The 72,089-nt window shown below is 37.4% G+C and overlaps 1 protein-coding gene across 1 annotated transcript; it reads left to right on the forward strand.

The window, feature by feature from the left end:
- Positions 1-4,726: 4,726 nt before the first annotated feature.
- CABCOCO1 (ciliary associated calcium binding coiled-coil 1) lies at positions 4,727-53,205 on the forward strand (the record flags this gene model as incomplete). The annotated part of the gene is made up of 7 exons (XM_079535673.1): positions 4,727-4,744; positions 10,832-10,944; positions 13,738-13,907; positions 16,998-17,142; positions 22,589-22,661; positions 52,577-52,696; positions 53,083-53,205. The coding sequence occupies 7 exons, from the start codon at positions 4,727-4,729 to the stop codon at positions 53,203-53,205; spliced, it is 762 nt and encodes a 253-aa protein (XP_079391799.1).
- Between the last annotated feature and the right edge of the window lie 18,884 nt (positions 53,206-72,089).

The following is a 72,089-nucleotide window of genomic DNA, read 5'->3' on the forward strand; positions in this document are numbered from 1 at the left end:
AGTTTGAGCCCTTTACTTTACAGGGTAGTGCATTTCTATCTTCTTTAGTTTACCAACAGGCTGAAACAGTAATTCAAACTGAAAAGTCAAGTTTTGACTGTCTAAATGAAAAGTGAAGACAGATGTCTGGTCTTTTGCATGGAATTTAATATTCCAGTTCTTGCAAACTTGTCAAAATAAGTGGTAATTTATATCTTTAGAAAAAAATGTACAAGAGATGGGAATCTGTGATAAAAATGGGTCTGAAAAAAGAATATATATATAATATGTACGTGTATAATATCAAACAATACTTCAATCTAGATTATACGTATTTAATATTATATTTATATTAATATTCTATTTACTTGATATCTCTGATTATCATTAAGCACATACATTGCTTAATTTGGTAGATTTCTTCGAGTCATTTTCCTTACTCCATTAATTGGCATGTTCTGTTCTAAAAAGCTTTAGCCCCTGAAGAGCATAGCTCTTACAGTCAGTGAAACTATGCTTTCCTATGTATTCTTTATAAACTTGAAAGTCTAAAGCTGGAATTAAATTGTTTGTTCCTTGTCACTGGTGTACAAATGGCTGTGTAAGATGCAGAAAGCTGATTTCTGTCCCAAGGGGCTTAAAGTCACACAGTAGTCAGCACTGTTCCTTTTGCCTTAGTCTTGAATTTTGGAGTTCTTAGTGGATTAGTTTTGTCTGAATGCTGACTGTAAGAAGTCAGTTAGATGGACTGAAATAGCTACCCACTAAATTATCCATATTGCTTTATCTTACGCATCAGCCCTCACTGTTTAGATTCTAAACAGTGAACTAAATGGAACTTGGAGAAAATCCTAAGTGTCCTTAGTTCATACTGATAGTATGCTGAAATGTTATATGCCCATTCACATTACTTCTGCAATTTAATACGTAGTAAGGGACTGTCTTGACCTACTGGCTTAAATAAATTCATATTTCTTCTTGAAGTTCTTGTTGGCAGGAGAAAGTATATGTCCCCTGGAGATGGACTACATGTCCTTTTAAGTCTTTTCTACCTAATTTCTAGGATTTCTATGAACCTAAATCCAATTTCTTGGCACTAGATGTAGCAGTCTTTTGGATAAGATTAAGAATAGAATCACTCTAACACTTGCTTTTATCCATTCATCCACCTTTCCTTACAGTGAAAGGATAATGGAATCATTGATAGAGTATGTGTTTTACTTCTCCCATTGCTCTGCATATTGTTTTGAATAATTGAAAAATTATTATTTGCCAAGTTTAACTTTCACTTGCTTGTTGCTGTGCCAAGTACTAAATTTACAAGTCTCTTAAAATAACTTTCAAATCATATGAAAATTTTCCCTACATATTAATTACACAGAGAGGGAGGAATTCTGAGATACACTGTCATGAAGACAGTGAAGCCCAAGCAGTTTATCTCCTTAAATAATTCAGAATTCTGCCCATCCTTCTGCTGATACACAGAAGCAGTTATCCTCTTGTAGTTGTTACCAGGGTACCTTTAATTAGAGTACCTTTAATTCTCATTGCCTGAGAAAGGGCAGAATTACCTTTTGTTTTAGAAACAAGTTTTCTCAGACAACCTAGGATTTATGCGCTTCTTTTTCTAGTACATAATCATGCCCTGAATTTTTTTTCTGAAAATATACAGTATGTAAAACAAAAGAACATCACCTAGAGGGAATACTGTTCTCTGGGTAAAATATCTGTGATGGATGTTATAAATGAGTCAGGAGAAGGTGATTAATTGCCACATTAATGCACCTATATACAATAATGCACAATTCATTATTAAGAGCCATGTAACACTAATGTACTGTTGCTTTCACAAATTATCCATTTGTTACCCAGGGAGTCAAACTTGAATACTGTGTGCAAGATCTCCATGCATGCCTTTGCTTTTTTGATCCCCATCTCACAGGGCAAGAATGCAAGCAATTTGTTGTCATGAGAGGTGGCAGCAAGGGGAGCTGTATGTCCGTCTAATGCAACAAGAAAGCCTCCAATAGGAATTTCCATCTGCTTTTCATCGTGAATTTGCCTACATGTAATTACTATGCTTAGTGATGCTTAACTAAAGGTGAATGAAAACGTGTTTGCAATTGAATGTTTTCTAAGACCTCCATTGCTATAAGGATGTGTGAATAAATTGAATAAGTTTGCAAAAACTTTCATGTTTTAAAGTAAGTCTTCTGAAGATCCACTCATTTTCCTGAATTCTGCATAAACTTTGTCTTCTGCTGAAATCCAAGGACCTCTGCAAGCTAGTAAAAAAAAACAAAATCAGACAATCAATCTGGTTAGGACTTTGAGGGACTTAGTGGAATATTTTGGAGTCCTGTTGCAACTGCTGGCTTGTTTTTTTTTCGCCCCAGTTGAAGATGGCCTACCACCGACAAAGCCCTGCAACATTTAGTGTGAAGCTTTGACTTATCTGCTCCTTCTGACATGGAACTCTGTGATCCAGGTGAGTCTGCTCCCTAATAAGCTGAGGAAGAAGAAAGTCTTTCTAGGAAGATAGCATGCTTCATAGCATCATTAGCAAAATGACCTGACAAAAGTTAAGGAGAGCAACCAGCTCTTTGCCGACCTTCTGTCAGGACTGAATATAAGTAGGCCATGTGGTTATCCTTAATAGGGCCAGGCACTGTGAGCTGAAGAGGCTTAATCAAGGACGAAAGGAAGAGGAGGAAAGTGTACCCCTGAGATACTCCTGTGCTGGGTGATACTAGCTTGGCAAAACAATCTCAGAAACTTGAACTCTGGTTGCTCCTCAGATAAGTAGAAGAGCTCTTACTATGTAATGCTTTGTAAGGGCAGGCTTTCAAATATGAACTGCTTAAATTATACATGCTGGAACACACACTTTCAGGGAACTTTTTCATATAACACAGCTACACAGAGGAGCTTTTCTTCTCCCCTGATCTGAAGTGTCTGTGACCATCTGCAATCAGAAAATCAACCATGACTATCCATGGTAGGAAAGGACTAGATCAGATTTTTAAGACCACTACTTCTGTTGTACTTACAAGTCTTGGATTTGAAGGAAATGAAAAGGAGCTGCCTTAAACACTCACACTTGCATATAAATATGGGTTTTATAAACATAAAAGAATCATCTTAAATTAGAAGCAACAGCCTAACGCTACTGTTGAATCTTTTTTGTTGGTGTATCTTTTTTTTCCTATATCTTTATAAGTCTATCTAAATATTTAAATTGAAAATAGGAAGTTTAGGAGCTTACTGTTGGAAATGTGTGCTGCGTTTCCATCAGTGCTCAACATCAATGAAATCAATGAATTTGCACAGTGTGAGTTTTATGTAAGAAAGAATACGGTCCAGGGCTAAGTCCTTTAAAGCTGAATAAGAGAAACTGAGGTAATTCCTTTTAAGGGTTTTAAGCCACTATGTTTTTGACATTAAAAATGTTTGTGGAAGTCAGTGCATATTTTCAATGCCAGAGGAATGTGGGGTTAAATCCAAAATCTACCTGTTACTGACTAGATTATCGGTATGAACATATACAATCTTATATTACATTCAAACATCAGATTTAATTCCCCAGTTTTTACACCTTACTGTGTGTGGTGCTTGCAGCTCTGAATAATGTTCTTGTTTGGTTAGATTTATACACATACTAAAAGGAGAAGTAACTGCAGCTGTACAGTTGTCAGCTACAGAGCATGGCACAAATTGCAGGAATTCACAGTGTGGGCTCTGCACAGAGCTATGCAATTCTTTAAAATACTATGAATAATTCTACAAAACACTGCAGGATCCAGCTCTCTCAACTGCATTACAAGAGATTCCTGAGTCCTCTTGGAATGCATGATTGGTGTGTATGTGTCATTACGGGTCAGACTGTTGTGGAGGAAGAGGAGTTGCATATATGTTGGATCTCAGACATCAGTCATGGTGGGTTTGAGTCTCTTGTGACGCGGGTACAGTGCTCAGTGTTTTGTGTGGTGCGATACACCAACGATGACAACCTTCAGAAAGTGGAAAAGTGCTCAGAAACAGCAGCAGACCTCAAAGCAACTGCAGAAATCCCAAGAGGTTCCCTTCTTTATGTGGGGATGCTGCAAAAATGTTTTGTCATTGCAGTTCCCTCAGCACCTTCATAAACTTTGCAAAGTTAGATGGTTTTTTCTTTGTTCTCATCACCATTCACCCTCCAAATGCGTTATTCAATCCTTCAGGTTAAGTGCCATTACTCTGACTCGTTGCTGCTACAAGTCTGCAAACCACACAGAACTGACAGAACTGCTTCTGGGTCCAGTTTCATTTATTAGTATTCCACATACTAAACCTTTTACCTGCAAATCCTAATGAATACTTCAGTTGCTAAGTCATCTTCCCCTTATTGTATTATTCCTAAATTAGCCATAAAAGTCGACTGTATAAGAGCATATATCTGCCAGCAGTAGCCTGCCGCTTTACACTGGCTGACCTGCAACAACGCGTGCAGCGTTCTCGGGCTGGACTGAGGTTCCAACACGGTGTCTCAAGAGCTGACGTTGCCATGCCGTTAGGGTAACGGCGAGGTGCCATCCATTAAAGCCCATCCCCCTGCCCGCTCCGAGCCCTCGCAGAGCCGCGGCCGGCAGCCCCGCGGCGGGACGCTGAGATGGCTCCCGGCGGGCTGAAAGCAGAGGCCGGGGCCGCGTGGGCGGAGCTTCGGGGCCCGCCCCGTTCCCTGGGCAACGGCGACGCCGAGCCCAGCAGCATGGCGGCGGCGGGGCAGGTATCCTCGCTCACTGCGTTTCATGCCGCCAGCCCACAGCCCGCGGGACCGCGGCGGGCAAGAGGCGGGCAGCGACCGTGCTGTTCGTCTAGCTGTCCCCGCGCGTTGGCACCCTCTCGCTTTGTCTTGCTTCTCCTTGATCTTTTAATTTAAGAATTTAAGTGTCTTCACCAAGCTCCTGAAAGCTTAAAAAGAAAGGGTGAACGTTAAAATGCTTTTGGAGGATAAATGAAGGCAGCGTGAGTGTGTATTTCTGCGTGACCTTGTCACAAAAGAGCACGTAGCAGAGAAGGCCACCTGCCCGAAAGCAGCCGGGGCCCTTCCTGGGCGCAGCCACCGCCAGGGTGTGTGCGTCGGTTGGCACCAGGCTGCCATAGCAACCGCTGGCACGAGAGCTTAATATTTAGGTTTCCTGAAATGAATAAATCCTCTGCTGTGTAGAATGCATTATGCAAATGCTTTATGAGAAACACAAGTGGTTCTCACTGCATTCTATCTATTAGTGTTATCTGTAAATACTATGGCTGTTGGGAGCGGTGAGCAAAAGGCCGCAGGGTGTGCAGTGTGGGAAAGGACAGGCTGTCCAAAGGCTCAGGGACACGAGTTAGCAGAGGGCTGTTAGTGTAGTATGGATAGGTTGTGGTTAGACTTGATGATCTTTGAGGTCTTTTTCAACCTGAACAGTTCTGTGATTCTTTGATTCTATTATTTGAAAAGTAGAACTGAAATTTTCCTCTATTACTTCACAGCTTTATAGAAGGATTCTTTATAGGATTTTTTTTTCATGTATTTTCTGTACTGAAGTTTGTGTGATATGTGATAGCATGCCTTTCTGATAATTCCAGCTATCCACTGTCACTTATTTTTATTGCAAACTCTGCGGATGTGTGTGTTTTTATTGTTATATTATTATTATTATTTTTTTATTATTATGATATAGCTTTCAATTTTGGCTGATGCTAGCATGTTCTGTGCATAAGCCATAGCAAACATGTTATTTTGCCACTGTATTTGCCTCTTGAGAAAATCTTGAGAAAATTCTTTTTGAATTAAAATATTTTTATAACTGCTCAGACTTCAGCAGAAATCGTATTACAAAACCTGAATGCCGATCTCAGCAATTCCTGCTGCTGTTTTCTTTTAAAAAACGCTTTCTGTTCCATGTAGCAGTCTGCAGCAGTGAAAAACATTAGTAAATTTGGTAACTCATATGCCTGAGCATTTGGATTGCACATGTTTTCTGAAATGCATTCTGTTATTAAGAGGACACCATCAGCCTCTGTAATGGTCCTCCCATACAGGCATTATTTTTTGCATTTGGTATATCTGCCCTTTTCTCATTTGAATACTGTTGAAATTAGTGATGCTGTTGTGTATTTCCTCGTTTGACAACAAAATAAATACTATGACTAAAATAGCAACTATTGATTTTAACTTCTTGTTATGGGAGCAGACAAATGGTTTGGGTTTTTTGTTGTCTGTTTGTTTTGTTGGTGATGGTTTTTGTGTGTGTGTGTTTTTGTTGTTGTTTTTTAACATATAGGAACAGTGAATGCATTTCTGTTTCTGCCTTAACCATTAGGTAGACAGCTTCAAGATTTTCTGCTTCTGCTGAAGTATTTGACAGCTTGATAACAAAATGCATATAATAATACAAATAACAGCCTGTGTTGCTATTTTTTTTTTATTCCCATTTTGATTAAAGTTGTAACTGATATGCAACACTGTTTCAGGATACATCTGTACTGCTGTCAGCAGTATTGCTCAGGCTGAGGTAGCTGAGCCAGCTTTAAATAAACCAGCTCAGTACTGGAAACTATCTGTCTGTGGCAGCAGAGAGTTCAGTCCAGTTTCATTTCCCCAGGGGTGAGGGCAGGAGGATCTCGTTCCTTACGCTTCAGGTAGCTGATATAATTTGAGAGAGCTGGCAAGGCATTCCTCTGTGAATATATTTTTGAAAGTCAAGATTTTGCAAAGCGTATTGTTGTATTTTCAAACAGATGCAAATAACTAACATCTTCAACCAGAGCAGAGGTCTCATCCCAAAGGACAAGCCTGCTTCCTTTCGGGAACTCTATTGCTAATTTCCATTTTTGTGTTTTAATGTCTTACCGCTCTGGAGAGGCCCTCACCAAAACTGCAGATGCTGGAGTGGTTATTTTTAGAATTCTTCCCCACCCAAATACAAAGCTTTTTGCAGCTTGCTGTTTATTACTCTGCTGTTATTATTTTCTGTTTCACAGTGATTTGTAAACACTGGCTGAGGAATTCAAGGAGGATCTTGTTCTTTTGTTTCAAAAGATCTGATTTGGTATTTTGATTTGATGATGTTGACAAGAGGTGCCCAAAGCACTTGGAGTGACATATTGAACAGCTTGAAATATATTATACATTCAAAACAGCTAGAAATTATTTGAAGGAAAATAAAGGATAAAGGGAACAAATAATTCTCTTGTAGTAGTTTATATTTACATTGGTTAAGTCTATTGCTGACTATATATATTGGCAGAGGCTTTTTTGGTTCTTTTTTTTTTTTCCTCCCCCAACACATGAGGATAGTATTATCAGAATGAAATCACCTTGGATTGTTTCAGTCAGTCACAGCTGCTAACAGTAAAAGGAAAGGTAAATTTATCACCATATCAGTGAACATGCAAAAAAACAATTTCCCTTTGATTTTTCAGTGGTGGTTAAAGACAGCCATCAAAAGACAAAGCACAATGGTGATAAACTTTTAGTGGGGGTGAGGTTCTGCCCCAAAATAATTTTTCCATAAATACAGGATCATTCAAGTTACTTTAGGTCTTTCTCTGTTTTTGTTTTTTTTTTAAACTACAGAGGCACTTCTAATTTTAAAAATTTATCTTCTAAATAATGTAATTTCTCTCCCACAGCTGCTCACCAATCCTTTAGAACTGTATTTTCTATTACATGATACCTGCACTTACTATGGACAGTGTTGGCACAGATGCACCCTAAAAATTAAGAACTTGAGGGTAGGAAGGGGTGTTGTTGCTATGGAATAGTTACAGAGAGTAGGTGATGAAATGTACAGTGAGCTTTCACCTTGCCATGTAAAGTGATGGATTTTGATGTGCATATTATGGAGCTTCATCTGCAATACTGAGTTACAATAACTCAAGTCTCTCTTAAGTTTAAAACACAAGCTGTAGTTAGATAAATAATGTGTTTCCAAGGCTAAACTCTTTCAGTGTTTTGAAAGGAACTATAGGAGACTGTACAAAGTATGTGGGTTTTTTTTAAATATTTATTTGTAATCTTACATACTCTGTATATTGCTACAATACAAATGTATATGCTAAGACTTCTGCAAATTTTCCTAAAGGCCCTTTTTGTTATTTGTAATTCAAAGAATGAGATGGGCCTTAATGATAGCATGTTTGGTGTGCACAGCCTATTGCTATAGTGTAGGTGGGAAAGCTTCATGCTATAGTAAACCAGCTACAGGCAGGAGGAAAATACTTTTTGGTCAGGCCTTTTCTGACATGATGAACATGGTCTGATGCCTTTTAAGAAAAAGCGAGGGGTCTTTTGTATAGATTCTGGAAATTCAGATATTTTCCAGAGTATTCAACTTTTTGCCTGCTAACCTGTCGCTTAGAGCGTGAACATAAGAACTGGGAGGCAAAAAAAAAAAAGAAAAGACTACTGGTGAGCCTGTACTACTGGGCTACGAATGTGGCTTTGAATGTTGGAGATGTGGAGTGCAGGGGTTGGAAACTTCTTTTCTCTGCTTGGTCCTCCAATCCCTTTGTCCCTTCTGCCCATACCTGGCTTATAGCCATGGATGAGAAGCTGGAAGATTATCAGAACACAAATCGTGTGCCTTGAACTTTCTTAAACTTTTTTTTTTCTTTAATAGTGTCAAATGCATTATCTTATACTGTTCATCTGGGGTGATTCTTGTGAAATGGTAACATTTTAATAAGTAAGATTTTAACTGATGAACCAGTGAACTGTATGCTGCATATATAATGGTGCAAAAAGATATAGTGTTGTATCCTATGCATTGGACATCCTGAGGGAAAGAGATGAACTTCCTAGGAATCAGTATCAATTATTCTTTTAGTTCTGCCCTCATTGCTTCTAAAAAAATCAATTTTTCAATGGATTTGTAACACCAGCAGTCACTTCAGTGCAGCATTCCTATTTTTCCTAATTATTCAAAATTATCTTTCAATAATAGTATAATGTTACTATGTTGAGCTACTTATTCATGTTTTCCTAGCTTGGGCTGGAAGCCTCAGTTATATCAATAGTGCTGACTGCAAAAGTGTTGCTTCTTATACTGCATCAATTACTGCTTATAAAAACAAACCAGTGCCATGTTCCTCACTGTCTGCAGGAAGCCTTCGTTTACTTGGTTCTTGTTGTTCTAATGAGGCATTCTATCTGAGACTAACTTCCTTGCAGTTAGAAATGATAACTTTTAATGCTAAAGTGCATGGGACAGTACTCGTGCTTAATTAGAAAGAAAAACTAGTTTGTCCACTACATTTCATATTGGTTGCTCTCAGCCTTGTTTCATCAGCCGTGCGTGTAATTCAGCTTGTCCCAGAGATTTAGGTATATTTTGCAGTTCAGCAGCAGCAGGGGGAGTAGTGTAGCTTTCTTTGGGGGCTCTCCTTGACCAGTGCTAGATTTAGGTGGCAATTAGCCCAGAACAATGCTTTTCAATCTAAAATCAGCTCACGTTAGGAAATCTTCCACTTCTTTCGCAAACTGAGATAGAAATGTTGTTCAGGCTTCACTTTGCTGTGCCTCTGTAAAGCCCCACAGGTTACAGATACACTTCCTGTGAGTTAATAATTTTTGGGTTTTATCCAGGATGTAACCAACATCCAGGCAGGGTACAAACTGTTAACCTCTATTCCTTGTGCTTTATGTTGCAGCTACATTTTTCACTCATCTTGTTGTCCACCTATGTAGACTGCTGATAAAGCCAGCTTGGATACAAGCATTTGGTGAAAAGTCATTTCGCAGAGCAGTCCCTTCTTAAAACTTGAAAACACTTTTGGGTTGTTTTCCTTTTATATAATATTCAGAGCTCAGCAGGACTTAGTTAAAGTTGATAAAGTGATGCTATACATAGTTTTGAGCTTTGCTAGGATTGTGTCAGAGTATAATTGGTTCTTCTTTAAATAACTACTGATAATCATTATCAGCAACATATCATTTTAACAGCCTAGAGATTGTCCAGGCAGATAGATGTCAAATGTAGTTTTGACTCTCTTTATAGATGATGATTTTATAATGTGCTTTCACACTTCATTCTATTACCTAGATGTTATATTGTAAAAGTTATTTTTTCCAGTGTTTTATGTATTTCATAGATTTCTTACCAAAGTCCACAATGAAGTGATTTTGGCCAGTGACACACACTAAATAAAGTGTTGTCAAATATTTTTTAGAAGACCACTGCATAGTTTTTTCAAGATCAGTTTGCTATCCCATGTGACATGTGCACCATCGTATTTCTGGCAAGGAGCTGTTTTCTGTTCTGTGGATACACAGACCTACTCTGAAACATTTTACTCTCAGATTCTTCTATGTGCATCGCTGTATTGCAACAAACATGTTGGAGTTTCTTGGCCTAAGGAAGGAGCAAATGTGGACAGTAAATTCCCAAAGTGCAATCAAGAAGTATGGGGGGAAGGTCAAATAGTATGGTAATGTGCATGTATGCCCATAATGCCTTAAGCATAGATTGAGTATAAAATTTAGTGACTGTACTATCCGCCAAATCTAGATTCTGGGACAGTTTTGTACATTTACATTTCTGTTGTTTTTACTTATAAGTTAGTGACATATTGTGAGCAGCACAAGATTGAATTACATTCCCACATGAATTTAAGATAGAAATACTATTTTCCATATATCTGCCTAGTGAAAATGTTTTAGGGCATTTTGTTGCCACTGTATGATTATAGGTATGTTACATTTCTGGCATTTGTTGAATTAACCCCTTGCCTACTGCCTCAAAATCAAAATGTTATTTAGATAAGCTACTGACATAATTAAATACAACTTTCAAAATTATACTCATATATATGTATGTGTGTGTAGGAAGAAGACCAAGATCAGGATGCTGTAGGTGGACAGAAGACTATTAATCATACATTTCTTTCTTTTTCGCAAATTACTGCTTTGTCAGAACAAAATGTGGAAGGACTTCAAAAGTAAGTGGCAATGTAACAAAACTAGAATTCATGTTATCATGAAATAAAATTTGTGTACAAATTGTTAGATTTATTTTGTGATAGCTACCACATTAATTGTTCAGTTTAAATATGTGATTTTAAATGTTTCATGAAAGGTGGGAAGAAATGTCATTCATCTCATATCTACTTTGTTTTAGTGTTTCCCATATCTTTTGATTTTTCTATTTTTTTATTATTATTTGATAGGTACTTCACACTGTTTGGTTTGTGGGTTTATATTCTTTTTAAATATCCTGTATATGAAATACTAAGATGTAAATAAGCACAGGCCAATACTGAGCATTTCCATAAGTCTCACTTAGTTAAGTCTTTTGCTAAAGCATTTAGGATCCTTTAATACAAGCTACTGAAAAAAAAATCAGAAAGGTTTTAAAAGTTTAGAAAGGGATGGAAATGTGAAGAGGTAGGTAGCTGTTATGGTGCACTGGGGAAATAGGAGGCAGCCAAAGACATCTGAAGTAAGCCCATGTTGTCTTCATTGTAGCAAAACTCTCTCTTCTTATTAATGCTTAGTAGGAGCTAAGTTTAGGAGACCCAAGTTCAGCTTGAAACCTTAGACTTATATTTTTAGGATGGGATTTCCAGAAGTGCCCAAATAATTCGTGAGTGCTTGTCTCCACTGGCAAGTTCTTAATGAATTAAAAGCAAAGGGCTGGTGTTCTTAACGGGTTTTAGGGGAGAGAACAAAGCAAAACAGCATACTGTCTGAATACACTGAGTGTTTGAGAGATTAAAATATGATTCTCAAAATATAATCTTTCTCTGTTTTAATGACAAAAAAATTCTTTATCTGATGAGATTTATTTTCTTTAAAGGAAAACTGGAAAAATTATTTTTCCCTATAAACAATAAGATTTCTATTTGTTTATTATTTTCTCTTGACTGATGATCCGTTTCTTCAGAGGAGGTTGAAGATACAACCATACAACTCACCAGAGACTAAAATATACTTAGTGACACAATTTATTGTGAAAAATTTTCATGAAGATTAAAAAAGAAAGCATTAAAAGATCATATGTTCCTTTTTTTTCTGTTTCAGCTGATCAGAGGAAGATGTGTATTAATTTATATACACACTTTACAAGTGAATCATGAAGTATGTGCTACATCAAACAGAAAGGGATAGTTCTGGGGAATTTTAACACCAGAACAGAAATTTTGTTAGTTTATCACAGTGCATCATTTCTGTACAAAAATGGAGGCCACAGCAAAGGCTGGAAAATCAGAAGAGATTATTTAATTCAGTATGAGATTTTTGAAGTCTTATGTTCTCATATATTGGAGTTCTATACTCTGTAGGATTTGAAAGCCTCCGTGGAGGAGGAAAAAGCAATCAATGTAACTAAGAAATCTAAGTCACCCATAATTTCCTGATCATTTATAGATACCGTTGTCTGTGACATGCTTTGCAGAATGTTGAAAAGATGAGTTCTGGCATTGTTAGCAGCATCACAGAAGATCTAAATCCCTGAGAAGCTCTGATTATGAAAACACAGAGTTGGCAGAGGCTTCAGAAAGAGAGGATATGGACTCTTTCAAACCTTGGAAAGTTCAGCTGGCCACATTCCACTTCTATTTCAGTACATAGTTAAGTGTTTTTAACCAGCTTGAATGTGTACAGCAGTACAAATTTGTTATGCAGAACAAAAGAATACATGGTTTTAAACAAAACTGATTGGATTATATGCTTTACTTTCTTAGCTGTTCAGGCTTTAATTAAAAAACAACAACAGCAGTCATTTTATTTGACAGTGTATCTCTACTAGCCTGGTGAAAACCCTGAAAAAGTAAGTTCTTTATGAGTAGATCTGAGGTTAATGCTGTTATTAGGAAGGAGTGAGAAGCAGGAATGAAAACACTCTTATATGGAAGGAGAAACTGATCATAGCTGGGACCTGTTTTGTCAGGTATTGCTAAGAAACCAAAGGCTGCTCTAATGTAAAACTTCACTATCTAACAATATAGCTAAAGTTACATTGGAAGAATTGCAAACTGAAGTCCTAGCCCTGATCCTCTAAAATCTCTTCATGTGGAAAAAGGCATATAATTATTATAAAATACGTGGTTAATTCCACAATTGGACAGAGCAACATAAATTTGTCAATAACAGCATGGTCTCCTAGAAAGGAATGTATTTTTCTCTAATCATTGCTTTTTTTAAGTAGGCGAAAAAATTTCCAGTTTACCAGAAAAATAGGATGAAACTTTTCCCAAATGCCTTGACAATTATGAAAGTGGAATACAAATTTCTAAGTATGTTAGGTGCTTTAAGTAATTTTATATTATTTACCTTATTTCTAAATTATAATTTTACTTCACAATCTGCATGAAAAATAATGACCAAAGGGAAACAAGATCTTTTTAATATTATAAACTTATCTCAAAACAAGAATGTGTGACTAATTATGTCATTTCACTCACCAAACCCCTTCTTCAACACTTACTTTTCTTTTTGTGTGCATTTTGCATGCATCTCTTTGGGTTTTTTTCATCTTTTTATTTCATTAGTGATATCTTTACATTTAATTACTGTCTGTTGAAATTTATAGTCGCTTATTTACTTATTTCGGTTGTTGTTTTTTTTTTTCTTCTGGTCAACAGTGTTTATATCTAGAAATAGATGAAGCAGAGTTCCTGTAAAATATGTACATGTATACATGTAATATGGTCATAATAGATATATAATCATACATTAAATTTTGAAAGTTTACAAGTAGAAACTCTGTTCTTTTACTCTGATATCTCTTTCAGAAAGCTGGCAGAGTTTCTGAATTTTAAACAATTAAAGACATCTTTGAAGGAAGCTATTCTGCTAGATTATTATACTGCAGGATTTTGTTGGGCAAAAGAAATGAATTTCAGTCTCATGCAGATGTCACAGTACATGGATCTCTTAAACTTCCTGTTAGAGAACCTCAGTGGTAAGTATAGTTATAAAGTTATAAAATAAATACACCTGACGTGGAAGGCAAGAATGCTTTCCAATCATTTTAATAAAGTGGTTTTTAACTGCAAGTATTGGTAAAATGATTTGTTTTCCTCTTGAATACTGTTCCTTGTACTTGGTAATAATTTTCCTCAAAAGACAATTTTGAGAGGACTGTAGTCTGTTGAGTAGAATGTCTCTCAATCTTTGTACAGTATGTGCTAGAAAAGGAAAAGGCCCTGAAAAGATCTTATCATTAGCTTGTTAAAATAAATAATAATTGCAGTAGAGTGAGAGCAAAGACCATCTAAATTCCAGTGCCAGCTCTCTCAGTGACTGTCTCACCATAGCCTTGGGCACATTTCTCTGCTGTTTGAGATATTCAGTACATGCTATAGAATTACAGCAGGTGAATAATATGTATTTTGTCCTTGGAGGTGAACTCTCAGGCAGCTTTCTATACGGCAAATTCTGTACTTTGGGCACAAAATGTATGGGTTAACTAAAGAATAACGAGGGAAGTATACTGTCATCACTGCTGAAGTTGAAAAATTACAATGGAAGAAGTTTTAGCTCTTGTGGCTATGAGGAAATTTGCAAAAAAGCCTGTATCTTGAGTCTGGTGGGAACAAAATATCCAGAAAAAAATTGCAGCAGCTTCCTCTCAAAACCCCTTTTTCTGAGATCACAGCGCTTACTTTATATTCACTTTGAAGGTAATTATGTTGAAAAGAGTCCATCCCAAAGGAAAAGTGAAAGGACTCAGTGGATCCATTCAAAGTAAAGATGAATATTTAAAATCAAGCCCTTAATAATTGTTATACTCTTTCATGGTAGTTTAATTCAAGTACCTTTTCGTTCTTGGAATTTTGACAGAATATGTATATGCTTTATGATCATTGGAATTCCAGTTGTCCTTCCTGTCTCCAGTGAGAAAATATCTTAACATGTGCTAACTATATTAATATAACAATGGAGAATAATGGAAACACGTCACAATTTAGTTTTATGAGACTGTGATGCACGCGTACTAGACTGGCTGGTAACACAATGGATTATTAAAGATGACTTACATTTTTCAGGATCTTTACTCTGGCAAATCTTTAGGTCTTTGATCTGAAATTTTCCGTGGCAATGGCTGCCTCAGAGCAGTTCAGCGGGCTTCGAAACAAGGCAGAGGTGTCCCAAAAAAGTAATGCCTTATTTTGAGGTTGGTTATTTATGTATGTATGTATTTATTTTCCCAAACAGCTCCACTACCCCTACACTTCAAAGTGTAAAGCAAGTGTTATGAATTTGGTTTTTGCTGGCCTCTGAAAATCCATTCATATTTAGCTAAGATTCTAAGGAAAGAAAATGCAGTTTGTAAAAGCTTACAAGAGGCTTCTAATAGTTTTTTCTCATAAAATTTCATTTAAAATTCAAAATTTCTATCTTACAAAGTATACTGTAGCCCACCCAGGACGGAGGTAATTTTCCTTGTGTTTATTGTTCTCAGCTGGTGCAACTAATAGTGAAATGCTAATGCCTTCTAAATTAATGGCCATTTTCTTTCCCTTTGCTACAGTGTACTCAAACAGCCTGGAAATGTAAGCTCATTTGAACGTAATAGCATGGAATGGAAAGAATAAATTTAGACAAGGAAGGTAGTGGAAACTCATTTGAGTCTGGTAACAGAGAAAGTTTCTAAACAGATGTTTAGAAACTTAAGACTGTGGTTGATTGGGTGAAGAGAAACAGTTCGAGAGCCAAGGCATCTTTGCTGCCTGCAAAAGGGTTTCTTATGGAGAAAGAGGGACAGAATAGGAACTGCAAACTGGACCCAGATGAACTACTTATGTGATTTGGGCTACCTTCTATACACTGAGGATAAAGTGATCCTTACTTCACAGATGTGTTGTGAAAGCCTTCCTAAGAGAAGCAATTGGGCCTGAAAATCAGATGTACAAGGAAAGGAAAAAAAATTTTGACTTACTGGAGAAAGGATCTGGGCCTGTGTGCTGTGACATCTCACAGTCTTGTTATCTGTCTTTACTTATCCACTAATTGTGATAGTTCTGTTTCTTTTTCTCATTTCCTATGGCTTAGCTTCCCTTTCTTCCACATTCTCTGTATTTCTTCCTAGTTATATTCTGCTGCCTCTGTTAATGAAAACTGAGGTGAAATTTTCAGGGTTTTGATTGCTGTATCACCAAAGGGCAAAACTATAAAAACAACAGTGTTGTAATTTTTTTAATTTGTTTTCTGTACAAAGAACCAGGGAGCAGATCAGTAGAGAATTAAAGCAATAAGGAAAATAAATCTGTTTCACTGCTGGTGGATATTTCCCCATCCTCCATTCTAGACATTTTGGACTTAAAAAGAACAAGTAAATTGTGTTTATAACTTTTTTTTTTTTTTAACTTCACAATTGCTCTAGTGATGGTGTACCCTTACATAAATTAGAAAAATGAATCCTTTATCTTTAAATAGATAACACTGATGTATTTCAAGATTTTTCCCAAGGCATTTTATAAAAAGAATATAAATTTTAGTTCAGAACTGTTTTTGCATTTGTTTTTTATTTTCAAGTTAAAACTGTAAGGTAATTATCTATTTTGAGAGGTACAAATGATGAAGCATGAAGATTAAGCATAGTCATGTTTAATGAATCATGACTGTAAGTATTTAAAAATTCAGTATCCTTTTAAATAATCTATTCCTATATTACTGTTTTATACTGTAAGGAATATGGTCAGAAGAGCAATATTTTACAGTACAGAAACAATAGTTGATTTTAAAGAAAGTTGCTATATTGTAGTAAATGCATCTTGAATTTACGTACTAATCTGTGGCTGTCTCTGCATACATAAAAGACCAATCTCTTAAGTCTTAAACATCTATCTGAGGACCCATCAGTGATTTTGTGATGGAATTTCAATTCATTTATTGATAAGAATAATGGCAACAGACAAAAATGTTTGACTGCTGTTATTTTTTAAGTTTTCACGTTACTCATAATATAAATACTTAAACTTCAGAGTATGCTTTAAAAGATCCTACTGTGTTTATACTTGTTTTTTTGTTCCTTGGAATTACTTTGCAGACAAACATATGGCCTTAGAAGATAACATAAAGGAACTTGGAAGAGCAATGGCTGGAATAGGAGAAACTGATTCAGATAGAAGTGGTAACTTGGATATCTTCAGCATTGACCAAGCCAAAGCAATCATTGATTACATGAATATCAGGTACTACTCCAGGATATGTTGTTTCTTATTCAAATGATTTAATGTTGTGGGAAATCTGATGATGAAATAAATTACAATTATTTAATTGAATATGTCCATAATGTGCCAATATGCTGCACACACAAAACTTAAAAAGTGGAAAGGAATGAAAAATTTAGATTTTCATCTTGATGTAGGATTATGCTGAAAATATTTGATTTGAGTTTTGATTCGAGAGATTTAAAGGAAAGGAGAAAGTGATGGATGGAGACTATTATTGCTTTTAAAGCTATTTAATTCTAGATACCAACCAGCTGAATAATATCCTAGATCTCATCTACAACTTTCAGTATTTCTGTGGTCTTGTTAGTTGCAGTGAACTTGTTAACTGGCTTATAGTTCTGTGCTTTATGGAATTAAAGCCATGGTAGATCTGTATGAGCAATGAAAATGTATTTCAAAGTTAGCCTAAGTCCACTGTCTACATGAAGAGATTTCTTGACAAGTCTCAATTTTTAAACAGACACGGAAATATATGAATTCAGGAATAATTGGTGATAATTAGAAAAAAATGAGTGGTTAGAGGGTAGCCAATCACACATCTCTCCATATAAGGTGTTACCTCTCTAGTAACACATATATCAACTTTTCTCCTTTGAAGTACTGTGGTTAAGGAAGTGACTATAATCCTATACTACTGTTTCCTGTACTGTATGAGGTGAACAGAATGGTCCCTCAACTTACTGTATTACCCATGAATAAGCAGCCAAGAAAAGATGGAAAATAGAAAAGATATGATTGTAACGTTTGCTTATACACCATATTGTATTATAGCCATTTAGTCTGTTTCTTGAGCAGAACAGTGGTGTTCTGTTTGTGGATTTTTGTTGTTGTTAGCGGTATTTTGGTTGGTGGTTTTTTTCATGGAAGGTAAAAAGAACTTCAGGATTTTCCCATATGAAACGAGAGCATCTTTTTAAATGTCAAGTTTCTATATCAAGGCAAACCAATGTCCTGCCAAGAACGAACCCTAAACTAAAAGGAAAATTTTGGCATTTAAGATGTCTCACTCAACTTCTTCTACTTCTCCTTTCCTGTCTGTGCCTTTTGTATATTTATTTGGAACAAATGTTATTTCCAGATAGGATCTCTATGGCTCTTGTGTAGATTATCTATTAAAAGAGATCTTATCCATAAAGTAAGTCCTCCACAGACTCAGGAATTTCATCCGAGAGGTGAGGTGCTCCATCCTACTACTGCTGAAGTAGTAAGTCAACAAGAATACAATCAGGATGCAATATTTTAGCAGCAGCATTATTGTGGCCACCAGACGTGATATCATGTTCAAGCTGCTCAGAAGTACATGCTGTTGCAAGGTTATGGATATGTGCACATACACATAAATATATATGTGGATAAATATATGTATGTCCACAAGCTATTAAATGTACTGTATATATCCACTTTCTATAATCCATTATTTGAGTCAGTTGAATACTTTTTTCTAAAGATAAACTGAATCAGCATGATTTTTATGTAATTGGATTTTGAGCTTTATGAACTCAGTTGACTGAGTTGTAATAAAACTCAAATTAGTGTATTACTTCAGCATTTTTTCTTATTCTTCACTCTTTTTTTTCTTTAATTTGAAATGATAAGTCTATAGCTTTCTTCTTCTACTCAAGATAATATGACACATTTTAGTTCGGATCACATTTTTACAGGTGAGCTATAAACCCATGGGATTTATAATGGAAATGGGAACAAATGCTTCACCACATCGACACAAACTGTGTAGCAACTCTAATGATACCTTCAGGTTTGGTGGAAGGTGACAGTTATCATCTTTTTATCTTGTATCCTGCAGCAAACACACATCATCGTAGCTCTTGACATTTCTTTCAGGAAGCATTGGAGCTAGGAAAATATGTCATCATTAATCATCTTCATATTCTCATATGACATCATAAGTGGTTCTATTCTTAAAGATCTTACTTTGCATGAGAAAATATTTTTTCTTTAATTGCTGAAAATATTGGCACAAGCTCTTAATTGTTCGCAACAGATACAAACAAAAATAAAACATTTTACATAATTCCTGATAGAAGAAAGAAAACTACACAGTGGTTTTAACATAAATACTGATGTATATTCGATGTGATTTGATTTGAAGGGCATTAAAGGGAGAAATTCTCTCGTTTACATAGAATTAAGGGGGCCAGGTCAAAACAGAGTTGTTTGAGAAAATAAAAATATATTCAGAAATGTCAAAAGCAAAGAAATATTTTTGAAATACTGTGAATTATGTCTACATGTAACACAGTCCATAGAGAATATCATAACACAGTTAGAAAGTCCAAGGGAAAGTACTGTTTTTCAGCTGCTCTCAATCTGGCTTCTTTCCAAGGCACTGGAATAAATAAAAGAAATAATTTTAAAATGTTAGGTTCTATCAATACAGTTTGAAATACATATATCTTGTATGTCTGTGATATTCATAATTTCTTTTTTTGTCTTTTTCAAAGAATCTCTATTAGATTTTTACCACAAATAGGCATGTGAGTGAAGGGACACATATAATTTCATGACTTTATCTGAGTCATTTTCACACAAACATAGTTCATAATCAAATTCCTGTATTTCCACCGAAACATGGCAGGAATTATTTGGTGAAATACTACAGTAGATATGTACTGCAAATGAAATGTCAAATACTGTAGCAACTTAATTACCTGTGTGCTTTGGGTTGGAGGAAGGTAGCTTGCAGTTTATGATAGCCAAATTTCTTATTCAAGGTAGTGATCAAATTTGTTTTTTTAGAAATGCTAATTGGCTGAATTAAATGCAACTGTAGAATAAAACTTTTATATGGCTCATAAAGAGCCAAATGTTCAGTGAGGCTGCCATAATACTTCACACAAAATTAAGAAATGCATCTGTACATATGTTGAAAAACGTCTGCACCCATTTGGGCACAAGTATATTTGGAAGTTTCATGGATGCATTTAACTAACTGTGCTGCAGAATATGTAATTGTAAGATAGAAAGGCAGTGGCACCTTTGTGCTCTTTGAATTCTGAGCTGCACCCAACAGCTTCAAGGAGCACTGCTGTCTTGTTAGTTGGCACTTCAGCACTGCTTACATTAGAGCAAATCATCTCTGGTCTGCAGCGTTTTGTGGAAGCTGCGTGCTACTGTGACAGTGGCTGGCAGCACTGTGTAAGTAAAGGTGGTGATTCAGGGAAGGACCCTCAGCTAAAACAGTGTGTGCTGAACATAGACTCCCCGAGATGGTTTTCTCATTTCCTTCCAGAGCCAGGATTGGATTTCAGACACCTATATCCCAGCGCAACAGCCCCTCCCTTTGCAAGCACCTGTGCTGGGTGCATGGCTGTGGGGTGATGGAAGAGCCCCAGAGGTGTGGGGCAGCCAGCCAGGGTGGCAGCTGCAGGGGCTGGTTCCATAAGAGCCTAAGGTACCATCATGTGTCGAAGAATGGCCCATGATTAGTTTTGTGGCTGGATAGAGTACTGTAAACACATTTTCAATGCGAAAGCATGTATGAGCACATTTTAATAGTAATATATAATAGTATAATCCTGAAGTATTTCACTCAAAAAAGCTTGTTTAACTACTTTGTAGTCAACAAATGCTTCAAAACACTTATTGTTGACTTGGAGATGTTCTACCTGCTCTTCCTCCACTGCTTCTACTTTTAATACTTCGACCAGGATTTTGTGATAACTTTTAAAATTACTTGCATTATGATTAAATTACTGCAGAATTTTTACTCTAAAGATCATATTTTTCTAGCATGTACTGTGCCTACCACAATATTGACTTTGATCTTTTGAAAAAAAAAAGAAAAAAAAGGAAAAACTTGGAAACTCTGTATTTGAGCATCATACTTATGCTCCCAATAAAAAATTCACATATATTTCTGACCTAGCCATAGGATTATTCTGGCACTCTATTCAAGAGATACATAGCAAAGCAGGGAGGAGCTTCTCTGAAAGTATTCAGATAAAAATATAGCTTTAAAAATGTTGTAGAAATGCTCTGACAAGGGACTGTCAGTGCCCATGTGTGCTGTCTTTGTACTGGCAGTTAACTTACAGACCAAAGGACTGTAGAAGCAGGGTGCTGCCTTCCTTTTGAGAGGTGACATATAAAATATAACTTAAAATATAAAAAAAACTTTGAAGGGACATATAAAATTAACATCCTGGTCCAGAAACAGTGGAAGGCTTAGGTGTGCAAGCATAGTGTTAGTATGGTATCCAGTATCCAGCAGCCGTGTCATTAGTATTAGGTAATTGCACACGTTGTTGTAATAGTTACTTCACAGACTAATAGAGACACTGAGGTTGGAAGAGATGTGTGGAGGCCATCTAGTCAAAACCCAACTGAAAACATGCCTCAGTATTCCAGATGTGGCCTTGCAAGTGTTGAGCAGAGAGGTACTGCCATGCTGGCTAGAAAAAGCCATACTGACACTCATGGGGGAAAAAAAGAATCAAAATGAGCCTGTGACCTATCCTTAACCACAAAGCATAGGAACCAGTTACTGACATTCTATGAAAAGCTTGCCATATCCTTCATGGGTATATCAGAGGAGTGTGATAAATTTAGAATCATTCTTCAACCTGAACTTGCTATGAAACTGTAGAGCTGTGTTTTAAATCATATGTCAGAATGACGTGACAGAAGCCAGAAGTTCTGCATTGTGATTTTAAGAGAAAAAAGTAATTGTAACAGATGGACTGTGAGAAAGTGAGCCTTTGATTAAAATCATACCATATCATTGATCATAAAGAAAGGAAACAAGGAATAATATTTAAAGCATGAAATGGAAAGCCATATATGTTTTAAGGAAAATAAATATGTTAGGCCATTGAGATGGTCTACTTTGTTACTTTTGTAGTAATATGCAAAACTGCAGTATGCCGACCTGGTCTTCTAGCTTTTCTTTAAGAAAATTATACACTGATTTTGAAACATGATCATGAGAGAATAAATGCTTCCTTTTTTTTTTGCTTTGTCTTCCAACATCAAAATTGATTGCTGGACCAGCAGCCCAAAATCTGCAAGGTCATTTGGCTTTGTTTCCTGCTTGTTCACCACCACCGATATTAAAGGCATGAGTATCCTGGTGATAAGTGTTCCAGAGATTACTTTTTTTCTAAGTAGAACTTAGTGTTTTCAGAGTTTGACTTCGTAAAAGAAAGCAGATGTATTGTACTGTATTTCCTACAGCAATCTAAAAGTAAATCCCATAAATTAAACACACTGCATATTGTAGCTTATAGAAGTTAAACAGCAGTCTGCTGAAGTTAGCCAACATCTTCCTAACATTTGGAGTATGACTGGTTTGGAGAGTGACTTTTAGTGAAACAAAATTTTACGTAATATTGCCTTTCTAAAAATTTAAAGCTGTACTAGTATTACTTTTTCTCTTGTTTTGCAGCTTATTTCGACTCTATAAATTGTATGAATATATCTTCCACAGTCCTAGAGAGGAACATGTGATAAGTAATGAGGTAAATCATTTATATAGATGGAATTCATTATGTAGAGTTATTTAATGAATGCACTCTGGCATATGTTTTGTATTGCTCAAAGCAACTTCATGTCAACATTACTTCATTACTAACGTAAAATGGCTGATTAAAGAATATAAGTTAGATATTTTGATCCTCAAATTCAAAATTAATTTTGAATTTCAAAAAAGTGTAAATGCAGTGCTTGGTTAAAACGTTGTGTTAAATCAGCAAAAATTTTGTGTATGTATATTTAAGTTAGTGCCTGTCATTTGAATTAGTGATGCATGAGTCTGACTCTATGTTATAATCAGCAATCAAAATCAGGAACGATTGTGTACCAAGCACGAGTCTGACCACAGTCCTGATATTTATGTATCCACAATTAATTCATATTTATTTATCCATCCACATTGGTCACCAATAGCTAAATATACCCATCATAAAGAAACAAGCTGGCTAGAAATCCTACATTTTGAAAATAGTGTTAACAGTGAATTGACTTGACTCTAAACTTTGTCATATTTTATAGCTTCTTTGTGAAAAAATGCATAGAAAAATGTGTTGACTCAGGATGTGGTCTTAAATCAAACAGACAGGTTCAGTTCATCAAATGCACCTTCCTTTAGTCTGATAGTGCGTTTTGATGATATATCTTACCATACATCAGAAAGAATTTACATTTGTAATTTAGGAGACAAGTGGTTGCTCTGAGAGGTATGGTAGTGTAATTTCTTTTTTGGCACATATTTTAGCTTTTCGGTTCATAGCGAAGTTAAAGTTAATGCATCGGAAAATGTTTTTTTACACATTAAGCCAGTGGATTGGGTCTATGAGCAATGTGGTATAATTTCTTCCGGTGTCACTTTTAAAATAGCTTTGTTTGACGTGTGAGTTATTCTGAGGTTAGTTGTAAAGTGGCTTAAAATTCTAGCTCTTCTGAAATCATCAGCAAAACCCAGTGAGCAAGTAGAGCAGGACTTCATCGTTGTACTGCTAAGGTTGTTTAGTTTTGCTTTTTTCATATTAGCTAAAAAGATCAGTGGTTGGCTGGAGCTTTCCAATTGATAAAAAGATTTTTAATGAGGCTTTGATTACATAATTTCTTTAGTAAATCTGCGCAGTTTGAAAGTACCACCTCTGATGAAGGTAGAGCTTCCGCTGTGGAAAAGCAGAAATGTGTTTCTGTGAAGGATTTTGGTGTAATCCATAAAGGAAGAAGCACAATTCAAATATAACTGTTACAAAAACTTTCATGACAATTTTTAGCTGCTGCTCTCTTCCAGTTGTTTGGGTTTTTTTGTTGTTTTTTTTTTTACCTATGCATTAGTTTGGTTTAAACTGTTTTGTATTTTGAGTCCAATGGTGGAGACTCTCTTAATTTGTCAAACCACCATGCAATATCCAAAATGATCAGTTCTTATATTTGTATAGAGTTTATTTTGATATAGGGTGAATATTGTTCTTCAACAGGTTACAGTTTAGCACTTCAAAGCTACACAAATTTATACAAATTTATGGCATTATCTGCTCTTGTTTAATATGCTGAAATGTGATGATTGGTGTACCCAGCATAGACTTAAAGCTATTTCTATAGAAATGCTTATCCATAAGAAAGGAGAGTGTTATCTTCTACATTTGCAGCCCCTTAGATGAAGAGGTCACCTGACAAGTTAGAGGGGCAGATGTTGTTTGATGCATATGGCTACAGCAGGAGCCCGCCTGGAGTCATGTGCTCTGCAGTGCATGTGCTCAGCAAGCAGAAGGGACTGGAGATTTGTCTGGGAAATCTGTGTGCTTAAAGTAGATGATAAATCTGTGATGAAAGGTTGACCGTTGTCTCACTATGTAGATCACCATCTTGGAATAAATAAATAAAAATAAAGCCTCTGTAGACATACCATGGCAAACAGCTGGATGTTTTGTAACTCCTAAACTCACTGCTGCTAACATCTGAACAGTTTTCCATTACCTTCAGCAATGAAAACTGTTATTTTGGAATGAGAGACAGTAAATTGTAACAACCATATTTGCCCAGATCACAAGTACCATAATATTCTTAAAGCTTAGTCATTATTACCTTATTTTGCAAATGAAGACTTGGAGATTTGCTCAAAGATTTGCTCAACTGGGATGGCTTGCTTTAGCAATTTGTGTTCCATGTGTGCTGAACATATTGCCTACTGAATAAAAGTCCACTAGCCTAATAAGAAGACCTGCATCTTCGTAAGAGATTCAGCTACAACAAATAAAAGCAATCCTTAGTGTTGCAATGAATATCCTTTCATGGAAGCCCTGGTATGTGTTTTCCAGATAAATCCTGTAGCAATGGATTATACGCCCATTGAATTTTATTTTTTCTCTGGTGTGGGCAATTATACAGCGTTCTCAATCAGATTTCCTTTTTGATCTTTCACTGCATTTATTTCCAAATGACCTTGTCATTTCCTGTGTAGAATAAAATCAGACAAGAAAAGGGAAATGACTCAAAACTGAGTGAGATTATGCATACAATATCTATGGGCTTGCCACTTAACAAAATCTAAGTTACTTAAATATGGCACATAATTAGTGGAGCTTCACAGTCTGATTAATATTCTGAGTTTGATGCAGCTAGCATAATAAAGCCCAACTTTGTGAAATATAGACAGTATTTAAATCTTTAAAAAAAAAAAGGAACAAATGACTGGCTAATTTAAATATATTTCTGCATCGGCTAAAGCCTTTAAATCAAACTGCCTGAGGTGATCATACTGCCTAGGAAAAAAAAAGGTTAATACTGAAAGAAATGAAAGCTTACTTAGATGATAAAACACACATCATAAATCTAACCTAGTTTGGCAGTCTTTAAAATTTAAAATTGCATTTCCAGCTATCAAATCCCTTACTTCTCCTTCACTCCAGATCTACAAAGACCTATATATTACATACGCACAAATACCAGTTAGAAAACACAATGGTACAAGAATGTAATAAGATGCGTTAAGATTGCCAAGTACATTCATTGCTTTTTTTGTTTGTTTGCTGTGTTACTATTATGAGCAGTTCCCTACATTTAAATGGACAACAGAAGAAACAGAGCTTTAATGAGACTGTGACCATAACCAAATTAAAATGCATGCAGGACTAACATACCGTACGTCTTAAAGAATGCTATTTTTAAAAATAATGTTTCTACCTTTTATCCCTTCTGGAGGTTTTGCCCTCTAGCTGTGATTTTAGTGCTTTTATATTAGCCTGCAAATTCAAAGAAAACAAACAGAGTACAGACTAAATCTTGATGTGCAGGGATTCAATGGAGCAACACCCATTAACATGTCAGATCTTATAACAAATGTTTAAATTGTTAATACATGAATTTTGTAGAAGTTTTTATTATTTCCTATTTTCAGCTAGTTTATTTTGCTTTGATAGGGTGAGGCATTGCTGCCCTATTTTTTTCTTTTTGCTTTTTCCTTTTTTTTTTTTTTTTTTTTTTTTTTTTTTCCAGATTTACAAATTGTATCTTATACTGCAGTTCATGTTTTTTTGCTGCTCTCCATTGTGTATTTTTGGATGGAATGAGGCTAAGGTCTTCTGGGATTATGTCTGCTTTGAAACATTTCCTAATAAAAATAATGTGGTTGGTAAATCTAGTTTTATTCCTGGCTGCTTTAGCCAGCCTGATGGAGTAACCTGCTATTTTATGGCCCAGATGACTAGCTAAGTTTGACTTCTTGAAGTAGTAGTGTACAATGTAATTTTCTTTAGAGATGTCATAGCGGGTCAGGTTGCAATAAAAATATCGAAGATTAAGTTTAATGGCAGTGCAGACTCAGTATTATAGCAGTCACTAAGTATCATCCCCTGTACTTACAGCTCCAAAACAGTTTCCATTAATGCTGTCTTTCCATGTACTCTTACTTTCTGAAACATTAAGCTTTTGGAACATGTCTGGTCTTTACACAAATGTGGGTGGGTTTTATTTTGTTTGGTTGATTGATTGGGATTTTTTTATTTTTTTCTTGTTAGTTGATTGATTTTTTTTGTTGTTGTTTTGTTAACTTTTGGGTTCTAAGTCTGAACCAAAATCCCTTCCATCAGTAGGAAGAGCTATTTGAAACTATATACTATTTGAAAGCAAATTAAGCTTTCTTCACGGCAGAAGTCCTGAAGTCTGGGACTTCACTTTGATATATAAATCTGATTCGGTGTTGCACTTTTACTTTGGTTAACCAATCTCTTTTTAAACAGATTTGCTCAGTGATTCTTGAGAACTCCATTTTAAGGATGTGTGAAACCAGAACATTTCTATGAGTATCAGTTCACGCTAGAGAGACCTATTCCCCAGCTAATAGAGTGCGTGCTTTTTAAAGCTTAAAGGTTTCAAATATTTGTAATGCTTAAAAACCACAAGTTGATTTACTGTAGCTTTGTTTTGTAAATATTAGCATAGCAAAGATATCAAGACTAGTTCAAAGGAAATAAGAGCATACTACTGGAAAGGACCTCTGCGATTTTCAGATCTATTGCTGCCTTCTCATTAGGTAAACATATATAATCCTCTTCAGAAATGTGTCTAACTCAAGCTTAAGAAGTTAACTTTTTTGTCTCTGCTGTTACTGTTAGAAAACTGCTCTGGAGCCTGATGGCTGTGATGATTCCAAAACTTTTAATTTCCAGTCTAAATGTATTCACAGCAGGCTTATATGCACTTATCCATGTGCCAATTTGTGCCAGTATTGACCTTTAGATCTTGTTCGGTTCACAGTGTTTATTTTTCTAGCATATAAAGAGACAGCAATCTTATTGTCAGCCTTCATTTAGCTAAATTTGAAAAGCCAGTCTTCCCCAGTCTCTGCTTTTAAGATGTTTGGTTTTTTTTGTTCTATATGCATTCTTACATACACAGCAGCCTTTAGTCATCCTGTTGGTCATTTTCTGTAACTGTTCCACTTTAAATTAGTTTTGTTTGAGCATAAGTGACCAAACTGCATGTAGTATTGTAGCTGAGATAAAAGCAAGACCCTGTACAATGATAATACCGCTTTCTTTTTCTCTTTGGGAATAATCTACATGTGTCCTAGAGTCAGTCACACATTTCATAACTGTATCATGTGGTTCTCTTGTCGTAGATCTGCTATTCTGCTTTTCTTTTATCACTGTGTTTTCCAGCTGAGGTACTCTCAGTGCACTGCAGATTTTTAAAAATTGTGCCCCAACAATGTCACCTCACAATTTCTCATTAAATGCAAGAGTGAATATTCTTCAAGGTCATTCAGTCCCATCTGTATGATATTCCTTGCCTCCCATGCAGTCATCGTGTCTCACACATTCTTTTTGTCTAGAAAATAGATTATCATATTAAGTAAACTCTGAAATTAGTCTGGCATCACATATCTTTGATAAACCAAAGTTGTGTGATATCCCATTTTTCTTTAATTTTCATGTCCTTATTTATTTTTTCTTTCAAAAATTGTTCCTCAAGCCTTTACTACTGTGAAGATCAAAACTACAGCTTCAGGAGTAGGTTTATTATTTTACGATTATGAATGTTTAAAACTAGCAAACTGGTACTTGGGCTTTTGATGTCTGAGGGAAAATTTTTGATGTCCGCTGAAGAAGTGTGTCATACCAGAGACCTGAAATAAGCAGCTGGAGAGCCGGTGGTTTTTGGTGGCAAAAATAACTGAGATTTGGTCCTTTGATCTTGAATTTTGCTATGGCTATAACCAGAGGGATCTTGAAGGACTTGTGATTACACTGAACGAAAAGTGAAGTCTGTTGGGATTGTGTGCATTATTACTTGAAATATTTTAAGCGTATCTTGCACATTAGAAACCTCTCTTGTTTTACAATGACTGAATTTGCTATACTCAGTTACCAGTACTGAAGATATACTGACCTTTAAGAGTTATGTTTTTGTCTAGGTCACACACTAATGGTCTTCTACAGTGTTTTGGTAGCTGAACTGTGCTGACTTGAAGCCAGGAGCAGCTCCAGAGAGCTGGTGGAATTTATAACCAGGTGTAGAGTCTCTTTGCAAATCTTGCTTTACAGAATGATGAACAAAAGGCTTTTAAAATTTTTTTTCTTAGGAAACATCAAATACAAAACAAGCATGCTTTCTAATTCAGTACCATGTAGGAACTCATCATAGTAAAAATTCAGGCAGGAAAAATGCGGAGTAGATGTTGTAGGCTACCCCTTCAGTGCGCAGAGCACTGTCATTTTGACAAGCCAGTGTTAAAACAAATACCTCTTTTTGAGTACTTGTAAAGTTTTATTTTGGTGGATCTATTCATATACACAGAGTTAAACTGAGAATTGACTGAGGTCATGCTGCTTGTCACTCTGAAGGATGAAAAGCTGAAGACACCAGAGCAAATACGTATATATGGATGTGAGGCTTATCATCATTTTTGTTTCAGTTGTATAGTTGTCAAAGCATTGCATTTTTTATTGTATGATGTTAAATAGGAGAGAGAGGAAAAAACCTTAAATTGCTGGTGCTGAAACGTTTCTGGAACTGTGCAGGAATTTACATATACACAGATGTGCTGTGTGGCTTTTTTAATTATTTAGAAAGTGACTTGATTTCTCTGTGTATGTGGGTATTAATATGCGTGGTTTTGATAACAGCAATAATGGTTTATTTCTTTGTTGGAATGCAGGCCAAGTAGGAATTGTTGGCTTTGATTTGAAAGATAGAACAGCATTAAGAGCAAGTTTTTTGGTATTTTTTTCCCCTGTCGGAGTGTTTTAAGATCCAGAAGACTAAGTGCTGCATTGTAAGACTATAACATGTTAAAAAGTATTTATAGATGAGTATTTTTATTTATGTAAAAGTAAGGCAATGAGATTGGCTGAAGTGCAGACTTGGGTAAATTTTAAAGTTCTTGAGCAAAGTACCTGAGGACGGACAGGTATCATTTGGATACTTGCAGGTCCAGAGTGAAGACACTGGTGACTGGTTTGCTGGAGCAGTTTCCCATATTTCCCAATTTTCCAGCAGGTGAGTAGAAATCCATGAGCTTACACTGCAGGACACAACTATTTTTGCACTCTCTACTTTCATCTCCAGGTTTTCATCATCTTAAAGATTAAATTGTGTTCTTAAAAGTATCTGTGGAATGGACAAGTAATGTAATATTTCATGGGAATGTATCCCCATGGGTGAATCTGTATGTATCAAATGCATACATCTTGTGACCTTATGTTATGAATAAAATTTTGACGTTATTCATATAAATAAATAGTGTGGCATTTCCTTACTGTGATGATTTATAATCAATATACATTTTAATAACTTTTTATACTTTTGGTTGGTTTTATGAGAATATGAATGTATTCAACAGATAAGTTTTAAAGATGCTTAAAGTTCCTTTTATACAAAACTTTCTGGTGCATTTTAAGTCTTCTACTTTCACCTTCAATTTTATAACTTGTCTTAAGATGCAATATGAAGAATTTTAACTAAACATTGATTCCAATGTATTTGAATATTTAATTTGTAAAATGTTATTTCAATTTCCTATAAATATGCTACTCTCAGCAAAACGCAGTGTTACTAATTAGAAAGCTGAGTTTTATAGGCTGTGTGGTTCATATGTGAGGTAACTTATATTGCTACTTAGGCTTACATTTAATAAACCTCAGCTAGGAAAATGTTTAAGTATCAAAGAAAAGATAATAAATAAAATGAGGGCATAGAATATTAATGTGAACTCTGCCTTTATTTTTTTAAAGCATTCAAAGTTAAATAGTGGTGGTCTGTTAACAATCTTGGGCTATTTGGCAAGTCTTTAAACTTACTCAATAATCAAAACATAAAAGGACAATGGAAACTTTTTACAATAAAAGAAAAAAAGGAGTTGAGTACAGAAACCAAACAAATTATTCTCTGCTTTTTCTTGGTAAGGAGGTGAACTTTATAGGAAGGGCAGCAAGCTCTGAGTTAGGGTTGCCTTTTCCTGTCTTTGTTATAAATTACATCTGTCTGTGCAGAATCCTCTCCAGTTACTTTGTATTTTGTGGTTACGGGGGAGGCATGCGGGTGCATGGGGGATGGAGCCGAGAAAGATAGATTAGGGGGAGCCTTCTTTTTTTACTTTTTTTTTTCCTCTTACAAACTGGCACTTTACATTAATCTGCCTAGCTTACTGAATATACAGATAGATAAAATTCCCGAGATCCCAGCTGTGTAAATAGAACATTAACAAAACAACTGTTTTCTTCAACATATGTATTTATTTGTTGTTTGTAACATATGAGACTTTTGGAAGACTTCTGGCACCACTTAGGTTCAGAGTAATCAATCAGAATGTTTTCATTAGGGTTCAAATGGGGAAGACAATCGGCAAAGAGACAGACTTTATTCAAAGTAATGCCTGATTTTTTCACAAAGGGGTCAAATACACTGCAACATCATCATAGGGCACCAGAAATATGAAAAGAAACTGCCAAATGGTTCAGGAGAGAGAGCCATATGCCTTGGCTAAGAGCTCTCCTCCTGTTCTTTCCTTGTACCTGCTGAGCACCTGAAGGGAAAATGTAAACCTGAGCGTAGTCACAAGTCTGAGCAGAGGTAGCCCATGTGCAGCTATGCAGAGAAGAGTCAAAGAGGCCACAAGCAATGACAGGGACCACGACCGAGTTCCTCTATTGGTTTTGTTTTTTGTCATGTGAAACTGAAACAGGACTTACAAATAGGTTGCTAATGACAGGGGAGAGAGAGATGTTTTGACATTCTGTTCCTCTTCTGCAGTAGGGGCTGATGACCAGCTCCAGCCCATTGAGTTTCACTGTCTCTTGTTCCACTGTTTTAGCAAACAGGTTCTTAATGATAACTGTAATCAGCATTAACTTAACCTCATGTTTTATAGGTCTCCTACCGATCACTGTTTTCTTATAGAAGCTAAGACATCATTATGTACTTCCAGCTACTGCACTCAGTAAAACAGCAGTGGACAGGTAGACTACACTGTATATCCTCAGGGTGTCTTGGAAAGACAGCAGCTGGAATCTTTAAGAGTGTTTTACGATTAAGAGTATGATCTGGAGTATTTTATGCTCTGGTTTCCCATTGCACTGTTGGAAATTCAGTAGCCAAGTAATCTTGAGTATCCTCTTGACTAACTTAAAACAGCTGAGGAGGAATGTTTAACCGTTTATACCTGGTTTTTGCTTTCCCTTACTTACAAAAATGGGCAGCATCTCTAGTTGACCTTAATCACAGAATCACAGAATGGCCAAGGTTGGAAGGGACCTCAAGGATCATGAATCTCTAAGCCCCCTGCCACATGCAAGGCCACCAACCTCCCCAGGTCCTCCAGGTTCCTCAGGTCCCCATCCAGCCTGGCCTTGAACACCTCCAGGGATGGGGCATCCACAAGGTCTCTGGGCAGCCTGTTCCAGCACCTCACCACTCTCTCTGTAAAGAATTTCCCCCTGACATCCAACCTAAATCTTCCCTCCTTCAACTTGAAACAATTTTCCCTTGTCCTGCTGTTATCTACCCTTTCAAAGAGTTGACTGCCCTCCTGTTTGTAGGCTCCCTTTAGGTACTGAAAGGCTGCAGTGATGCAGCATTCTTTTCTCCAGGCTGAACAAGCCCAGCTTCCTCAGCCTATCTTCATATGGGAGGTGCTCCAGTACCCTAATGACTCTGTGGCTTTCCTCTGGACCCTCTCCAACAGCTCTGTCTTTCTTGTACCAAGGGTTCCAGACCTGGAGACAGTACTCCAGATGGGGCCTCACAAGAGCAGAGTAGAGAGGAACAATCACCTCTCTGTCCCTGCTGGCCGTCCCTCTTCTGATGGAGACGTAAGAAGATGCAAAGGTGGTATCTCTATTAATTTACTTTTTTTTATTATTATTTATTTTTCACACTGATTTCACTCTCAAAATCTGTCTCAGACTGCAGAGCCCATGCCAGAGCTTGCAGAGGTTCTTCAGGGCTATGCTACAGGTGATGCTGAATCCGGGATAAAACCCCCAAAAAATATGGATGATGTTTTCAGCTGAAATGTTAGCATTTTTATTTTTTTTATTTTTATTTTTTCCTGATAAATGGTCCTTCTGATCTTTTTGATTTTTTCTATAGGAAGGTCTAGCCATATTATAAAAACATCTTACAGAAAATATTGTTATTACTTTCAAAACAGAGGGCATTTTTCAAGTATTGCATGCTAATGCTCTGTTTTCTTCAAGTTAGAATCTGTGTACTTGATAAAATTTTTATTGTTGCTCTGTTCTATTAAGCTAACACTACACAAGTAACAATATCTTCTTTGCAATTGCTCAGTAGTTTATTTTGACATTATATATCAGATTTGGCTTGTGAAAACAGTCTAAGGCAATGGCATAGATTCTAAGTGATAAAGATGAATGTTGCATGCTTCATTTACAGCAGGGCTTTCCAAATATGGTCTCAGAGTTGTGAAAACATCCTGTGCTTGAGAAGGCTTCAATTTTGACATGATCAAGGCTGTGGGGGAAATTTCAGACACTAACATTCAGGAATTCGGGTCTATATCCTTTAAATTCACTGAATGTTGTGTGATGTGAATAAAGATACCTTGCAACCAATTGCGATTCTGTAAACTCCATATATTGCTCTTGTTTTAATAAAATTGAGGAATGATAGGAGTGTTCTGTAGAATTTATTATGGTTTGAATATCTGCCTAACATTCTCTCAGAGTTTTTCTTTGTGTTCATTTTGTATTCATGGCATCCATTTATCATTTTCATCGCTATCTGTTGTACATTTAGGACTCGTAATGATTTTCTTTTGTTCTAAGGAAGATAGTTTGCCAGCTTTTTGTGCTCTCCAGGAGTTAGGATGAAGCTGAAGATTTACATTTGGAGAAATGTTAAATTACCTGTAACGATCATATTTCAAATGAGTACTTAAAGATTTTACCCTTACTTAAGCTTGTTGCTGGAGACTTTTATCAATTTTAGCATTACTGTTATCCCTCTAGGCATAGGTTAAAAGCAACTAATAGCTAGAGGCTAGGTTGCTGACTTGTCTTTTTTTTCCTTTGTTCTTCATTCTTTTTTCTTTTCTTCAATTTCTACCAGTTTTGCATTGTGGTGAACCCCAAGGGATTTCTAAAAACATCTTTGTGTTTCTGTCTATTTTGAGAATGACCCTTTGAGTCTAATGATGAATTGCAGTCATATTTGTTTCTGTTTAATCAAATGTTGTTTGAGAAATCAAGAAATTGTCAGGATAGAAGTAGAGGGGCAAATGTGGCTCACTTTGCCACTGCAAAGGTTTTATCTATTGTCACTCCCTGCTGTGCTTGCAATTATAGCTCTCTGAATTACTGAATGTTAGAGTAATATCCTTCTGTTTGGAACCCTGGCAAAGCAAAGCACAAGAAAAATAAGAGAATTTAAAGACAAGATTTCAGCCTTATCTACATGTTTCCTATCTGCTGCTGGTTTGACTTCAGTTCCTGCTGTTGTTATTCATACTGGGTTTACTGCAGTATATTTAATTGACTCTCTTTCTTCTGATCAATCCTCAGTTAAATGGGTAAATAATAATAATAAAAAAGGGTACATAATCAAATTACTATAAGTAATTGGTCAGTCCAAGCATTACCGGAACTTTGCAATGAGCAGAAGAACAGGGCTTTGGTATCAGTCAGTAAAGGCCAAGCCTTTAAAACTGACAAGCAAAACACATTGCTACATAGGCACGCTTTCTGTGAATTTAAATTACAAATTATTATATATAATCAAAATCAGAGCAACTGAAAAACCATACAGCGTGGATAGACTTTGTTAATTTTGGGTTCAAATGACAGATATTAGACAAGCTTACAAGTCTGACAGAGTAAGAGAATCTTAATATGTGACAAGTTCAAGATAAAATGAGAACTTGTCTTGTGGATTATTATTTTCTCGCACAGTGGAGGGAACATTACACAAACTAATAAGGAGGAAACTGTATGCATTAAAATAAAATGTAGAAGTCTGTGTTAAGGAAGCTTACTTAAGAATTAGGAAAGTTTAAAGACTGTACACTGAACAGCCAGGAAGATATGGAGTATTAAATAGGGAACTGTAGGTCACTCTGGGAATGGGGAATTAGATGCTAGAATTTTTCTGTGCTGGATTGCCAGTTTAATACAGTTACCACTTCACAGACTAACACAAATTGGTCTTGTTGCACCGTCTTGAGGGTAAACAATTGCAAGGACAACCCGCTTTTCCCCTTAGTACTTATCTGTTAGAGTACAACTGAATTTAGATGCAAAAGTAATTGCTTAAGTCCCATATATACAGAAACATAGAAATTGGCTTTTAAAATTGTTGTTTTCCCCTTTCTCTTCTTGCCAAATCTGACTGGGGAAGAATGGATGAAGAGTAAAAAAAAGATAGCATGAATGTTAACTAAACTTTGCTCTGTGATAGTTGTTTAAAAGGCCCCCTTTGTAGAATGTTAGAGTATTCCATGCATCAAGTCCAAGAGATCAATATAGCTGGGGAAAAAAAGGAAGGTTCTCGTGAAGGGTACCCAAATTTTCCCAATGCTGTAATAAGCAGTAGTGGTGCTGTGAGGTATTGCAGCTTTATTTTTACTTGGGGGTCTGATTAACTTTTTCAAATCAGCTTCCAGTTAAGACCCAATTTATGTCATTGCATTAAAGACTACTAGAGACTCCAGTGTGATTATAACATTGCCTTGAACTTTGTCTTCAAGGAAAGTAACTTCTGCTCAGCAAAGACATTTTGAATTGTGAAAAGTAAAGGAATTACTGAGAGGAGAATTTTGAATAACTTCATCATGTGATACACATGAGAAGGTTTTTAATGCCTATGCTTCTTTAACTGCTCTCTGGTATAAATTCTGAGTTTACTATTATGATTTACAATCCAGTTCGTGTATCTTGAATTCACAGCACCCCGAGTGACTTCAGGTACCCTACTACAATTGTATACAAAAAAGGCACTACATCAACCTAGTATATTGATAGCAAAATTGGTCCTCAAGCTATAGGTGATTAAGTGGGAAAGCATCCTTGGAAATTTGCAAACATCCCATGTTTTCAGTTGTATAAAATACTGCTATAGCTTTGTGGTATGTGTATGTGTGAGTAGAGTAAAAAGTGCTGCATTAGTTCATCTTTATGGCTTATTCCTTAGTGAAAAGTTCATATTCAAAATGTTTTAACTGAATTTGCTTAGTATTTCAGTAGTAAATTAAGGAATTTACTTAGTTTTCAACATAAGGGAGGACTGCTACAGCATTTCTGCAACATAACAGAACTATACTTGTTAATATACTTCAGAAGCATTTAAATTCTAATCACACAGACAAAAGGAAATTTCAAGTAATGGAAGTAAATTTAAATTGCACAACAGTAAAGACTTTCATACCTTTGAAAATATTTTAATGCTGGCTTTTTTCCTCCTTGCTTTGATTATCTGTGATCACAACAGCAGAATTCTATTGCTGTTGCCATAATTTTGAAAGCATAACTGTGTTAACATGAAATTTGCATATATAAGTACATTTGCCAACTTCTTTTCATTTTTTTCATTTCCTTTCTACTTCTGTTCTGGGAGAGGCTGTTGATCAGTGCACTGGCTGAAATAAAATGCAGCATCATTGTAGGAGAGAATGGAGTCATGCAGACAACTTTTGCAGAAAAAAATGTAACCTTTTTTTTTCCAGAGTGAAGAAAATTAGATTTCCATCTCCTAAAGCCTATCTCCTGGACTTCTGAGATCCTTTCATATGCTAGCCAGCATTCATTAGCCATGTGCTCTCGAGATTTCACACGCACTGTGTAAGAGAGTATTTTTATGCATTGTAAACTTTATCAGCTTTGCAAACATTGAACATTATTCTGGATTGGGCCTTACAAGCCAAGCATTATTTAGTCTGATACATACAGCTCGGCACCTCCTGCAAGCTGGGTCTTGGCTGATTGAAAACTACAATATATGACATGAAGTGCGCATGGAAGGGAAGAAGATTCTGTCCATGGAAGCCATGAACTTTCCACCTCTTTAGCATCACCTGCTTATGGTAAAACTGAGAATGGGGAACTTAGTGCCACCGTGATAAAAAATACAATTCCCAGATTTTATCTATTGCTGCATTTAACCTCTGTTCTTTTAGCCATATGTGCAGCAGAAGAGAAGGGAATATGCTTTAACAGCTTGTCAAATAGTAAGCAGTGCAAGAAATCATGCTATCAGTTGGAGGTAAACAATAAGGCCACGTATATTTAATTTTTAATAAATTTTGAGTTATGCTGTTCCTTTAATTACATTAATCAGGCAGGCTCCAACGCTGCAAGCCTTAGGGCTTGAAGTGCAATTTCAATACTTTGTAATAAATTTGCCTAAGTTTGGAAATAGATGAAATGGCTTAATATTAAACATTTGCTTGATTTAAATTTTACTAACACATGCACTGTATAATTCATATTTTTTCCAGAGCAATGTACTGCCACAGCAGAATGATCATAATAGAAATTATAAGTGTTCCTTTTGAACACAGGTTTGGCTTATAAACTGGACAAATAAAGGAGCTGGGAGTGTCAAGGGAATGCTAAAAACCTACAGAGCCTTTCACTTCAAGGTCATTGGTTCAAGTACACGTCACTAAAGACAGAAAGTTAGCCTCTTATTGGTCCTTCGTAATAGACATGAAGTTAGTTTGTCACTTGAGACAAGGAAAAGCTACAATGACTTTAACAACATGAAAAGAAGTACAGAAGTAATGCAGAGGTCCAAAAAAGAGGAGGAAACAGGAGAAACAAAAATTACCAGGCAGCCATCTTCCCTGATGTGAGATCCTAAGGGCCATACTCATACTTTGATCTGGAAAGTTTAAAAAAGGTGTAGCCACCTTACATAGTCTCAAATCATAGACTGGCTTAGAGTGGAAGGGACCTTGAAGGTCACCCTGTTCCAACCCCTGCCATGGGCTGGTTGCCACCCAGCAGAACAGGCTGCCCAGGGCCCCATCCGACCTGGCCTTGAATGCCTCCAGGGATGGAGCATCCACAGCTTCTCTGGGCAGCCTGTGCCAGTGCGAGTCTCATTTGATTTCATAAGCTTGATTGAGTTGACCTAGGTTAATAATGGGTCAGGAGTGATCCTAGGAAAATTCAGGTACAAAACTGTTCAACAATGAAGTAACTAATTAACCTGGTTTGATGATGCTAGGGCACTATTCAACCAGCTCTTTGAAAGAGTATCCAAAACTGATATCCTGACCACTTACCTTTACCTCCAGCATATAAATCACAAAACAGAAAACTGTGAGCAGTGGTGTCCTCCCAAGTGCCTTCCAATTTAGTAATAGCAGCCTGCCAATGTTAATTCCTCAGCAGATTTAATCAAATGAGGTACTCATTTGATCAGTTGTGTGGAGATTGCTCTTTGAGACTTCTTTAAAGAAGCGATTGCTTTTCAGTGATGTGTTTCCTTTATGTGAGACTCTAAGATTAGATGTGTCAAGAGGAAGGAGTGTATTTTACATGGTGGTGATTTTTATTAGCCATTTCATATTTAGTTGTCAAAATGAAGTCAATTACTTCTGTATTGTAAAAAGTGCATCATTTTTCACTTTCATTTTGAGAACAGTTGAAAGTTAAAGCTATTCCACAGCTGCCTTTTCTCTTCCTTTTGTCCTAGTTGTTGTTACAGTTTGTTTTGCAATCAGGGCTGAGATTAGACCTAGAACGCTCAAAAAAAATGAACAAAATATGAAAGTGTTACATAAGTATTTTTTATTAATAAGCACTCTTTAAAAACAGTTTACCAATAAGAACAGAGAAAGTGAGGAAAATCAGAGAGAAAGAAACTCTGCTTCTAAATAATTGGAGATACAAAGGAGTTTATGGATAAAATATAAGTATAAGCAACCTGACTTTGATTTTCTTTTCTTTTTCCCTTCAGCCCTGTTGTTTGTATACTTAAAACTTTTATACCTTTGAAAGAGATTTAAGTCACAGTTTTTGTTTTTGTTTTATATATATATGTGTGTTCACTGCAAATATTTAGTCATTTTATTTTTAACGTAGGCTTTACTTTTTATTCTCAGCACCTGTCTAGAGCAGAAAGCACTTTTTGAAGAACTCATCTCTGAGCCATTGAATTAATCTACAAGTAATATAGCAGTAGTTAATTTGTAGGTGGTTTCAATGAACTGTAATGGGGAAATGCCAGAAGAAGATTTGGTAATAAAATTTTATGAATTATATTATGCTGTAAATAAGTACATGATGCTTAATGAAAGGAGCTCTGGAACTTCCCTCAATTTTCAACGCAATTACCTTAGCCTATGTTTGTTTTTATGACAAAAGTGTAGTTCAAAGTATTTCACTGAATAAGCAAGTTGCCTTTTTGAGTTAATATGGCAAGAGCTTATTTATAAGAAATAATACATTTCAATCTCAACTTATTCACACATTTCAAAAACCTAGCATTTCTTTTCATGAAAGATGACATCTAAATTCACATCATAACTTTATATTTGGCAGCAACAATTTAAGAGATACTTGGGGTCAAAAAAATGAAGGAATTGGAGGTCAAAAATAATATACTTTTGCTGTAGTCCATGGGAAAATGTGTATAGTAAATGTCAATGCTCTTCCTGAAAGAAATCATTGTAATTAATTACTTACTTTGCAACTTGTGTTTTTCTTCTCCAAATTCAAATACAAAACTCTCTTGATATAAAACCCACATAGGTTTTCAAAATTGTTTTCATTTCTGTAGAAAAAATGACACGTGGCTTCAAGTAGTTTTGAAAGTATTCTTCTGTCACAAGTTATGGCAATCTGCAATATTTGGTTGCAGGGTTTTTAGAGTTTGGGGGGAAAAAAAAAAAGGATCCAACAAAACTTTTACATTTCAAAATATTATTGCATCAGCTTTATTGCTAAGAACTGAAATTGTTCAAATGACCTCAGTAAAACAATTTGGACTACAATTCCCGGAATGCTCATGAAGCTGACATGCCTGCATGTTCCTAAAAAGTCATAATCCATCATTCTGATGCTAGATCGATGGATTATGACTTTGTGATGTCAAGATCTGTGAATTAAGGCTTTTTTGAGTACAGCCTGCTATCCAATTATTGCCCCTATTCATATATTATAAATCATTATTCCTTCACCAGGTAGTCAGCAGTTTCTATTTCCTAACATTTCAGAGCCTTCTTTTTTTAGCCATTGTTGCACTCGCATTGAGCAATCAAAAATGGAGAGTGCTGACCTGAAAAATAAAGCTTCTATCACAGCAAATTGTGGAGGGAACAACATTCATTTCTAATTCTTGTAGTTTCTATTGAAATAAAGGGAATTAGAATAGATTGAAACAAATCCCATCTTCTTCCAGCACAAATGAGCAATGTGATAAATTGGGACAAATGTTGTTGGCATGTATTGACTTCATTTTTAAGTGCTCATGCCTGAGTTTCGCACAAAAATGGTTTGTTTTTCTGATAAGTTGCAGGATTTTTTTAACATGAAGACAGATCAGCTTCTGATTTAAAGCTGAAATTTGCCAGCATGCTATCTTAAATGATTGTGTCTATTAGGCACTGTTAAAGTGAAGTTCCTTTGAATGAATTATTTATAGAATAATAAACTCACTTCTAATGCAACGAAGTGTATGATAAAAGCAGAATATGCTTTACTGTAACCAGTTTAGGTATGTCAAATCAAAATGCTTTTTAAAAACAACTTTATTAAAAGATATTCAGAAAAAGAAGAGCTATTTTAGGACCTATCATGCACCCAAGAGAAGTCATTAAATGAAATGTAATCACGCTGTGTTGGAGAGTTATTTCAAAAGATTTCTCCAGCTAAGGGAATTTAAGTTTAGTCTGTATGTGGATGGAAAAAAAATCAATAGTATGATCTTGTTGTTTTTTATTTCATTTTGCTGTACTGATGGTTCTTCATTAGGATGCAGTTTTCACACTAGGTGGCTGTACATAAAATACATCCAGTCAGTACATTGCTAGCTGAATTGTTGTCAAAAAGGATGGTAATCGATGGAAGGGAGGTTGGTATAATGACCGTGGTAGAATTAGTCTTATAATAACTACTTGTTCTAGTCCTCTGTCTGTCAGATAAGAGCTGTCACAGCACTGACTTGTGCCTCAGTTTCACTGTATTTAAACAATCACACGGATTCTAAAATCTGTCTCCCAAGGATGATTTCATGGCACTTTTCTGAAAAACAGATCTGCCTATCTTTTGTCTCCTGTTGCTACTGAATCTGTTTTGCAAGTCAAGGGTGATATCTGAAACTACATGAGAAATTTAATGCAGTGTTTTGCCTGTCTTGCTATCCAGGAGCTGAGGTAGTGCTGTAGTTTAGTTCTTCTTAAAGAAAGATGTTGTCTTGGCATTTTTATCTCATTGCTTGTTATTTATTTATGGAGCTCTGGGTGTTAATGGCCTCCTTGCTCTCATGTACTTTTTCCTTTTCTCTCTTTTACGCTTTCAAAATTTGTTCGGTAAGTCTTCCAGGCTGCTGAGGAATGTAAGAGAGATTTGTTAGTTTGCTGGGAGAATCAAAAGTCTTTGGTGCCTTTTTTGTTTTAGTAATATCCGACACAACACAGCCTTAGAGCCCAGTTCTACTGGTGGGAAGTCCAACAAATCTCCTTCTGTCTCCATGAGAGTAGACTCCCAACCCATTTTCAAATTTCCTGTTAAGTGCAGTTGCCCACTAGGTGGAGACATAATATGTTGTACATCAGTGGATATGCAGATGGTAATCAAATCCACCAGCTGCTGCCTGCTCTTCCTGGGCACCTTGCCAATTCACTGGCAGTATGTTGACTGGGAAGCAGACAGTGACACACTTTGATCGAAAAGCTTGTATGATGATTTTTTTTGTTGTAATATTATTGTTTTTTAAAAAATGATAAAAGAGATCAAGATGTGTATCTTGATCAAAGGGTATTGCTGTCTGCTTCCCCATCAGCAGCTTCTAATTTATAGAAATCAGATTGTGTGGAAAGCAATCAGCAAAGATTTGAGGTCTTTCTTCTTCTCACTGCCAGGAGATGCTGACAAGTGAGAAAATTAAAATCAGCAGAGATGGGGAGAGAACTAGTAAAACACTGGTTGAAATATAATTATTTTAAATCAACAATTTTAATAATTTTAAGGCTTAAAAAATCCACTTGAAATGTTTCAATTGGCTGTTGGCTGTCACTTGTGTTCCAAGTGCATTGTGGAGTCTTTCAGTGATGGAGGATGCTTTGAGACTAATTTACCATTTAGACAGATATTTCTGCAAAGCCAGTTGTTATCAAGTAAAAAGAACCTGTCTGTGTTTTTGGGGCCAAGTTTTTAAAAAGTATCTCCTATCAGCTTTATTTTTTCCACATGGAGCTGTGCATCCAGCAAGATTTATTAGGGTGTACGAATGATTTAATGAATACCTGCAAAGAACACTTAAACCAGTCAGTGCCTTAAATATAGGGCCAGAGTTTGCAGAATCAGAGGACTTATACTGACATTTGTCTATTATGTTGGGCAAGTAGGGTGTTGGGTTTTTTTTTCTTTTTTTAAAGTCATGTTAATGATTTCTGCTTTAAAGGCCATTATGTTGTGATTATGTTCTTTGCTATTTTTTTCCCCCTAGCCCTTCTAAACTTGAGCGACAATTAGCAATTACAGATATATAAGCATGTATGCACACAAAGATGGATTGTGTCAGTTGTTGAAAGTATTGTGGTGCACAGGTAAATATTTCTGGCCAGCATAAAACCACAAACCTGGGAGCAGTGGTGAGAGTTGCATTACATTCTGACAAATATAAAAATCAAAATAATCATATAGCAGGAGGAGATAGGATGCATGACATTTTGTATAGATGGAACAAGTGATTATCAAAGGGAAGCAGTCCGACATTGATAAGGAAGTGATTAGGGACCATGTCCAGGAGTCTCCAAGAGTGCTATCTTTGTTGTGATCTTTGGGTTATGAATTCTTTTGGAAAAGTTAGTTAAAATCTTGGTTTGGTAGAAATAGGCACTGTTGGAGGACGTGCTGGACCTTCTGCTGCTTCATGGCAGTTGGTGCCGAGAATGAATTTGAGACTGGAGTAATGAATGTTCAGCATTGGACTCTGCTCCCAGAGTGGTAACAGTGAATCCATTTGGCCACTCTGCCTCTGTCCTCTGCATTGAACAAGTCTCTGCACATTGAATAGATCTCTCTTACACAGGACCAGTTTAGATCTATGTACCTCCTTGTCTCTACTGCCAGCTGAGTTTGCCAGCTTAAAAAAAAAAAATCTTAGTGATTTTTCTACCCTCTCTTCAGTTTTTCTGCTTGGCAGTCCAGACATGTGGTGTTCCTGATGTTCCTTCTGAGGTTAGACCAAAAGGGGGCACCTCCAGAGTGGGCAGTGTCAATTTTCTGGATAGTGCTGTATGTTCTTAGGAGGAGGTGCTGCTGTTTGGCACTGGCTACCTTTGAGTTCTTACAATGCTGCTGCGATAGTTAGGAAAGCTGCCAGAGAAAAGGTGTGGCTAGAATAGATAAATAAATCCCTTTGACATCATTGCATCATTTCCTTTTCCACATTAAAATCTGACCATCACAGATGTATCATCCTTGTTTCAGGCACATGGTGTTCAGACTTTGTGATCATAGTTTCTGCACCTTTTCTTGTAAAATAGTTTACTGAAAGGACTAAATACAGGGGAGGAGAGAAAAACACACAGAGTGCAGTTGAACTCAGTACCCTTCATATTCACGTATGGGCCCACTTGGAAATTCTTGCACTGTTTTTTCAATACCGTGATAATGCTGACAAGAAAAAAAGTTCAAGCTCCTGTACTATATTAAACATGGTGTAATTAAATATATTACTAAAGCAAACTGTAATTGTGTAAATGAACCTTTTCCCCCTTACATAACTATAGGCAGCACTCCTACTCAGGTGAGCCTTAAACTTTTCAGAGTGTTTGACATATAATTGATACAGAAATGTTGGTATTTGGTAGCTGGAATGATATGAATGTTAGGTAGCATGTAAGTATGCCAGTAACAAATTCTTTGACTGATATTTGCTTAGAAATCCATGTAGGTCAACAAATAGTGCTGCAAAACATTTAAATGCCACATTCTCTGTGAGTGACTCAAGAATTTCTGTTCAGTGTTAATTCAAGGTTCTAAATGTTTCCATGCAATCTGGGCTTGTGTTAAAATTCTTTATGCTTGTGGAAATCCCCTTTGAGCAAACCTCAGATTTATATTGGGTTTGTTACCTTTGTTTGTGCTAATTTTCTAGAATATGAAGTTAAATCAGAGTTTATAAGGAATAAGGAGTTGAGTGGTATACATTTTGTTCTTCAGAGAGAAATTGTTTTGCTTAAACAAATGTTGATATGTCTACATTTGATTATATGATTTGCTATGAGCTTCCTAACAAGTCAAAGCAGAACGAGATTTATATGCTTTTTCACCAGAAACTATTTCATGCCCCAACAGAAATGACTCCTTTTCTCAGAAACCTTCCAAGTTGAAGTGGGAGGAGATAGATTGTAAGGAGATGCTACCTACTCAAAAACAACCTCACATTATCCAAGGTGTGGTTGGCTTTGGCAGCTAACCAAGGGGAAACGTAATAGTTTTCATATCACCCACCAAGCCAAGCTATGCTGAAATAAGGCTTTGTTTAACTCTTGTGTTGACTGGACTAACCCTGCCTGTATTCATAGCTGCATTTTCAATTAATATGAATGACAATATTATGTATAAGATAGAGTTAAAACTAACCCCAACTTTCAAGTTGAGATCCAGAATAAACAGCTTTATGAGGATGTACTGCAATAAGGAGAGCCTGTTTACAATAGAGTATGAAATTTAAGTATGGTATAAGGAAGTAATGATATGTTTTGACTAAAAGACTGGCTGGAATACTTCAGATTCAAGTTATGTAGAAATGCAGTTGTAATACTGATAGCTTTGATGTGTTTTTGTCTGCATACTGATGAAATATTCTGGTGTTACAATAAGCTACTTTCACATAGAGGTAACCAAAAGCTGCCTAACTCTGAAATTCAAAAGAAAAATTGGCTTACTTCTGCACTCCCAAATTGGAAAACGTATGTTAATAACTTAATTTGGATGATAAAAACATGAAAAATAAGTCCTTAAAATGCTGTCTAGTCAATTTTCTGATAAAGTAAATTTGTTTTCCCATTTGTGATTAAAATGACCTACAGTAAGATTTTTTTTTAACTAGGTGTTAATTAAAAATATGGAAATGGATTTGAAAAACATTGCAGTTCACAGTGGAAGAATTACCATAACTGATTTGTTCTCACAGTCGTGCCTGTTTTGAGATGTTTTTAAGATGTCTGAGTTACCGGTTCTTTTTCTGCATGATTGTTTCCAAAGCAAAATGTGATTCCAATAAAAACAGTAATTGAATTTACAGTCCACAGGAAAAATTGTTGTTTTAACAGAAACTTACACATTCAGGCAAAGACTTCATGGTTTAGATCTGATACTAAACAATACAAGCTCACCATTTTATGTGACTGTTTGTCTTAAAAAGTTTTCTAATGTAGCATATTTTTTAAAAAATCTATATTCTACTTTTTAAGTTATATAAGCAATTTTTTTTACTGTTAGCTTGGAATCAATATTGTTTAGGTAAAATTTTTTAATGCAACCTTTTAGATGTTAGAGCAGCTTTTTCTGTACAAACAGCTCAGAGTCAATCGATACAGTGGAGCCTATTCACACAATGCGCCTGATGTCTGGGAGGAGGGTAAGGAGAGCTGGCCTTGTGCTTTGGTGCGAGGGTGCAGAGCATGGGGCACTTGTGTGGGAGGCCTGTCCCCTACACGTCTTGTACGGAGCCAGCGCTGTTTGCAGAGGAATGGCGAGGAAGAGAGGGCTGCTCAAGAGCAGCTGTGGATAAAGGCAGGAGGTGGGACTACACTTTGCAGAAAAATATTCTTAGGGCTGACAGAAAGCGCTGTGGAGCTGTAAGAGTTGGTGGTAATATTGCTGCATGTGGTAACAGTGCTGCATGTAGGAAGTAATACCCCCAAAAAACAGCACAGGAGATGGCCAAGAGCTGCCTGACTTTTGCCATATGCACTTAGGACTGAAGAGGCAGTGCTGTTGGTTCCTACTGAGTTCCTACAGCCCCATTCAGCAGGAAAGGGAACTATGTCACACCACCCAGCCCTGGGCAAACAGGGGTGCCCTAGTGAGGAGTCCAGTTTTGCTGTATTTCCAGTGGGAGATGTAACAAGCTCCCCTTGCCATGGTTCAAGGCAGGTGTATTAAACAATTATTAGGCTTTTAATCTATTTTAGTGTCTCTGACTTTCCTTCAGGACATGCTCAGTGCTGACGATGGAAGTTGATAAAGTTCTTAGAGAGGGTGTGCGGAATACCATTTCTCTAAACATTTTAATTCCTCTAACCCACTTTGTTGCCAAAGGCATATACTCTGTCACAAATAGGTTTTCTTTGAGCATGAGACTGCAGCAAGTCTTTATCTCCCAGAAGGAGATACCAAAATGCACCTGGTCAAATATGCTTTCATGTTTTTATTATTATATTTTCAGTATTCATGTCAGATCTTTCCTCATTAAATGATTTGGGAAAAAGGGATGCAAAACAAGGAAATGTGAATCTCTGGCCTAATCAGCTGTGTGCCACCATAGATTCTCTGTATGCTAGTTTTGCAATAAGTTCGAAAGAATGTACTTTTTTCTCAAGTGATCATGAGACTAATTACAAAACAAACAAATGAACAATAACAACAAAAATGGCAAGAACTGTGCTTAGTGTAGAAAAGGCTCTTAATATATGTACATGTAAATATATTATAAATATATATTTTTTTATTATTTCTTTTTTTTTTTTTTTTTTAATTAAGGCTTTAGGTCTCCACTGAATAAAACAATACAGCCACAATGGGAGCTGGCTGCAATTTCCTTGTTGGGTGCTCTTGAAGTGGAAAGGTGGGGCTGGCACTTTAAAGAGTCCTGATGTACTTTCAGGGACTAAAAAAAAATCCTTCATACTTTCTCAAAATCTGTATGCACTGCTTTCAAGGGGTTTTGTTAACCTCGGGCAATTAAAATGGTGAGCAAGATTCCCAAAAATCAGGAGACTTGCTTAAAAATAATTGTTGTTTGGTTCCTATTGCTTACAGTCTAGTTTTTGAGCTTTCAAGATTTATGTTTTTCATCTTTCCTCTGCAACCGTAAAAGCTAGACATGAACTTTATTTTTAAATGAAAGTTGAGATTCTCTTATAATCCCTTGACTCTAGAAGATTTGGCAATGCTAAACGCAATCTGAATTTAGAGTGACCATTCCAAGGTGAATCATTTAGTGATGTGCCCTTAGTGTGAAAGCCAAGTGGGGATTTTTTTTTTTTTTTCTTATTTTGTCTTTCTAAATAATCTGCAAATTGGCAGTAATAACTGGAAGCTTAGAAACATATGACTCCAGCTCAGTAACATCAGGATTTTTGTGTTTTTTCCCGGGACATGAGGATATTCTTACAGAATGTAGGTATTAAGGGCATTCTGCATTAAGATGTCTCTAGAGAGAGGGGGACTTTGGTTGCTGTTGTAGAAGAACCCTTTTCTACTCAATCAAGCATTAGTTGGCAGCAGTTCTTGGAGCAGCAAGAATATCCTGGTTGTTGCCCTCATACAGTTACTGAAAACAGCAAGAGGATATGTAAAAGCTTCAACTCTGAGGAAAAATATTTATAACTATGACAGTGTGCTTCCTTACAATTATTTATGGGCAAAATGTAGAAAAGGAGGAACACAAACTATAAATAATATTCCGTATGTAAACATAATGGCAGCAGCAAATTCTTTTTATTTAAAAATTAATATTGATGTTCATTAATATAAATTACCACATTTCAGATGACTCTGATGTCCTTGAGGCCAGATGTCACTGACTGATTTACAGCTTCCTGGGGGGAGGCGTAGATCCTGTTTTGTCAGTGTAGGCACCGAATTGCTTCACATAGCTATTTTGAACTAGATTAATTGCTGATGTATTGTCAGCAGAGTTGATTCACATCTCAGCTCAGAAATATGGAAAACTGTCTTTAAAATGTATTAACTTGAATTCTGAAATAGAGGAAAAAGAGCATAAAGAATACCTTTGACTCAGTGATCTTTTGTCTCATTTAAGGAACAGTGGTTAGAATACTCCTGCCTAGGAACATGCACATGGACTTTCCATGTACATCATTGGCAACTGAGGAACATTCTTCAGAGGCCAAGTTTAGTCCCTCCTTAATCTTCACTCAGATTTAAACATTAATACAAATGTGTGTAGTGAAGGCATTTAGGAGCCAGTTCTGCCATCTTAGTCACACTGCACGGATCATGTATCTGGATTAAGTTTCTGCGTGCCTCATAACATCTCTCAGTCCTTTGGACCTTGTAGATAGTATTGTTACAAAACAGGGCAGCAAATGTATTTGAAGAGCTGTCAGCAGCCTCCCAGAAACCTCGCTGGTGAGAACACTATTGGGCGATGTCTTTTGAGGCTGGTAGAGTGGATTCAGTGTGTTTGCATCTGTTGGGAGACTAAAGAGAGGAAAAAGCTGGGTTTGAATAAGGATGCGGCAGTGTTTCTCTGACCATTAGTTATTCATTCAAATTTAACCACATGAAATACAGGCACCTAACAAACCATATCTTGTAAATGCCTTTTACTCCAGCAAGTGAAATTCAGAAGATTTGTAGGTAAGCAGCTGTGCATGCTTAGCATAAATGGCAAAGTAATGTCAACTCTATATTAAATATTTTGTTTCATAACAAACATCACATATGAAAAATCTGTGCAGGTCTCTGAAAGCGTGAGGCCCTATGACATCCAGTCAGAAATTACACAGATGATATGAATATGGAGAATAACACACAAACACATTTTTAAATGCATCTGTCATCCATATAAAATCAAATCCATATCCCACTGAAGGACATTGAAAAGCTTTGAAAGATGTTGCAAGGCTTTAGAAATGGTCCATGCTGAACTTGGGATATTTTTCCAATCCTTATAAATAATTATTTTCTTATGTTTGCTAAGATTAGCTACAGAGAATTTGTGTTAAGTCTCTGTGGACAGGAGTACGGAATTTCAGATTATACCGAGCTGAAAAGGTGGTTTAAAAATGTCTCTGTGATACAAAAGCCTTGTATCAAAGAAGCAAATACACCACCAACCCAGTCTCTTTTCTCATTTAAGAAATAAATAAGCATACACTGTAAATTCTAATTTTCAGCAAGTATGTTAGCAAATCCATACTGACCTTGACCTCAGCTTTGCTAATTTTCAAGCCCTGACATTTATTCCCTGAGTAGATTGGTTCCCTTCGTGCCACATGCATAAATACTGCAAACCTTTCCAATGTCTCGAATTAGAGTGTAAGTAAATAGCTGGTTTTAATCTACATAATATTTTGAGAGCAGACGTTCTGTGCTATGACTATTAAGATATACCCAGCAGCCATTTGTATAATACTAAAACCTCTTACATATATTATTAAAAGTAATGCTATCAGCTAGGGCTTGTTTTATGCCACAGAAACTTAAATAATAAAATACAGTGTGGATAAAATCTGCAATAATAGTAACTTAAGCAAAATTAATTCAAGTAACAGATAACATCTGGGGAAAAATGTAATGGTATATTGGTAAGTTATGCAAAGCTAATTTTATAATAACTACCACATCTGTGGAACTCATTTATTAGAATGCTTTACCAATCTTCTTTCCTGCCATTACCCTGTTTTAGAAAAGTTCCTGTATGCTATTTTACTCATTGCTCTGCCTACATTTGTAACAAGGTAATTTGCTAGCCCTCAGAAAAGAGGTAAGTCTGCAGGCTTCTGTGCTGCACAGTCTGACACTTTGCTACTTTGGCCTTTTTAATGCAAACTTTTCCTGGAAAGAATTCTGGGAAAAAATGGCGGCATGTGGGCATAAGTGCAGGGCGGTGTTTGAGCAGGGGCTGCAGCCCTCAGCTGGGACTGTGCTGGGACTGGGTGGGAAAGTAAGGGCGGCACTGAGCGATGCTTCCCACGTGAACCGCTCTGAGGCCGGAGCAGCCTCCAGCCTGTGCTAGACAGCGTGGTTTGAAGAGCCTTTTGGCGCCCAGGAGTTAGGTGCTGTGCGCCCGATACTGCATTTAACTCCTGCTCCTCTGATCCCTTTCAGAGCGTCCCTTTCCCTGCAGCTGACACCGATGTGTCCTCTCTGTTTGTGCTCTGCCTCGCCATTTCTTTCTGCCTGAGTTCTCCTGGACCGCTAGACTGCAATGTGCCTGACAATATTGCCAATTAATCTGAAGGCGTTATCGTCTTGCCAAACTGTTTCTCACATTTCAATAGTTACATTGATTCAAAAGGACGCTCTGAGTAATACATCTTTGTCATAGTGAATAATGCTCAGATAACGACAAATCTTCAGGAATTAAAAAAATGGAGTATGAATTATTTAATGTAGGTCAGTGGAAGTAATTTGCCGCAGATTTACCTGGACTTCAAAAATTAGCAACATTTTTTTAAAAGCTGGCTTTAGCTGTGTAAAACTTACTGTGTCTCCTTCCCAGTTTTTAAATGGATTTCACTGCAGTGCCATTGGTGCTATTAAACATGAGGTTTTGTTCAAAGGAAATACAAAGACTTAATTGTATTTTTTAAAGGAAAGTATTGCATCAGAAGGATTCATTTAAATACGTTGGTTGGCTTCGGGCTCTCACCGCAATTCATTTGTTCAGATTTTCCCCTGGACTTGTTAAGGACACAATGTATAGGAGGAACAATGCGGAATGGCATTTTTAGGTCACTATATTTTGGCTGTAAAATGTAGTACTGCTCATAAACTTACTACTAAACAGAATATTTCATATTCTGCATTGCAGTTTCAGAGACTTTTGAAAAACTTTTGGCTGAATATTGAGACTATTATGGCTCATTAAAGAGCCTAGTTCTGCTGTAATTTAGTTATTTCTTAATGATCCAAGGGTTATTATTAGACACAGAACAGATGAATAAAGAATGGCTCTCTTTAAAGGGATGCACTGAAGTAAGAATATTGTTCTAAAACTGTATGTCTGAAAATCCTGTCCATACTACAGAAATGTATTAGAATAGCTAGGAATTGGTTTTAAAAACCTCACCTACTTTATTTATCTATCTACCTATTTATTGATTTGTTTTAGACCAAAGTGAATAAGTTGAAAATGTTTGAATCTAAATAAAGACCATAGTAGAAGTGAATAGTTATCTAAATGACCAAAAGAAGTAGTTATAACAAAGCAGAAACTACTTGTGAATTCTCATCCAATTTAGCAAATATTTTTCAGTGAGAAAATACAGGTTGAGAAATCAGAGAATGCTGAAATACTTGCTAAACCAAAAGAGCTCTGGTTTTAAACAACATTGGAATTTGAAAACAAAGCTTCTGGTTCGGTTTAGAAAGAACAGCATTTAGTTCAGCAAAGGGTTTTTCCATTTTGATGAGAAAACCTAAACTTTCTATTTCCTTTGTCACTATTTAGACACTAGCAGAGTGCTGTAAAATGTTGGGTCACAGGTGTTGCTGAAAAGCATTTTGTCTCTATAAAATCTATCTTTTTCCTCACTTAAGTTCTTCCTTCCTTTTTGGGCTCTTAGAAACCTGGAATAGCAGTGTCTTTTTTGGGCTAGCTGATACATGGCAGAGAATCCTGAAGACAATGGCGGTGTCCAAACATCACCTCTGAAATGCTTTTTGGACTACGAAATAAGCTTTTAATACAATAAATTAAACTGACAAGGTCATCACTGTTTCTTTTTTTTTTTTTTTTTTTTTTTCACCGTAAAAATTATGGAATCTTTCATATTTTTTTAGCATATTTAACTATAGCAGGTAACTGTAAATGAGCCAAACACCAATCTAGCTGTGATTTCTGAGGTATGAGGAAATTTAATTTATGGGAGCTGCAATTACCCTGATGTGAATTAATGCAGCTGACTTGCACCATGCAAGCAAAATCCTGTTTTGTAATAGCTGACTCAGAACTGGAACATCTGCCTGGTATTCTCAGTGGGCACTTCCCTTTGCAGAGGCCCAAAACATACCATTAGTATACTGTTTCTTAGTCATTCAAAAGTGCCTTCTGTCACCCTGATTGACATGTCACACAAAAAAAGAAAAAAACAGAAACACAAAACCTTGGTCCCTTAAAGGACTCCAGGCAGCATTCTGCATCACTTGAGAGAGACCGAATGAGGATGAAGGACAAGTGCTACATCCAGGTACTCCAGGAGAGAAAATGTCCTTTCCTTACCTAAGTGTTCCTGGAGCAGCAGTTCAAACACCAACATAATTCCAGCAAGGTGTTCCCATGAGCACAGGACTGAGAAATGGGGGCAAGAAGTTGATCTAGCAACAAAAATTGGACCGTCAGTGATTCTTAAATTACAGTGACGTATTAAAATGTTTGATGCAGTGTTGCTACAACTTTACTGCAGCACACTGAATATCTGGAGGGTCTTTTCTGAAGGTCAGGAGGGTCTTTGATTCCAAAAAACAAGATCCCTGTTCAGGAGTGAAATTTGCATTGTGAAGACTGCACATTATCTAGGCACTGTGTTTTCTAAATGTAATTATCCATATGAGTAAGAAGCTGTAGTGTTATGAAATTATGAAAATCATATGTTCTTTCCCAGTGTTATAAACAGGTTCTCTTGAGATGCAGCTAGAAATTAAAGTTGATCTATAATCATTTTTGGTATGCTTTCCAGTTATTAGCACCTGGAGAGTACCACGCACACAGAAAGATATTATTTTTTGTAATTTTCCAAGCAATAATTAAACTTGAATTACTTTTTCTTTCTTTTCCTTTTTTTTTTTATATTATATATATATACTGGCAGTATATAGTTGAACTTGCCCCACCTGCAGTTACCCCCTTCCCTGCTCCATCTGAGGAAGGCACATCTGATATCTATGCATCACTCTCAGCATCACCAATAGCTGCAGATATAGAACCTAAGGTATGGAGTTTTGCTTACTTTTTTTTTCCCCCAGCTGTTATTCTATGAATCTTCCACCATGTTTATTGCTTTTGGTGCCCAGTACTATTTTCTCCAGAATGCATTCACTTCTAAAATAAGTGCTTGAATGAAATTGCTTTTATTGCATTAACCAGTCAGCAAAGGAGGACTTCTATTTGAGTCAGCACCTCCGGCTGCCATCCCATGCAGCTTCATAATCTCAGCATCTGCCTGGCCTGGGCAGTGAAGGAGTGATGCTGGCTGTGTCAGTAAAGTTCTCAAAAGCAGGCTTTGTGTATTGTTTCACGTCTTTGAGCTGACACTGGTCTTATAGAAAATGGGAGGATGTTCTAATTCACATATTTTTTATCGTTGATTACTGCTAGGGGTCTGATCAAGAAGGTCTCCTGGGAGAGCCCAGCCCAGAGGCAGAGTCCTTTGAGGCAGGTACTGTGGCTGTTTTCACTGGTGAAGATCAGAAGCTCACAGTCCTTCCGAATCCCAAATGAAACTATTGGCAACCTTGAGGTACTATTGCTAAAAAAGCTTTTCACTAATTCTATGGTAATTAGCTAGCTCAGCTTTAATAAATATAAACTGTATTCATGCTAAAGCTGGCAAAAAGCACATCCATATGCCATAAGAATGTGAATTAGCCTCTATAAATAGCTCCTAGTTTAGTCAGCTTACATGTGATAAGATAAAAAATATTCAGTAATATAACAACATATATCTTCAGCATCACCATGTGTTAAAGAAACATGGGCCAAATCCTGCTCTGGGAGATGTCAATGATAAAATTCCTTTTCCAGAGTTCAGGATCAGCTTCTGGGATGGAGCATATGCAATATGTGCTTAATAAATAAGTGGTTAGATGCACCTATGTTACACATCCTGCAATTCTTATCAGCAGTCACACACGCCAGTTCTAGACCTCAGTTGATTGACGCCTAAATGTTCAAGAGCTGTCTTAATGGAATGGATCAGGTTCCAGAACGTGATTTGCAGACTGTGAGGAGTCTGTGAGTTACTTCTTCAGGGTTCATGAAATGCAAGTAAGCTATTGTCAGTAGGCTTAAATTGTGGTAGGGTAACCTGCTTTTCTGTAGAGAGATCTGTAAATTGAAAGTTCTGGAAAGCCAGAAGAGAGCCAGAAGGGTGACCATTGTTATTTTGTAACTGCTTTCTCCAGCATACGAAATTATTGAAAGTAAGCCAACTAGAATGTGGCTAGACCATGAAAATGTTGCGTGTGTTTATTTCAGCTACCAGGTGGCATTAAAGACTTTAAACTTCATGCGTTGTTACAGTTTTAGATAGAGCACAATGAGCACTGTAGGCTGAGCAGAAATGTATTAAATATATAATATTATCTGGAAATAGTGTTTACATGGATTTATATGGATTATATATGAACTGAGAATATCAATTGGAACAATGATACATCATTAGATCTACCTACTTGATTTCACATTCACTTTCAGTGTGTCTTTATAAATGAGAGAGAACCTAGCCAGTGCTGTATATTTCCTGTCCTACAGAACAAATGAAATGCATGATTTTCACCTGACCTTGATTTCATTAACATCACTGCTAAGAGCTTTTCTTCTTTACAAAACGTGTGGAAATTAGAGAAATATATTAGTAAGTAATAGCAGAGATTTCTGGGATGCGCAAGCCGAAACATTCCTAAAGTGGCAAGTTACTGCAAGTTACAGCAAGTTTTCTGGGACAAATCCATTTACTGTATCAAAATTATGTGAAACACATTGAGAGTGTGTCTCTAGACTCAGATCAGATTTAGTGGAGCCTTTGAAGGACCTTTCGGCCATTTCCAGTTGTGTCAACAACTTTCACGATTCTTGGAAGGACTGTCTCATTTCACTCCTGTTTCTCTTGTCTCTTTGCAGTGATGTATGCTGATTCTGAAAAATGCATATAAATTCCCCATGAAACTCCAATATTTGTGGTCTTCGTTCTAGTGATTCCACATTTCTAAATGCTATCAAATCAAGGATGGCTACACTTTATCACTACTGTAGATTTCCCTAAAATGTCTTAGTACCTTTGTGCCGTCCCCTATAAATACTGCATTGCAAATTAAGTGCTCAGAATCTACAGCAGTCTGGATTTCCAGAATATGATACACATTCATAATTGTGTTTGTAATTAAGAAAGACAAGCAACAACACAGGAATATGTTTTTCATTGTTTGTTTTCAGTAATGCTTTCTAATTCCAGCAGTTTCAATAAAATGTATTACACTAGAGAACAAACATCTGCAGCAAAGGAAAACAGTGAAAACAACCAAATCCCAAAGCAATTTTTCTGATTTGGTGTTTATTGGTAAAGGCTGTCAGAGAACACAGGTAAATTAGCCTATCTCCCAAGACAAGGGTAGACGAGAAATGGCTGTCCCAGATCACTTCCTGTCCATGGCACACACACCATATTTGGGGTCGCACACAGTAGTACGATAAAGTGTTATCACATAAGTACAGGCTGCAACACCGTTATGTCTGCAGAGCACAAGGGTGGGTAGGATAATGTCTGTCTTACTGCACTGCACTGTGTCAAAACCACAAAGACAATGTGCAGCCAAAGATAGCTCCAGCATAATCACCTTCTTTTTCTTCTGATTTTCTTTACAGGCAGACTTAAATGAAAAGCAGCAAATGCAAGAAGCTTAAACTTTGAGGACAGAAAAATTAAAAGATCTTAACTAGCCAAATGAGAAAGATGATGCTGTATTTTTCAGAAACTGAGGTTTGGTAGGTGATGCGCCAAACGTCATTATTTTGATGTACAGGAAAATGCTTCACTTAACTGTTAACTAGAAATAGTTCATTTCAGTTCCTCAAATTTACTATCTTCTGCCAGTGTTGTTGTTTAGCTTAGACTTAAGTGGGAGGCTGTAAACAGAAGGATATGTAATTCAAGCATGTTGAAGTTCAGTTTATTTCTGAAGGGAAGTCTGGGAAGGCTCAATTAAAAAAAAAAAAAAAAAAAAATTCATTCTCTTTCTTTCTTCCAGTTGTGAAATATTTAACAGTTTCTGCTTTTTCAGGATACTTTGCTAGAAGGAGAATACAGACAGAGAAAACATCACTTGAGGTATTGCAGATGCAGTAAGGAGAGAATTTAATTGATATGTAACTAAACACTTTCCACTGTAGTTATTCACCAGCAATATTTTTCATTTTATTTTAAATTACTTGCTAAACTTTCAAACTAATTTATTTCTTTTTTTTTTTTACTTCCCCCAAAGTAAAATTGCGTAAAAGAAGAGTTGGCATGTCTACAGTTGTCCCACAAAGACTGCCTTTTGATTTCCTTGGAATGTTTTCTGGAATGCATGTAACCTTTCATCTGAGAATGCATTTCCCACTCCTCTGTATGCTAACATGCTTCCATATTTTCTCAGACACAGAAATGCTTTAAACAAAAGAGGAATCTCACTGTAGCATAAATCACATAAGAAGAACTGCTTTAATGTCTATGTTTCTAAATCATAAACTCTACAAAATGTTATGTTACAAAACTCTGTGCCCTAGAAAGCATGTTGAATACAAACCATGCTTTCAAGTGGGAAGGCTGGCCCACGTGCCTAATGGAATATTCAAGAAATAGAATGTTACATTAATTACAATTTCTTTTTTTTTTTTTTTTTTTTTTTTCCTCATTAAGTAAAAAGTTAGGTTTTGTTTCACTTCACACCCATTTTCAGGATGATAATGAAAAAGGGTTGCAAGCCTGACCCATCCCAGGCAAAAAACCAAACCACCCCGAAATAGCGTACCTGGAGGCCTCGTTTGCTGCTGCCTGCCCTGCACAGCCAGGAGGGGGCATTGCCTGCACGTTGTTCGCCAGAAGGAGCTCCAACGCTCGGGGCAATACCTGCTAGCTGCGTTTGGGTGCCAATAGCGTGGAAATAGTCTTCAGAGGACATGTTAGATGTGGGCGCTGAACTCTTGGAAGCAGTTGTTAGAAACGTTCAGCGGGCAGAATATTGTGCTTGGTCTCAGGCATTGAGGAAAATCCTTCTGTTGCTTTGTGATCAGGAGAAGTGGGCTCTGTAACACGCTCTGTAACAATGCATTATAAGTTTTCTTCATTTTCCTGTCCACTGCTGGCCAGCACGTTAATGCAGGCTTCCTTTCAGCTACAAAAGGTCACTTCCCATTGGAACACTGAAGTAATTCATGAGGAATTACTGGTTTACCCTATAAAAATCTGTATAAATACCTAAGATCCATTATTATGTTCTATGTTTCTTTAGTGCTTTGGAATATGGTTATTTTTTTTTTCCATGAAAATTTTCTGAAATCAAGATGTCCTTTATTTTGATATGTATATTAATTTCCCAGAGCATTTTGCTCATATCATAGGTTTTTCTGGTTTTCAACTCAAAGGTAAGAACAGAGTTTCTGATAAGAGCCGTCTGTATGGAAGGGGATATATTTTTAAAGTTTTTTGCTGTTAGTGGCAATTTAGCCCTTCAGTCAAATTTGCAGACTGCAAAATTCTTTCTATATGGCGAAGCATAAAGGGACCACCAGTGATTGTATCAAGATCAACGCCAAAGAAAGGCTCTTGCCTGTATCTCTTCCTCCCTCTCCCAGATTTTGTAGAACTGGGAAATTTTGAAGTGCTTTGAAGATGAGAATTTGTATATAAACATCAAGTATTACTGCAGTGATTTGTTAGCATTCACTCTTGGTACATATGCATAACAGCTGACATGCTGCAGAAATCCAAAGTGGAGTTCAAATCCCACAAACTGTATTTGTAGCTCTCTTCCTGCTGAGCTAATGATATTTGTAGAGCTCTTCCTGCTGAAATAGTGCTACCAATAAAAACAGCCCCAGGGTTTTTTTGGGGAATAGGAGGAGGGATGATTGGAAGGTGGAGGTGAAGGTGGGCACATGAGTAAAAGGCGGACATGACAGCTCTCTAAGCAGTCAGAGTACATGCTCTGACATGGCATATGAACATCAGTTTGAAGAATCCTTTCATGTCTTCAGAATGCTAATATGAAATGCAAAACGTCATGCTTTGGATAGATTGGTAGGAACAAAATGTTCAGATGCAATATGGTGCATTAAGTACAGATCTCCAGTCTGTATTCCTGGCTTTTCCATTGGTTTAAATCAGACTTGCTGTTTTTAAAGTCTCCCATGTCATGTTGAGTTACTGCTATAGTCGTCTCTAAAAATAACTATACCATCATTTCTGAGACCCACCAAAAGCTGAGGCTTTGGCATAATGATCTTCAATTTTTGTTACACTGTTGATATGACAGAGTTCTTTACAATATACATACCTAGCGTAGTTCTTAACAGGTTCCCACCCTGCAAAGCCTTTAAATTAAATCAGGCAGATGTTGTAGAAAAGGTGTGTTACACTGTGCCATATCTTCCAAATAAGTGGGGGTTTTCCAGGGGAAAGTGGGTAGAAGAAACACTATGGTTTTTCCTACATAAGATATAATATTGACAATTTTTAGCATCTGCATGGTAAAATCCTGGCCTCTGCAAGGATTTTGTAATGAGATAGTGAACAACTAGTAATTATCTTCTAGTACAGGGAAAGCTTTTCCAGCAGTACTTTCCTGCACTACACTGACAGAGGATGGAAGTTTTGAAAGGAAAGCAGTTATTCAAATAAGAATCTGGTGTGAAAAAAGATGAGAAAGGAGGCTACAAGAGAAAATGTGTTTTTTTCACCTGTTCCACAGTATTTTGCCACAACTCAGCTCTCAAGCTTTTCTTCTCTTTCTCTGCACCAACACCTAATTTGAATTTTAAAATTACCACATTGTTTCCTTCCTAAAATTGTAACTGACATTCCTAGAAAATTTGCTTTCCCAGAAAAGCATTGTGCGTAGGCTGTAAATTTAGCTTTTCACAAGTGAGGAAAAGACATTTTCTTCAATAACCTACACTGCCAACGTGACCACAAAATGTGCGCAGAGTCAGCATTTGTCCATTTAAATCAGACTTTTGAGCACATGATTCACCACCAAAATTCATTTATGCAGGTGTGGGCATTGTACTTATTTGAAAGGATTTATTCAGTTGAGTAGTGTATTATTTTCATTGAGGGATTTGGTTTTCAATTCATACTGTGTAACACAAAACTTCTTTGTATTATACACTAACTTTGTGGGATATTGTTGGCTTTTGTTTGGTTGTTTTTTCGTCATTCTTGTTTGTTGGCTTTGTTTTGTTTCGTTTCCCCCAGTGATATATTTTAAACTTTTTCAGTTCCGATTTCTGCCTCTTAATCCTATAAAGTGCCTGGACTCTCTTGACGAGGAATTCATAGAATCACAGAATGGCTTGTGTTGGAAGGGACCTTAAAGCCCATTTAGATCCAACCCCCCTCCATGGCCTGGTTGCCACCCAGCAGACGAGGCTGCCCAGGACCCCATCCAGCCTGGCCTTGAACAGCTCCAGTGATGGGACATCCACATCTACTCTGGGCAGCCTGTGCCAGTGCCATTCTGGCATATGATATTCTATGATATTCTATGATACCACTCTCATTCTAGAGAAATTTAAACAAACCACTGTGAAAGAGTGTGCTCTGATGCGACTTCTGCTATATAGAGCCTCTGTAGTGTAGGTTTGATCCCAGGCTGTCATCCAGAATGTTCAGAAGTGTGTAGAAGGGGCTGCTCAAAGGAAAGAATGTGAATGTGGACTGTACTCTCCTCCTCAGCCAGATGCTGTTTATGGCAGTGTGGATATGACAGGTAAGCTTCAGCATGCCTTACATGCATACCAAGACTGTAAAGAATTCACAGCTAATGCATGTAGGTATAGTGGTGTTTGAAAGGGATGTTTATACTCTCATTAGCACTAATGAGTGTGATGTGCCTTCCTGAAGGTGAAAGATACTGCAGGTAACTGGGCAATTCACCCTCTCTTCTCTCACTTCCCCTCATTTTAGGATGGTCTTATAGCTGCCTCTGCCACAATGTGCAACTACATCATTCTCTGGCCTGCTGGAATAGGGAGAGGTTGTGCTGAAGGTGAGATCACCTCCACCTCTCTGCCACAATTTGCAAGGAAGTGACAGCAATGACAAAACACTCAGGCAGCAGTGCTTGCCACGAGCAACTCAAAACTGTATGTAACATTTCAACCCACTTTGTCATGGCACTTCAAGTGTGCAGAGCAAGCTTCAAACTCCAGCAGTTATGGATTCAGATTACATGTTCGTGACAAGAAAAAAAAAAAGAAAAAGAAATAATCAAAGGATAGTTGCAGTGACTCATATAATTGGGAGTCCCATTCAAATGCAGAGCATTAAGCAGAAATTGGAATTAGTAATACTGCAGAAAGAACAGAATATAACATATTTGCAGATTGGAAACAGCTTGGCTTTTTACACAGTAGAATTAGTAGCCTGCTGCTTTAAAGCTTGCACTGTCACTAACGCAGCAAAGATGGCATAAAGTATGAGCTTTCTGGTTCCACGGAGTTCTGCTATTGTAGTGTTGGCTAGTTGTGCTGGTACAAAAAGGGCTGCTTTAAGTGCTTTGGCAAGGTGGGATAGGGGGAGCAAGAGGGGAGGCCTGTGTTTTGGTAGAACACAGAGGCTCCGAGGGAGAATGGTCCATTGAAGTCATTCTCCTTAAATGTGTGTAGTACTTCTCTGCTCATGGAAAAATAGGCTGTTGGGATTGTGTCATTGTGGAATGCTGGTGTGGACGATGATTCAAGGCAAGAGCTTCTTGAAGTGCTTTGAAGAATCCTCTGGATGAGCCAGTACCTGCAGTGACAGCAAAGAAGGCCTCAGGATTTTGTGTCCCTCCACTGAGGTTGGTCTATGAAAAAATCAGACTTGTAATTGAGCTCTATTTTGACCCTTTCTGAAAATGTATCATACAACTTTTTCTTAAAATTAGAGCTTTTAAACTCCAGCCAAAGCCATTTTCATGCCTAAAGAATCTGTTTTTATGATAAATAAGAATTATTTGTAATTGTCATGTCTAATTGTCATGAATTGTCATGTCTAGAGAGAATGGGATCCAAATCTCACAGGCTCCTTCCTTTGTCATTGTTTAGGAGAGATGCTTAGAGAAGGCTATGGGAATGGGGCACCCTCAGAGTGAGGGAGCCTGGCATTGCCCTTCTGTTGATTGGTGCTTCAGAAACTTGTGGAACCGAAGCATGCACCCAGTCCAAACCGTGATTTGATTCAAGTGACATTTTCTCCATTAATTTGCCTAGTCTTTCTCTGAACCCAGTTGTACTGGCCACCATACTGTTCCATAGCAGCAGATTCCATATTTTAACGTTTGTAATGATTAACACAAGCCTTAATGGATTCAAGAGGCTTGAGATTACTTGTCCCAGAAGCTGTCCAGTTCCTCCAGTTATTTATCAGTCACTTTTCTGTGTGCAGGTAGCCACAAAGTTGCTGACACTTCGTGTACCCAAGGAGCAGCCAAGATCCAGGTAAGAGTAAGCATGCGTTGCTCTCTGCTAGGCTGAGCCTAAATTTCTGCCACTGGCCCTGGTACTTTTTACATTTCTTCTTCATACCTAACCCAGGTTATAATCTTCCTGAGCAGAGATGCATCATTCAATCTTTATCTGTATGTTAATAGACACACATGGCCCTACCTGAACAGAGAAATACAGAGAGAGGAAAAGCCACTGTGTTTGATCTGTCAGGCGGACACTGAATATTTTGCTACCCTAATAATCAAAGTAGCAAGTTCCTTTGGAGCATATAAGTCATGAACTACCATGCAGCTCCAAGGGGAAAATGTTGCCCTTTGATTGTTTTCCAAAGAAATGTTCTCAAATTCTTTTCTGCCAAATTCACATTACAGATCATACTAGAAAATTTTCCCAAGCCTTATTGACCTCCTCCCTCCTTCACAGTAGTAAAAGAAATTTCACTCATCACTGAGAGATATTGAAGATTGCTAAATTTTGCTGATTTAGGAACTGAGTGAATGAAATAAGCAGACAAAAATGTAGATATTGCCTTGCAGAATGCTTTTAGCTCTGTTGGTCAGAAGAATAGAGTTTGTGATGTTTCTGCTATTTCGCAGATTGTTAGTAACTCACCTGCTAAGGTGTTATTTAATAGGAGATCTGGGACACTTTCTTATCTCAAGGCCAGAACTGTTCCTACTGCACTGAGATTTGAGGAGGTCTTTTTTGCTTGGTTGTTTTTTTGTTGTTGTTGTTGGTTTTCCTCTCATCCCTTCTATCAGTAAATCTGTGCTTGGTTTTACCAAAACAGCGTGAAAGTGATGCTCACTGTGCTGCATTGAGCTGTGTCTTTTATTTTGCTTGGAGTTGAGTTCTCGGTGTTCACTGCTCCTAAATCATTTGTAAGCAGCTGAGCGTGTCTGCCAAGTCTTTAGTCTGAGTAAGGATTTGGGCTTTGTTTTCTGAATGAGCAAGGTGGGGCAAACCAGGCTGTACCATACTTCTTTACAATTCACATTCATAGTCATGTATAATTGCCATGTGGCAATTTTGCCACTAACAGTTTTTCACTTTTTGTATAAAAGCAGGTTTCGGATTTTGTGTTATTTTTGCATTGAGATCATTCCACCTTTTTTTTTTTTTTCTTTTTTGAGATGTCACATTTCAATTTAACAAATTGCCGGTTCAAGCAGCTTCAGTGCCCCAGAAGTCATTTCCAATGATGTACTACTGTAAAAGCAGGACTGAAACAGATCTCTTGACTACATTTCAAAGACCTACCTTTGGATTACAGGATTGCAGATGAGACTTTAGTTCTGCTGAGAGATACTCATTTGCCACCAAATACATCTGCTTTTTTTTATTTCTACTCCAATTTTTGTGAGTGATATGGATACAGAGGCTGATATTCTATGGAAGTAGTTGAATTAATTAGCCAGTTGAATTCAGTTGCTGTCAGTCCCAATATTTCTGTAAAATGATTGTATAGGGCAATATGTATAGGAAGATATGTCTCAGTCGTATTTAACACCTTTTGGATATTGCCTCTCAAACATAAAGAATGGGACTAATTTTTTTAAGACCTTAATCTCCAGGCTTACTTCTTACTCTGGCAGAATCTTGATCTCAATGGGCCTATTAACCTTGGCGTGACTCAAGTGTAACAGGGGCATGCTTGGGCTTGGGCAGCAGCAGCCTGCCATGGGCTGGGTGCAGGAAGGCATGGCCCAGCAGCGCTCAGGAACCAGAGAACCGGGCTGAGCCCTTGCTCACCTCCACTGCATCACTGCCTGCACCCTCACTGTGTGGGACAGGCAGGGGTACTTCCACATGGCGGTGGATCTCACATCTGCAGGGAGATTTCTCTATGTAAATACAGCACTTGGAGCATGAGGCCGTCGTTCTCGAAGCAGGAATGTGGATCTGTTTGCAAATCCTTGTGCCGTGCTCCTATCAGGTTAAACACGTATGTGTTTTACATTATTGAGAAACACTGTGATTTAGATGGATGCACATTATTCCTCAGCTCTCTGTCAACAATCAAAAATAAGCTTTTGAATTTATTAGTTTGTAGTCTTACACCTATCTTAAATCATTATCATATAATAAGAACTCTCTATGGTGCACTGTCAATAAAACCTAATATTGAGAAGATTACTGATCATCTAGTGCAAATGGAGAGCACTGTAAATGATTTAGAGAATATGTGTCAAACGTTAAAGCTATCTAATACCTCCTAAAGTAGGTTGATACTCATAAATCTAAGATAAACGACCTGTAAAACCACTTAAGAAGAAATAATACGCATTTAATCAGGCACCCAAAGAAAAGGCTAGGTAGAAGAGAAATTCATAACTCAGTTCTAATTCGGTACGTTGTTGATAGGAAATGCAAACCCACATTTGATAAGTAATTCTGGTTACCTAAAACTATAATTGTAATAGCACTAAATTATGATCTCATTGAAGAAAAAGAAAAGACCAAAGGGCATCTCTTTTATGGTTTAGTGAGCTCTCATTTTTCCAGATTCAGCACTGTGTATATCAGATGGAGATAAAGGAGGTATTCATTAGAGTTACCATTTTGCTAGATCACAGACGTGGCAGCGTGCTGGATTGGTTTCTCTTGGTTTGGCTGATCCTGCTCACAGGTAGCAGAATGGATGGGCTCATTTAACACTTGTTCCTGGGAGGAGCAAGGCTTTTATTAGGGACAGGCTATTTAAAATGATCATGGAACAAACTCCATGTTGTTTCATAGCTGAGTTGTAACTTACATAAACTTGGTCTAATGATTTCAGTATATTTTATGCACTTGAATCCTGAAAAAAAATATTTCCCTTTCTACTTTTTCTCTTCAGATCCCTTTTAAAGGTGAATAAGTGTAGGTAGTGGAAAAATTAGGTCATGATTTTTATTTCCAAACTTCTGATACTCCATTTCTTAGGCAGAAATCTTCCATTTTGTTCAGTAGCTTTTTAAGTCCACTTCTTAATTCTTGTTCATCCTCTTGGCTTTACGACTGCTCAGAGCTACGCATCACTGCCAGCATTTATTAGACTTTGACGCAGAGCTTTTCTTGAAGCAATTGCAATAGTATATTTAGCCATGGAGAAATCTTTTCAAAGAGAAGTGTGCTGTGACTCATGTGACTCTGCTGTTGCTCTGTTGACCCGAGCAGACTTACTCATCGTTTACATAGTGGCAGACAAGATTAGATTCTGGCTTGATGCCTTATTTTCTTTGATCCAATAAATGTGCAACTTGAAAATGCCTTTTACTCCAATTCTCCTTTTCTTTTTTTTTTTTTTTCCTTCTTTTTTTCCCCCCTTTTTTCTTTTTGTTGGATAAAAAAGATATGCAACTTCTTTTCCCTTTAAAAAAATAAGGACACACATACTGCTTGGATTGAAATTAGTGAATGAAATGCAAACGCGTCTGATCCATTTATAACTCATACTGCAAAAATAACCAGGGAATAACATGGTTGTGGCCAAGCTGTGTTACTACCTGCTTTATTCTCAGTTGCTCTCTCAGAGTGGTAAACATACTCATGAGCCATTGCTGTGCGGTGGCTGTAGTCATGTCATGTTGTACAGTGGTGTTTGAAATGGTTGTTTTTGTAACAGAAATGCAACCTTGGTAGTAAATTTCTGTTAGCTCTGATTTTTTGAGATACAGAAGTCTGTCTGAAAGAAAGCTTTTTGATTTACTTTCTGCTTTCCTTTCAGCTGGTATAAAGCTACAGTCGTTTCACTAAAATACCAACTAAACTGAGCATACGTTCAAGAAGGATCATTTCAGAAATCTGTCAGTCTTCAGAACATTTCCCTCCCATTTCCTGAGAATACCGGGGAATAATTGGTTTTGCTACTCTGAGGCAGAGCAGCTGTTGTGTGTGTAAGTTGTGTGTGAGCTGTGTGTGCTATGTTAGTTATTAGCTGAAAAAAATCAGAGGCAGCACCTGTACTGACTGTACCTGGTGTTTGATTGTTACAGGATCACAGTGTCCGGCTGTCAGCAGAGAGCAGGGAGCATTTGCACATGAACAAGTCTTCCTCTGAGGACTGGAAGCTGAAGCCTTCATCAGGCAAATGGTTTGTGAAGGGGACAGTTACTTGGAGATGATCCAGTTTTATTTTGATGTCAGTGCTTTTTAAAGTCAATGTTTTGGGTTGCTTAATTTTTTAAACAAACATTGAGGGATGATAGAAGTTGATGCCAGGTAACTATTATTTTGTGGTAGTTGTCGACAAGTCGGGGAGATGAGGATAGCTCATACCAACTGGAAATGGAAAGCCTCTGGAATTCAATTAGGTATCAAAAGTTTGCACTGTAGAAGCTCAGCGGGCAGCTAAACGAGCAAACAGGACTGGAGGGCACATCTGTGACTTATGTTGGCTGTAGAACCTTCATCGAGGGGGCTCCAGAAGGGCTGGTGCTGGCTGAGGACCTGCCTCCCTCCTCACCCAGGTTAGAGGTGGGAGAGACCCTCATTCCTCACTTTATAAGCACCCAAATCACTCACACAAGCACACATATCTCTGTTATAATTAAATTAAAATCTCACTAATTTGGAGGCATACCTATCACGTTCTCTTCTAGGAAGAAGCCATTATTTCTTCTTTTCTTCCCTTTTGCTTGAATCCCAAGCTATCAATGGCTTTCAAAGAAAAAGGAGTTTTTCCTTAGAAAAAAGTCTATTCAAATTATTCATGGTTTATATCAAGAAGGGACCTTTCCTCTTTCAACTAGCAAGAAAGAGGGAGTTTGATCTTCCTCAAAATCATTTGAGAATCTTGTACATTTCTTTCCAGAGCTAATACTTTCTTACAAAGCTTTGGATATTCAGCAGAATAATGACTATTACATAATTGAAGCTCAATACAATACCATGGGGCTAATAAATGGTCTCCTGGTTCTATAGAAAATGTAACAAATCATAATAGCACTTATTGGGACTAGGCCAGGCACAAATGACAAAGCTGCTTTTGAAAGCAAGTTCTGGCCAGAAATACTCTTGGACCAAAATCGTTCTCTTGACTGTCAGGGGTACATTTACTCCCTTTAATTTTCAGCCCAGATTTTATGTTGATCCTGCAACACTGAATAAAATCAAGCCCAACAGAGCTGCTACTGCAGCTGTTCCAGATGTAAATGTGAAGAAGGGCATTTAGGACAAGTCTGTTTCCCTGAATGTGTTATTTTGAAATTATGCAGATTATATGAAAAATAGCTTGATATGTCCTTATTGTGCCTTTTTAAAGGAAGAAAAGGACACTACACTATTAAGTAGTTTATTAATGTTTCTGATCACAGTTCTTCTACTTAGAAAATAATTGTTCTATTTTGTGCTGTGAAGCTGCCTGTAAATAACTGGCAATGGAGTACACTGCTTTGTGTGCTCCATAGAGAAAGTATCAAATTCTATTGATTAATCAAAAAGAACTTTCTTTGATGGAAGGAAACCTTTGCAAACTTGATTAAAAATATTGAATCAACCATAAGCAATCAAAGTTCATAATCTGAACTTCTGCTCTATTTTCTTACTTAAGCTGGCTGCTATGTAAACCTTCAAAAAGCTCGTAGAACAGAACATGAGATGTATTCTGTAACAAACAAGCAACAACAGAACAGTATATTCCAAAACCTCTGCCTTGATTTGTCTCTTCTGTACTGCTGCAGCTCTGCTGTTTTTATTGGAGTCACTCAATGTTTCCACTGGAGAGACTGGTAATAAGAATGAAGCCTCAGACCTTTTTTTCAGTGAGTAATCCAGAAGCGTCCTCACATCCTCTGTCTTTTCATAGAGAGTTTTCCCTCTGTTCTGATCAGAGCTAAGAGGAAAACAGAACTCAAACAGGTGGGACTACCAGATCTTTATCTTGGTATCAACACAGAAATCATGGGCCGTATATGAAATATTATGTGTAAAGCCATCATTCCATTTGAAGTGAGAATCTAGAGGAAGTTAGCAAAGAAAGTGTTTGTATTTAGCAGCAGGAAAAATGTAGTGTTATGTTTCCAGGTATTTTGATGGAAAAAAAAAAAGAAAAAAAAAGGAAAGAATAATGGAAAATATATAGGCAAAGCGTGAACAAGAGGAACTGAAATGTTGCAGTAACCTGATGTTAGTTTTGGATAGAGTAAGTCACAATGTAGAGTAAGCTCAGACTAAGCATTCATCAAGTGCAAAGTGAGAGAACGTGTCTTCTGCAGCCACAAGGGCTCATATGTGCAAACTCAGGTCAGACCTTGGGCAAGCAGTTCTCCCAGGAAGCTACTGAGGGCAGCCACTGCAGAAAATGTGGGGATTCACTGGGCGCCCTCTGCACTCCTGTTTTGCGGTGCCTTTCTGTATTGTCCCCTCCCTGTCCATGCTCCAAGCAGAGGTAGCAGCACAGAGATGATGGCCATGCATCTGCAAGCACACAGCCCAATCTCACATGGGGATTCTCACAGCTGTGTTGGACAAGGAGGTAGAGTGGGCGAGGTGATGGCTTCCAGTCAGATGGTGGGATGGAGAGCAGAGCAGGGACACAAGTGTGAGGGGACCCAGCAGAGGCTGTCAGAAGGGAGCAATTCATAAATTCTTTAGAGTAGCACCCCTAACCCAGTCGGAAGAGAAAAAATACTGAAAGGGGTGTGTGGGTGTCTGCCAGTAAAGCTTCTGTCTCCAGTTGAGTTCTCCTTTGTGCTGGAAATAAAACCTGTTCTTGGTAGCTGAGACATTTTCAGCAAAGACCCTGCTCAGTCCCCAGCCAGAGTAATGCAGAAGCTCCACAACTGATTCGTTGATTGGATTGGAAAAGAAAATATTATTTAGAAAGCAGCCTTCCTACATGCTGTCCGTCCCATCCTATGCAGCACTGCTTATCCTAAATACTCCATTCTGGTAAGTCACAGAATCACAGAATCGCAAGGTTGGAAACGACCTGCAAGATCATCCGGTCCAACCACCCTCCCATTCCTATTAGTACCAGAAGCTACTAAACCATATCTCGTAGCTCCTCATCCAGACGCCTCTTGAACACTGCCAGGGACGGCCACTCCACCACCTCCCTGGGCAGCCATTCCAGTGCCTGACCACTCTCTGAGAGAAAAAGTTTCTCCTAATGTCCAACCTAAACCTCCTCTGGTACAACTTCTGGCCGTTTCCTCGGGTCCTACTAACAGAAAGTCAACACATTAAAAAGAAGAAAAGACACTTTATTAAGAAACAAACGAAAAACACTTCTTTAGAGTGACAGATGAATGTTGTGACAGTTTAATACAAATTTTAAAGCCTGAACATTATCTTCCAAGGGAGAAAGGCTTCTAAATACAAATTCAAAACAAAACAAAAAAAAATTGCAGAGGAGAATCTCTGACAATGCCTTACACGAAATCATTTATTAGGCCTCTGTGAGTGATCATTTACATGAAACTTGCATTTCGTCTAGTATTCAGCTCTCTCCTTTTATCTTCTGGCTCTGTGTGTTTGTGGGGAGCTGTGGTCCCTCGTCCTGTCTCATCTCCCTGCCTGTACTGTGAGAGCAGTAGGACCTTTTGGGTTGAAACACAGGGAAACAGTCTGTAGGATATAGTGTTGTCTAGGGTGCACAGAAATACTGGCTTCGTTACACTGCATGGCTGTAACTTTTTCAGACATTAGCAGTGGCATGTGGACTAAATACATACATTATTTACCTATGCTGCTATTACTAGAACACTTAAGCAAAGTAATTCAGAATTAGTCCCACGAATCTGTTGGCATTGCTGAAGTTATTGCACTGTAAATTCAGCTTCATATCCTGAATGTCTGCTGAGATGTTGCACGCCTGAGATGTAAAGCCATCTCTTGCCCACTCCAAGGAATGACCTGCTCAGAGAAGTTGGCCTGGCTTGTAGTTCTGTCCTCTCTCATGAGAATGTGGCTTGCTGCTCCTCCAGGCTGTGCTGAGACCTTCTGACACATAGGGAGGTATAACCCTAGCGAGCAGAGGTCTAACCCTAGCTTTGGAGAGCTCCAAAAATCTGCCTGCTTCTTTCTGTAAGCATCCCCCCGTGGTGTGTGCCCAGCTGCCCTACCAGTCTGCACCTCTGATTTTGGTGAGTGACAAGCAAAGGCATTTCAAATTGAAAAGAGGTATTTAAATACTGTCAAGAACAGCAGATAAAGTGACCTCAAACAATCCCACATAAAGTCCTTTGTGATTTTCAAAGCACTTTCCCAGCTTGACACCTTTGCTTTTTCATATCCAATATAAAATTCAAAATGTTTTATTCCAATGCAGTCCATGAATATATAATATAAGTATATCAAACTTCACACTGCCTTTTTTGTGCTGCTGCTTTGAAAAAGGACCTGAAGTAAACTCAGCATAAAGATCAAGAAAATTATTGAGATAATCCTACTTCTCAAACTTTTGTTCCCCTTTGTCTTGCTCATGTTGAGAACAACTTCTCGCCAGCAGGCGTGCATACAGGAGAAAAGAGCTGCCTGGACCCAGAGGGCTGAGAGGACTGCAGCACAGAGCTGCCTGCGGATACGTTTGCTGAGCCATTTCAGGTATCTCTAGCATTGGGTACGCACACAAACAGACTGGCTTTCCATTACCTCCCCTAAAATCTCTTCCTGCTGTCACTGCACTGCTCCTTCCCATGGCTACTTTCCTGTACATGCACTGTGCTGCCATACAGCAATTCTTACCAATGCCTTGCCAAGCCAGGTATTGCCCTTACACAGCCTCCCAAGGAGCAATACCTGCTCCACTCTCCTTTGGTCCTTCCAGGCTCTGTATTGCTCCACTGTGACCCTCAAAACCACTTTATCCATTCTTTTTGCTGTTGCTGTTGCTTATGTTGTTAATGTTACTGAAGAGCTTAGATCTACAGTACTGCTGTTCTCCTGCCTGGTGAATGTGGCATCCTGCTGCCACTCACTCTTCTACAAAGTTTCTTCTCTGTAGATACAAACAGCGCAGCGATTTCTGCGCTGTGCACAACTTGGCACAAGTCGATCCTGTTTGTCAAGGGAAAGGGGGAGAGCTGAACTGAATAAAAGCAGTCCCATCTCTCAGAAGAACATCTGGGTTTGAACAGTTTGGAACAACCAGAGGTGCCAGTAAGGGAGGCAGTGGCTGGCAATGCCTCGAGGTTTCCTGACACCACTTCTCCGGGATACAGGTAAATAGAAATGGCTGTTGTGGTAATAGGCCTGGAAGGCTGGTATCTAATTTCTGCTTTCTTTTCTGCTAATTGCAGTGATTAAATGACTTTGAAATTACCTCAGAGTAACTGAGTACAGGTTTGGGGCCTGTGTGTACACAGAAATTGAAGTAAATCAGTTTGGAGATGTTTGGAATAGGCAGAGCTGGCAGCATGTGGCAGAGCACATAGTTGGATGAATTTGCATCTTATTGAGTGTGTAAGAAAAAGTCTTAAGTTGTGACTGGGAGAAGTCAAGCCAGGAACAATAAGCTTGTCTGGAGAATTCTGGTATTAGAAACTAAAGTATACGGAATCCTGTCCAAGGTAAATATTGACGTGACTCAAGATGAACTAGTAAAACATCTAATGAAGCTGAAAATAAGGCATCTGGGATATATGTTTATTGTTAAAAATGAAACGTTTGAGCAAAAGTAGCATAGTGATGGTGGAGGTTATTCATAGGGAAGTCAAGCTGGGGAAACAGCATCTTCTGAAAGAAACTGACTCCAGTTATTTGTGAAACATGGAAAAAATTAGAATTGTAACAGAGCTAAAAATGTCAGTGAACAGCAAACGGTCATTACGGACATTCAGAGTGGATTTTGGAGACTGAATCATACCAAGGGACAAATTACTCAGGTGTCCAGAATAACTCTATTGACTTTGACGGATTTCTCGGTATTTGCCTTTGTGTAATTGAGAGTTTACTCCCTTATGCCATATGAGGACTGAATATTAAGAGACTTTGAGAAAAAATACTCACTTTCACTCATTCCAGTGTCATTCTCTTGATGATAGAGAATAAGTCACATTAACTTCATGAGGCATTTCAGGAACATGTTAGTAGTTTTTCCCTTTTATGCAACAGGAAAAAGCCTTGCACAGTGCTGTGAAAATAATCAGAAAAGCTCCATTAAACTGGAAATGGGAATCAATTGTGCTGCTGTATGAGAGGCCTTACTCACATGTAAGTCTATGGTGTTATCGGAATGCTCTATTGTAAAATGCACTGAACCAGGTTGTGGTGAGCCAACATTACCTTCTTGTGTTTACTCATGGTAGAGATATTGGGGAAGAGATACCAGAAATTGAAACTGTTTGCTTAGGAGTGTTCTGTAAACCAGCTTTATTCTACTTCAGTAATGCGAGGCTAATGCATCAGCACTGATACCATACAAAAGATACATTTGATCTGTTCACATGTAGCATGCCTATAGTTGTAGTGGTATTGCTACATTATATGTACATAGAAATTCAGTAAACTGTCCAGTGATTACACAGATGCAGCTGTTGTCTCTGAGATGGCTTAGAAGTGCAGTACAAAAACACCATACATCCTGCCCAAAGGCGCAGGATCGTGGGGCAGGAGGAACAGAGGCAGGACAGGAGGAGAAGCAGCAAGGGATGCCCAGGGAGGGCAGTGATAAGGAGAGCTGCTGTGCTAGGGTGGTGCGTCCACACTTGCTGCTTGGCAGATTCTGATGAGTGCAGGAAAACAGCAATTGTAGCATGTGGCTCTGCTCCACCTCTCAACAGCTTTATGCTAGGAAGAGGTGAGTGCTGAGTTCTCTTTTTCCTCTGAACCATCTTTTGGAAAGCTGAGGTCCAAAGCAAGTTAAGACTTCAGACCTCATTGTCAGCTTCTTGGACTGGATTTAGAAAATCCACAGACAACCCATCCATTTCTTTCATCTCCTGTTTATTGATAAGGTTATAAGGTTTCTTTCAGCTAGTCTTGCTTTTGTG

This window comes from Tetrao urogallus, assembly GCF_951394365.1.
Source record: "Tetrao urogallus genome assembly, chromosome: 5".
NCBI classification, from domain to species: Eukaryota; Metazoa; Chordata; class Aves; order Galliformes; family Phasianidae; genus Tetrao; species Tetrao urogallus.